This window comes from Euphorbia lathyris, chromosome 7 (genome assembly GCF_963576675.1).
Source record: "Euphorbia lathyris chromosome 7, ddEupLath1.1, whole genome shotgun sequence".
Taxonomy (NCBI): domain Eukaryota; kingdom Viridiplantae; phylum Streptophyta; class Magnoliopsida; order Malpighiales; family Euphorbiaceae; genus Euphorbia; species Euphorbia lathyris.
Window position 1 is genome coordinate 53140671 of NC_088916.1, and position 72089 is coordinate 53212759.

General features: G+C 34.3%; 5 protein-coding genes, 1 non-coding gene and 1 pseudogene across 9 annotated transcripts in view; 6 read left to right on the forward strand and 1 right to left on the reverse strand.

The window, feature by feature from the left end:
- Positions 1–4734: 4734 nt before the first annotated feature.
- Positions 4735–9196, forward strand: LOC136200563 (probable transcription factor KAN4). Its single transcript, XM_065990936.1, has 6 exons — positions 4735–5496; positions 5578–5654; positions 5809–5845; positions 6043–6151; positions 8667–8757; positions 8846–9196. The coding sequence occupies exons 1-6, from the start codon at positions 5094–5096 to the stop codon at positions 9008–9010; spliced, it is 882 nt and encodes a 293-aa protein (XP_065847008.1). The 5' UTR covers positions 4735–5093; the 3' UTR covers positions 9011–9196.
- Positions 9197–14051: 4855 nt separating this feature from the next.
- On the forward strand, positions 14052–16492 carry LOC136200401 (xanthotoxin 5-hydroxylase CYP82C4-like). Its single transcript, XM_065990784.1, has 2 exons — positions 14052–14999; positions 15857–16492. The coding sequence occupies exons 1-2, from the start codon at positions 14052–14054 to the stop codon at positions 16490–16492; spliced, it is 1584 nt and encodes a 527-aa protein (XP_065846856.1).
- Positions 16493–18294: 1802 nt separating this feature from the next.
- Positions 18295–20891, forward strand: LOC136201392 (xanthotoxin 5-hydroxylase CYP82C4-like). Its single transcript, XM_065992054.1, has 2 exons — positions 18295–19310; positions 20160–20891. The coding sequence occupies exons 1-2, from the start codon at positions 18357–18359 to the stop codon at positions 20787–20789; spliced, it is 1584 nt and encodes a 527-aa protein (XP_065848126.1). The 5' UTR covers positions 18295–18356; the 3' UTR covers positions 20790–20891.
- A 4779-nt stretch (positions 20892–25670) lies between these two features.
- On the forward strand, positions 25671–28593 carry LOC136200875 (cytochrome P450 CYP82D47-like). Its single transcript, XM_065991363.1, has 3 exons — positions 25671–26630; positions 26895–27220; positions 27809–28593. Exons 1-3 carry the CDS (start codon positions 26027–26029, stop codon positions 28427–28429), a joined length of 1551 nt encoding a protein of 516 aa, XP_065847435.1. The 5' UTR covers positions 25671–26026; the 3' UTR covers positions 28430–28593.
- A 7642-nt stretch (positions 28594–36235) lies between these two features.
- LOC136201209 (cytochrome P450 CYP82D47-like) lies at positions 36236–38903 on the forward strand (annotated as a pseudogene).
- Positions 38904–51749: 12846 nt separating this feature from the next.
- Positions 51750–51856, forward strand: LOC136201837 (small nucleolar RNA R71). Its single transcript, XR_010674176.1, has one exon. It is a non-coding gene; the product is annotated as a small nucleolar RNA R71 (small nucleolar RNA).
- A 16143-nt stretch (positions 51857–67999) lies between these two features.
- The window catches only part of LOC136235723 (transcriptional adapter ADA2-like), a 14116-nt gene continuing 10026 nt past the window's right edge, over positions 68000–72089 (reverse strand). For 2 of the 4 annotated variants that reach the window (XM_066025623.1, XM_066025620.1), the window contains exons 11-13: positions 70635–70845; positions 70256–70549; positions 69769–70157 (exon numbers count right to left, since the gene is read on the reverse strand). In XM_066025623.1, coding sequence (XP_065881695.1) covers positions 69966–70157; positions 70256–70549; positions 70635–70845 — 697 coding nt within the window. In that variant the 3' untranslated portion in view covers positions 69769–69965. Of the gene's footprint in view, positions 68103–69252; positions 69707–69768; positions 70158–70255; positions 70550–70634; positions 70846–72089 lie in introns of those variants that run through there. The other 2 variants (XM_066025622.1, XM_066025621.1) reach the window with 2 other exon arrangements.

Consider the following 72089-nt stretch of genomic DNA (forward strand, 5'->3'; position numbering starts at 1 on the left):
TTAGCCCTTTTGAAAGTATATAATCATGCTGCTAACAGACTTCTTCATTATAAAGGAAAGTGCAACTGTCAAACTTATAATAGAATGATTAAAATATTAAATGCTTTAACAGACACACTTTACATTCCACTTCATCTATCATCCCATATATATCAAATAAATATTTAAATATATCATTGTGATTATTAACGATAGACAAATACCCTTAGTAATGTGATGATTAGACTAATAAAATTCTACCAAACAAGCTTACCGTTTAAATAAGAACATATTTATTTGTCATTAACAATTATGGTGGTATATTTGACTGTTTATTATATATATAGGCATATATGTCAAAACAAACAAATACAAGTACATATGTATGGTATTAATCCTCATAATAATTTTAAACAATTATGAGGTCTTGAAGGCTTCAATGGAGAAGGCAAATGGATTTTTCCAACCTCTATGAGATGGGTAATGAATCCAAATCTAACAATAAGTAAATCAATAGATTTAAGCTTACCTATTGTAGCGCAGATTCATTGAATAGGAGCAAAAGTAATTGACTTTAGCTCTATATCACCAATCTAGGAGGTTACCACACCGAAGGAGTAACCTCTGTTGTTCCACGAACTAAAAATTCAACTAGGACAAAGAGAGGGAGTGGCGACAGTTTTGAAGAGAGAGCAATCTCTCTTTTGTGTTTTTTTTTCTTGTGTAGTGTCTTAGAGTTTAGTCTCCTTAGCTATCTATTCAAGCTAGATTAACCCTTAACCCTAACTCTAATCCTAAACTGATTAACCCTTGCCCCACTTTCGAGTAAAATGGCATAGCCTATCAACATTTAATTTCAATATTAAAACTAATTATGGAATATTGTTTTTCTTATAATATTTTTATCATAATCAAAAATCAATATGTAAATTGTGTTTCAACGCACTAAACATGCATAATATGACTTTTTCCATGAAGTTTATAATTTGTGTTGAAGTAATGGAGGAGGCTCGTTCAACTTTCGCCCATTTGGTAATGCATTTATCGATGCCTCCTTCGCCTCTTTTGGCACTTCAACTGAGATTTGAATTTATTTTCCTTTGACTAACCATAATGTTTCAAGATTCCCCACTAGCTCAACTCTTTTTCTTACTTCCTCTATAGGCTTGATGTTGAGGGAGGCTATGTATGTCTCCTTGGTGATCACTTGGTTACCCCTTGCAACAATCACACCTGCCTTCATAGTAATGTTCTCTGTCAATGCATTTATTGATGCCTCCTTCGCCTCTTTTGGCACTTCAACTGAGATTTGAATTGATTTTCCTTTGACTAACTATAATGTTTCAAGATTCCCCACTAGCTCAACTCTTTTTCTTACTTCCTCTATAGGCTTGATGTTGAGGGAGGCTATGTATGTCTCCTTGGTGATCACTTGGTTACCCCTTGCAACAATCACACCTGCCTTCATAGTAATGTTCTCTGTTAATGCATTTATCAATGCCTCCTTCGCCTCTTTTGGCACTTCAACTGAGATTTGACCATAAGGTTTCAAGATTCCCCAATAGCTCAATTCTTTTTCTTACTTCCTTTATAGGCTTCACGTTGAGAGAGGCCATGTATGCCTCCTTGGTGATCACTTGGTTACCCCTTGCAACAATCACACTTGCCTTCATAGGGATTTCCCCAGCTAGATGGTGAATGGAAAGAGCTCTAGTGGACTCTGATAACCATCTTCCAACGATAGCATTATAAGGGAGGATGGTATCAACCACCAAAAATTATATCTTGGTACACCACTTTGTTCTGACATCTTGCAACTCTCATTCTTATACTAAAGGGGAACGCGTGACTGCTAATAATAACTAGTAGGGATGATGTAGGTATTAAGAGGAAACTGAATGTAGATTTTGAGGAGTCCTTTTGATGCCTGAAATACAATAGAAAAGGGTCAAAGAGGAGTGGAAATTGGTGACCCCATTCAGATGCCTAAGTCAGTAATGAGAATATCTAGAGAGTTGTGTACGTAAAAGCTTAACTGAGCAATAGGGATGAATTGAGTACCTTTTATGTACTATATGAGGGTGTTTGTTTGCTCCTCTTTGCCTTTTCACTTCAAAATGGATAGTTTTAGGTGTTTGGTTAGTGACATCTTGTTTGCCTTTTACATCTGAAAAGCAGTATTGAGTGTTTGGTTAGTGATCTCCTGTTTGTCTTTTACACCCTAAAAGCAGCCTTTTACAAAAGCAGAGAATCTCTGCTTTTTGGAAAAGCAGTTTTTTCAAACAGAAAACAGCAACCGTAACAGCAACAGTAAACCGTAACAGCAAACAGCAAACCGTAACAGCAAACAACAACAGCAAACAGTAGGTAAAACAAACGGGCTCTATATCTTGAATTTATAGGAGGGCTGAATTGTGTACTCTAAATGTGAGCAGGCACCATGTGGCAGCCAATCAATGGTATAAGGTAAAAAACGATTACAACAATTAAATCATTGATTCAACTAATCACGATGCTATATGTGGATAAGTATGTGCTTTGATATTAAGCCTCATTTGACTGATACACGTGGCTCTAACCGTTATTAATAAATGATGTAATACCTCAGTAATTCCAGTGTACTCATGATGAATTGTGTAATACTGTTATTTGTGTTTATATTATACTTTTACTATTGGATTAGATGAATCCAACAATGATAAACACAATGTAAAGAAAGTATGGTTAAAATAAAGTAACGGAATATGTGTTTTTTGTAAAATGAAATATGGAGAAGAGAAAGAATAGTAAGTATACATTTGCATGGGAACTCGGATGCACTAGCAAAATGAAGAGAAGAATAGAGGGTTGGGAAAGAAGGGGAAGTGATTAAAAAGCGCGTGGGGGTATAGGATGATTATACAAATCAAATTAAATGGAAAATAGAAATAAGTAAAAGTTAATGTTATTCCATGTCTGCGAAGCTGGTGTCGCCGGACACCCCCACCCTTTCTGACACTCTTCTTCTTTCTCTCTCTTCCAATTCTTCTTCTTCTTCCTTCCATGAAATATAAACATTTTAAAGTTGGCACGTGTACAGCTCAATTTTAATTGGCAGGATGGTACATACATACGTGAGGAATATGGTGATAGGGGGTCGTAGGTAGCTAAGCTAATTGACCTTGCAAAAATAAAGGAGAGATCAGTAGTTGTTGACTGGACAATAGTAGTGGTCGGTTTAGGGCAATTGTTAAGGTTGCCCTTCAACTGGAACTGGGACTCTACCTACTACCTCATCTATTCTATTTGCATTTACTCTTCTCATTCATTAATTTCCATCACTATTCAGATTAGACTGCAATTACTCAAACAATTTGTTCCTCTCTACCTGTTATTTTCCACCATTATTAATTCCTGTTTATTAAATACATCAATTTATTATAAATATATTCAAGTTAATTGTCACAATGTAATTACAAACAAATACCTAAAAAACAAATATATAATTCCATATCTAAACTTATAACCAGTTGTGATCTGATACCCTCACTACTAGATTAAAGCATCTCCAAAAGACTCTTAATATACTCTCTAAAAATAATATAAATAATTTATTCTTAATGATTTACGAGTGACTAAGACGGGAGGAAATCTGCTATCTCTATTTCGATGTCCCATTCCATGTCCCTCTTATAAAAAGTGGCTCCTTTTAATCATGTGGGTCCCCTTGACTCATAAAATATATTATTTTAATTAAAATGGACCACTTTTTGTGAGAGGGACATGGAAGAGGACACCGAAATGGGGACAACAGATTTTCTCCCGACTAAAACATATCATCTCCAACAATACTCATTATATTCACTCTTTATTTATTATTTTATCATTAAAATTATTAATTGTTGTTATATTTACCGATAGTGAGAGGAGAGAGACTCCTCAATAATAAATTATTAATAAAAAAATGAATTAAGAGGTACTAAGAGATGGAGAGAGACTCTTAGTAATTTGAGGAGCCACTAAGAGGCTGTTGGAGGTGATTTTTCATTCTCCCTGTTCAAATTTTAACTTAAGAACCAATTTAAGAAGTTGTTGGAGATGCTCTTGGAATCCTACAATGGAGAAACTAGCTAATTAAAAAGTTATAAAAAATTTCATCTTAGGATCCTAATCTAATTGTGACTACTAAACTCTATTTAGTCAGTCAAAAATTATAACTTATAACTTTTTACCTTTGACATCCGGACAAATATAAAAAAAAGAAAAAAAATTATAAACTTGGATATGTAATTATATATTTGTATTAGTATCTATTTGGTTTACATGCTATTTGTTGTTCCAAACACCTCAATTTTTTTTTTTATTTTTAAAGTAAAAAGAGAAATGGAAGGAGAAAATAGATAAACTAAACACCTCTCTTAAACTTATTTAAAACTTGTAATCTGTTGATGAGATGAGAAAGTATTTAATAAAGTAAAAGACAGAAATTTCTCCCATAAAATGAGTATATATTGTCAATTACCTACCTACCCTACGTACTAATCTATCATTCACAAGTAAAAAACAAAACATAAATAAACGTATTCTTTTCTATAATAGAAAAGCAATTAGACAAACACATATTTTTGGCCTGCTAGTCAATCCTAAATTTAATAATAATAATAAAAAATGAAAAGGTGTTAAGGAATTAAAAAGGGTCACAATCCATCACCGTAGACAGATTGAGAGAGCTAGAAAGAAAGAAAGAGAGAATAATAATAATTAAAAGAAAAAGAAAAATAATATCCCATTGAACAGTAGTCCTTTATTTGGTTCCTTGAATCCCAGCCAAGCCATTATATTTCTCTGCAACTTCCCTTTTACAAACACCTCTCTCTGTATCCTTGAATGCATAACTTCCCTTTTTTTCCCACTTACTTTCTATTTTAACCAATTTTAACCTCTCCTCTTCTTCCTCTGACTGTTCTCTGCAATTCCTTCTTTTACTTTTTTTACTTTTCCCCCCCTATACTATTCTATACCACCCTACTCAATAAAGCCTACTCCCAAATCATAAGGTTATCATGATTTAATCATATAATCACAACTTCCATTTCTTCATTTAAACACCCCATTTTCCCCTCCTTTTTTTTCCGATGATGAGAACCGCATCTTCTTCTTCCTCCCCGTTTCCCGATCTTTCCTTGCAGATCAGCCCTCCATTAACGAGGAAATCCATTCACAGCGAACGGAGTTCAACTACAGATTCAGGTAGTAGCGGGAGCGGAAGCGATTTAAGCCATGAGCCGAGTTTGAAGTTAGGGTTTGAAATGGGGGATTTAAGTTCTCAAAGTGTTCAGATACCGAGAAACGACATCGTTTACCATCATCATCATCAGCATCGTCATCATTATCAACCACAAATCTACGGCAGAGAGTTGAAGAGAAATGGAGGAGGAGGAGGAGTGAAAAGAAGCATCCGAGCTCCTAGAATGAGATGGACCACAACTCTCCATGCCCATTTTGTTCATGCGGTCCAGCTTCTTGGCGGCCATGAAAGTAATTTCCTAAAATATTCAATTCTAATACTCTTAATTTATTTACTTGATACTGATGATCAGAAAATTAAAAAATGTTTAGGGGCAACGCCGAAATCAGTACTGGAATTGATGAATGTGAAAGATCTAACCCTAGCTCATGTGAAGAGTCACTTGCAGGTGGATTTTCAATATTCCCATTGTTGTTGTTTATATGGTCAATTTCATTTATTGTGGGGTTGAAATAACAAGAACTAAGGACAAAAAGGCATCTACAGGCTCTTTTTATTATTTTTATTTTTATTTATATGGGTTTTCTATTAATCTCATGCAGATGTATAGAACAGTGAAGAGCACTGACAAAGGATCAGGTAAAAATTTTTAGATTTTCCTTTCCGAGGAACTCTTATTAATATTAATATTTCAAATCCATTTGTTTTCTTTACTTGAGATAGATAGGTAGATAGTCATTCAAAATAAAATGTGACAGGTTCTCATTTATTAAATTAAATTAAATTAAATTTGAGATTTGAAAGAGTAACGGCTCTATTGTATGATGATTTTGCAGGTCATATAGATATGGGGTTGAAGCAAAGGGATGTTGAAGGAGGAAAAGTTGAGGAGAGTATTATTAATAATAAAGGAAGTTCAGGTCTTCCAGATATAGCTCAAATAAGGTGAATTTATGCTTCTCTAAGTGATTTTTTTTTTGTTTTCTTTTTGTCTTAGAGAGAATATTTTATGAAATGCATAGATACAAGCACCAATATACATAAAAACGTATTCATCATTGTCGTTTTTGTCTAACATGTGGTGTCTTTGTTGGTAAGTTTTTATTCGGTAAAGAACATAATGAGGCTCAGATTATTATTCTCATTTTAACCCTCTATTTTTCATTTTAACATGATTTTTTCAGTTTTGAAAAATTCAGTTAATATAACAAATTATTTATTTTATATGAACAATTTTAAACTATATTTTTTTTAGGTGTGAGATAGTTATAGAAAAAATATAAATTTCTTCTACACAAATGAGATGAAGAATGCTATTTTAAATGAACTAGGTGTTAATAGTTAACTAACTTAGTAAACTGAAAAAAAAGATCAAAAGGTTTGATGTGTTGAAATAAAAAGCTAGAGATTTAGGATTGTTTGGTTTAACTTTTAGCTAATAATTGTTGTTGTGTTTCTATTAGTTTTTCATGTTGCATTTAGTTGTTTGTTATTAACTAATTAATTATTACTAATGTTTAGTAAAATTGTGAGGGATTGTTAATATATAAAATGTCTAATATTAATATATTTTAAATTAATAAACAAATAAATTATAGAAATACACAAATTTATAAAAATAACCTAAATAATTACAGAATTGAAAATAATAGTTTATTGAACTGAGAAATCATTGTTCTTTCAACAATAATATTACAGAGATGAATAGTATTAAAAAGAAACATGTTTTGTGAAAATAAGAATGATAATTTCTTAAAAAAAAAAAATACAAACAAGGTTCATAAAAAACTCCACAACGCTACTGTTTCCATAAATAAAAAATCTAAAACTTATTGTTTTATAAACCGAACAAAACACTATTTTTCTGCATTTCGAATGGAATGTTAAAAGCTATTTCAAAAATCCGAAAGAAACACGCATAAATCCACTAAAATTAGAATGACAAAAGACCTCATAATGCTTTTTTATTTGTTTTGCTTATTAGCCCATTAAGATTGATTATTCTATTTGAAATATGTAAATCATCTTTTTAACTAAAGTTTTATATATGTATTAAAACTCGAATTTCAAATCTCTAATTTAAACCATTTGAAATCTTTAATAACTCAAGTCAACCTTCTTTAATAATGTAAAAAGTACTATTTGTGAAAAGAATAATCTAAAAAGTATTTGATCTTAGTAATAAAGTCTGTAGTACATAGATGTTAATGAAAAGAATTTGTGGCCTAGGGTTTTAAATTTGTAGGTGCAGCGGTGATTCACGTAAAACATTGCATAATGAGAAAAAATAAAAGTAGAAAGCAAGTTCTTATTTTGCACCCGTTAGATTTTTAATTGCATTGCTTGATCCCAATGTATCTTCAAAAGTCAAGCCTTTTGGTTCAAATCTCAATGCTTTTTATTTTTTTATTTATTTTTTTGATAAAAACTTTTATTTTTAATCCAAACCGAGAATTGGTTTGCGCAATCACATTATCTAAGTAGTAGTAGTAGTCATAGTTGATAGAGCCATTAATGTTTGGCTGGACTTTGTTGGCTCATTCCTATATACAATCAACTAAACACCAAACTATTGAGTTTTCTATTTAATTTTTTCTTTTGTTTTTTATTTTTTAAACTTCCTATTCCAATCTCATCACTCTTAATTCCATACCATCTTCTAGAATAAATGGATCTCTTCCCCTATTCAAACATTTCGTTTTTTACCTACTGTTTACTGTTGCTGTTTGTTGTTTATTGTTACGATTTGATGTTGGAAAATGATGTTTTTTTTAAAAAGCAGAGATTTTATGTTTTTAGAAAATACTACTTTTCATTTGTAAAAGGAAAACATGAGATCATTAACCAAACACCTAAAATTCTCTTTTAATCAAATTCAATGTTTGTTCCATTTCTAATAGAAAAGGCACAATGTCAATTTAGAATGTGTTGATAAACTCGTAATATAAGATATTATGAAATTTTATCATAACATTTTCAATATAGATCAATTTTGGTTTTAAGTAACGATAGAGTCAGCTTCTAAACTACTATCTAGTAATTTACCGCGATAAATAGTGTGCTAGCACCTTGTGCTCTATGCTCCGCCATGAATTTAGGTAAGGGTCTTATTTTATGACCTGAATCCAAATTACTTCATGTTATTGTTATCTAGATCTAAAATTGTTTAAGTTAGAAACATTAAAATAAAAAATTTCCATTTTTAATAATGTTAGGGGTATATTTATATTTCCCCCAAACAATTAGGGAGAAATTTGGATCTTATAAATTTTTTTTTATGAAGGTTTATCATACTCATTATTATTATTATTATTATTATTTTGAAAATATTATTATTTTGCTCTGTTTGCTGATCCTTTGAGTGTGTATAATATATTTTAAAAACAAAATAATGATGAACCTGAAGAAAATGTGTGTAAATATTTAGTAGTATTGATCTTTTGGTATATGCTATGAACAGAGATTCTTGGACATCATCATCAATGGAGACAAGGGACAAAACTAGTGAGGCTTTGCCATATTCTCATCTCAATCCAGATAATAATAGCAAGGTATCAAACATATTGAAATTTTAGTAATTAATTACAAAAAAGTTTCCAAATCATTGTAATTAATACATGATTCTTAACTTATTATTAGGATAATGAACCAATGGGAGGCATCCACATGTTTGATAGAGTGAAGGACAGCTCATTGACAACTTCATCAGCTATGTTGGTTAACCTAGAATTCACACTTGGAAGGCCAAGTTGGCAAATGGAGTATGCTGAGTCATCAAATGAGTTAACACTCCTTAAGTGTTAAAACATACTAACAAACATAATTTGTCTAATTAATCATCTACTACCTTTTTCTTCTTCTTTTTTCTGGTGTATGAACGTGCATGGACCATGATTATATCTAATATATTTCATGCATCTGTTCCATATGATATATATATGTTCTTGGAATTGTCTTATCTGGGAAAAATATGGAATGGTAAATTTATTATGGGAGGCTTAATTATGATGATGGCTACTCTAAACATTTTGGTAAAATTATGAATATAAGAAATAATTCAGCAATTGTACCATGATGATTATAATTTGGGACATATTGGACTTCAAAATGAAGGCCAAAAAAAGTGATGATTCTGTTTTCCAACATTCTGAGTGTTCATTTCATGTACGTTTGAAATTTGTACTTGGAGTTAAGTAATTTGACAAATAGAGGTATCAAGTGAAAAAAAAGTAAATGATGTATATATTGAAATGAAATAATAATAATTGAATCTAGTTTATTTTGTCGTTGCAAAGTTTGGTCATGGAAGCATAATTCAAATGGACTGGTGGGTCCAAGTTAATGTGTAAAATAGAGAATATATATGTTAGATCGTCACTCTTAAGTGTCAAATTCCAATCAATGGGTGGCTATGTTATTGCAGGACCAGGACGACATTTTGTTGATCAGTGAAATGATTGACTCTTTGACTCACTCGTATATCCCAACAACAGACTACACTTTGTAGCTCTAGCATCTTCGTCTTTTAATTATATAAGGGGATCATCATATAATGCAGCTAGGATGATAAGGACACGAGTACGCGTTTCGAGAGTATCTCTCACACTATCTGATCTTAATAGAATTATTCGAACTCTATGGAACAAGGATATGAGATGGATATATCATCTAAAATGTCATTCGTGATGGGTATGAAACGAGTATGAGATTATCTCATAAGGTGTCAGGTACCCGTCATACCAAATGAAGGAAAAATAAATATTATCGTTGTATTAAAATGAACTTTTTATTTTTAGTGTGTTTTAATTTCTTGATAATTTTAGTGGTTTAAAATGTTTGAATTTAGATTTTTTTTTTAAATTTATGGATGATTTATAAAATTTATTTTTGTTAAATTCATAATTTATTTATTTATGTCGATTTTTAACGGGTAAGGTACCCGTGAGTATCCACTATTTGAGATTCGAGAAGCATACGCGTTAGAGTAATGAGGCATGCACGGGTAATTAAAAAATAAAATAAAAAGGTAAGTGCTTGGAATTGACATTACCTACAGGTACCTTATCTGATGCCATTCATATATATAGCGGAGACTTGTTTGACCTTATCTTATTTTAAAAAGTCTGAATTGATATAATGTAGAAATTCTGATAGTTGGATCCTCAAAACCCTTTTCTAAAGTCTTGCTTGAATCTGCAAAATAAAAGAATTGTCAACTAATCAGCGTAAGCATCCCGATGTTAAAGTCAGTTTCAATCTCAGATGGAGAGAAGTAAAAAGAAGAAAGGAGTTAAGGATTTTTCTGCATGTCTCATAGATCTCTATAAATCTTGTATTGTTACACATTATGTTATGCTTTTTGTTACTACCAGTTGAGGTGGTAGACCCTTATTGGAAGAACATGATCTTCCAATGAGAGGCACTACATGTAAAGTTCCTTCGTTTTTATATTCATACAATGCTCAATTTTTATAACATGAGTCGATCTCTACTTGTATTTTCATCAATAAGCTAGGTCTTCTTTGGTTTAAACGACTCACACTAGTACGATTTTATCTCATGCGTCCGAACCTTGAAGATCCGGTCCATGGGCTCAAGGCCCACTGTTGAGAATTCATTCTTTGAAGATATCTTTTCACTTGTTATCAGATGTTCTCCCCTATAGTAGCGTTAAAACGTATTTTAAGGCTTTTTTTTTTGTGACATTTTGGTTTCTATGAGACAACTGTTTTGATTTATGATTGTGACAAACATGTTATCATGATGATATGGAAAGATAGCAATGTAAGGTGGAGATGGACGCGTTTTAGGGGATCCTTTTCCATGCATGGACATATCAACACCTATTTATTTGTTTTTTTTTTTTTAATTTTTATGAAAGGGTCTAGTAAGTTGATTTTTTCTTATCTTTAGATTAATATACTATAATGTCCAATTTTTGTTAATATACTATATAGTTGAATTTTTTGAAATTTTTATACAAAAACTAAAATTACAATTAAATCATACTATCAAAGTAATTTTTAATGTTACTATTTTCTATATCACATATAAATATACTTTTATATTATAATTTATAAATTCTCGACCTCAATTCATAAATCCTAAACCATAAGAAAATAAATTTTAGACTCCTAATTTTTAAATCATACTCCTTAAATATATAAAAAAATAACAATGTTGTGAATTTGACATGATTATATAATTTTAGGGTTTGGATGAAATGGGCTCCACAGCCCAAGTATTCTAAATAAAAAGAGAGGCCCAACTTAGCGTATGAAGCGCTGAAGCCTGAAACAAAAAAACAAATTTAAAACTGTGCAGGGGCAGGGCAGGGGTACAAAATTATGTAAGCATCAATCAAGAACAAGAAATAATAGTTGAAACCATATGAATTCCTCGTGTTTCTGTTTCATCATTACATCATATCCTGCCTTAGATTTTCAACCAAATATGTCTCCACCTTCCCCACTATACCACCACCCTCATTTTCAGTTTCAGATGTCTTCAAAACTTTTCTGTTAGGAGTTTTGGCTTATTTTGCAAATTCAAATCCTTAAAGTCTTACAAATTTTGTAAAATCATTATCAATTGAACCCATTCATAGAATATCTATGGATAAATTGGTTATAAACCAATCAATCCAATCCAAGTTTAACTTAACCATCTAATAAGTAGTGAGATCTCTGTATGTCCATATTGTTATCAGATTGCAACATCATTGTGAATTTAAAATAGAATTCTGGTCCTTAGCTTAGTGGACCCAAATGTAGTTATGTTAAATATGGATCTTCATTATTACTGTTTGCTAGATCACTTCATGGACCTGTCGATCTACCAAGCCGTTTTTTTTATGGTTGAATTTGGATATTGATAACTTGTTATCCGATATTGGTTATGTGTCCAAACTGTGATACTGATCCAACGTTGTATTGAACCTACAAAATAGTATGCAGGTCAGACGGAGTCGGAGTCCCGCAAAACCGTTCCGATGTCTAAATCAATTTGTGATTTAGCACCGAATGGATGAACTAGTTTAGAGATAGTAGTACGCACCGAACCTTGTATCTATACCTGCTTATTTAGAGTGTTTGATTAGGTTTAAGGTTACCACATTCTTTGGAATCCTTACGAAGCTAGAATTTCTGATCTCTTAAGAAGTCCGAATACTGGGAGGAATCAGTTCCAGAAGATTTCTTGAAGCACTAAGGTTAAAACCTGAGGCCATAATGACTTGTTGAAGTGAGTTTGGGACTGTTTTGAATCTGTTTGGACTCTTATTACGCTTGGGTTTGAATCGCAATGAAGATGATGATAACGTCGTATATGTGACATCATTGAGTCTGATATCAGACATACATATTTGATGTTTGATTTGTTATAAATTCGGTTATATTCAAAACTGCACATAAAATAAATTGGATATGAGATTTGTCTCAAAGCTTAAACAAATCCAATCCGGCCATATATATATATTTATTGAATTAATTAACTAAATTTTTTATTTTTTTCATTGATAATCATAGTTTAATTATAAATTTAATTTAATATCTTTTATATAGACATATTAGTTAAGTGAGTTGGGTTGAGTGTAGGAATTTGTTCTTTTAGCCTTGTCTAGCTCAGTCCCCAGCTTATCCCTGTAAACAAATCTATATATCTTTAATGAAGAGTGACCAAAAGGGAAAAATATTATAATACCCCCTACTCCTTGAAAATATATAGATAATTATAAAAAGATTGCTGATAAAAAATATAAATATCTTTTGTATTGATAATTTTAAACAAATTACAGTTTTGAAGCCAAAGTTGATCCTTTTTTTTTTTTACCATTGTTGAAATTTTGCAGAAAAGGGTCTTTTTGCTTTATTTCCGAGCTACCGAAGACCTCTTTGCCTCTGTTTTGCCTTCACTGGATATGTTTTAGTTTTGCTGATTTCTTGCCACTTGCGAAATAAATTACAGGTGCTGCTGAATGATGCATTCTTCAAAATAATATATATGAGAAGCCAAAGTTGCATGATTCTTGCAACTATGCTATATCACCCCCTTACTCCACGGGTCAACAATTGTTTGTCTACTTGCTTCTTTATTACACACCATGTTTCTTGAAATGCAATATTTCTTGCAAACATATATATCTCGTCATAAAATTATAACATATCAAGTCATATCATCAAATTATAACATCATTTGTCATATCATCAAATTATAATTTCATTTCATAAAATTATAACATCTTTTGTCATATCATCAAATCAACATATCACGTCATCAAGTCAACATATCAAATCATCAAGTCAATATACCATATCAATAAAAGTTAATGTTCCACATGTGCCGCATAAATAAATCAACGTGGCACACCATCAAAGTCAAATACTAATATCATTAATCAAATTCATTCATCTGTTTGCTGATTGTCGTAAAGCATATTGTCTTTTTATGCAAATCATAAAATCACATATATTATTGATGTAAAGAAAAATATAAACCAAGTGATTCATAAGTATTTTAAATTTTGTCATAATTGATAATGCAAACTCGATCGGTACTAAACTGCGGTCATGTGTCTTAGTTGTTTTCTTCCGTTCAAAAACGTTGAGAAATGCAAGTATTAAATTATAGTGTTAGTGTAAGAGATTCAATTCGTAATGCTGATTAAAAATTGATATCACACACATGATATACGAGTTCATGCATATCTTCCACCAAACCTTGCCAGAGATCAACAGACTTCGTCTTGATTCATGCTAGTATTCTTAATAAAGTATTACTAAAGTATGCTTATATATCCCAATGCAATTTCAATTCCAATTTCATCCATCAAATCTCCCACATAACCATGGATTTTACTCTCCAATTAACCTCAATTTGTGTACTTTTATCCTTCATCTTTCTCTACAATATATGTCTCCGAGGGAAAAAGAGCAGCACAGCAAGCAAGTCTAGCTCCACTCAGGCTCCAGAACCTGCTGGGGCATGGCCAATCATAGGCCATCTCCACCTTCTAGGAGGTGCTAATAAGCTTCTTCATCAAACACTTGGATCAATGTCAGACAAGTACGGCCCAGCATTCAACATCCGCATAGGCAGCCAAAGTGCATTCGTGATTTCCACCAGAGAAGCAGCCAAAGAATGCTTCACCATAAACGACAGAGCCGTCGCTTCTCGTCCCACAACAGCAGCTACTCAGCACATGTGTTACAACCATGCCGTATTCGGTTTCGCACCCTATAGCTCCCACTGGCGTGAGATGAGAAAGATAGTAATGCTTGAACTTCTCGCTAATCGCCGTCTCGAGATGATCAAGCATGTTCAGGAAACTGAAGTTGGATTAAGCATTAGGAAGCTTTATAATCTATGGACTAAAAATAATTGCATTCCTGTGCTTGTTGAACTTAACAAGTGGTTTGAGGATTTGACATTTAATGTGATTGTTAAAATGGTGGCTGGGAAGTGTTATGGAGAGGGTGATGATGAGGCTGAAAGGTGTAAGAATGCAATTTGTAGATTCTTTCATTTGATGGGGATTTTTGTGGTTTCGGATGCACTTCCGTTTCTGCGGTGGTTAGATTTGGAGGGGCATGAGAAGGCTATGAAGAAGACAGCTAAGGATTTGGATGCTGTGCTCTCTGGTTGGCTTCATGAGCATCGGCAGAAGAGGGGTCTGGGAGAGGCTAAGGGTGATGGTGAAAATGATTTCATTGATGTGATGTTGTCACTTGAGACTAAAGGGAACCTCTCTGGTTTTGCATTTGATGAAGATACTAGTATCAAGTCTACTTGTCTGGTACATTCTAAATCTTCATTATACTTGATCTATTTGTGACTATGTTGCATCCACACTTCTAGTTAGTAAGGTTAGCGCATTTCGTGTCCGTATCCTTATCCATTTTCGTTTGTAGGTTATTTTATCAAAGTTATATTTTAGAAATAAATGGTTGTTTTAGAAAGAATCCGTAGATATTGTCTGTTTTGGTCCAAATCTAACCTTTTGGACCTCACGACTTTTAAAACGTGTCTGATTGGAATCACACGTTACTAATAAGCCACAGTCACCCTCTCTCCATTTCCGATGTGGGATTCAGTTCATTCATGTCCTTATTGCCATCCCTTAAGATAGCTCTTTGCTCACGACTTCTATCTCGGTGCCACCCACTTTGGACTATGTCCTTACAGGCCCACCAACTTACGTCTGATTCGTCCTAAACCACATATCGTACGTGGAGAGTCGGCTCTGATACCAATTGTAATATCCTGACCCAATACCATGTAGCTATTGTCGGCTCTGGCCCAAATCCAACACATTTGGCACTCTGCTTTAAAACGCATCTGCATGTATTGGATTCTCATCTTATCTCTCTCTATTCGATGTGGGATTCAGTTCATTCATGTCCCATCGACATCTCTTAGGGCTGCTCCTTGCTCAGACATTCTATCTCGGCACCACCCAATCCGGACTGGGTCGTTTGAGAATCACTTCTAACTCCACGCTATTCAAATTTGCGAATGCGGGGGTAAATTAAATTCACCCCAAAGCAGAAATTCTTTGATTTTTTCCTTATATGTGTAAATAAAATCCATATATACCACTAATGTATAATTTTCCTTTCTTTTGCTTACTCTTTGAGTTGTTTAAATTTTCAGGCTCTAATTGTTGGTGCCGGGGACACTACAACAACTACACTAACATGGGCAGTCTCGCTGCTCTTGAATAACCCATTAGTATTAAAGAAGGCACAAGCAGAAATAGATTTAAATGTTGGAAAAGAACGCCAAATTGAGGAATCAGACATAAAAAACCTTGTCTACATTCAAGCTATAATCAAAGAAACCCTCCGTCTTTATCCCGTTGCTCCCATCATACCCCGTCAATTCATGGAAGATTGCACCGTAGCTGGTTACCAAGTCCCAGCAGAAACTCGTCTACTAGTGAACGTATGGAAAATTCAGAGAGACCCCAGATTCTGGGAGAACCCATCAAGTTTTCAGCCAGAGAGATTTATGAAAAAGAATGAGGGTGTTGATGTAAGAGGTCAACATTTTGAGCTGATTCCTTTTGGGGCTGGAAGAAGATCATGTCCAGGTGCATCTTTTGCACTTCATGCTCTTCATCTTACACTGGCTAGGTTACTTCAGGCATTTGATTTGGCTAACTTGAAGGATGAGGATGTTGATATGAGTGAGGGGTCTGGGACTACACTACCAAAAGCAACTCCGTTAGAGGTTCTTGTTTCGCCGCGCCTCCATCTTCAACTCTACAATAGCTCAAGTTTGAACTGATGATGATTCTCAGAGTGATCATATAAACATAAGATACTTTTTATATAATGTTATGCTAACAATAATGAATGATGTCTTGCAATATATATGATCACCACGATATCCTATCTCAATACTTTTATAAAACGTGAATATTAAACTGGCACATATCCTATCTCCACGATAGCGGACCTTGTCTGTATCTAGAAGCTTCAACTCTCATAACATTAATAAAAGGAGATTCCCGCTTGATTGCGTGTCCTATCTCAAATTAGAGTAATTTTCTTGATATGAAATATTATCGTGCGTAGATAACGCCACCTAATTAAGAAGGCATGCTATCTTTGTTCACCTTTCTAATGAAATACAAAGTTGGTTTTCTCACTCATCACTACTATATAAAAAGGGTTAAACTCAAAGTACAAGAGATATTATTACTCTCTCTCTAAATTTTAAAACTGACTTGAACGAGAATCTGATTAAGTGTTTCTATTTTGCACGATATCTTTTAGACGATGAAACTTTCCATATTACCGTCAATTGTAACAACTAGATTCAACGCTGTCAGTAATCAAATCCTCAACTGGACATAATTTCATAGTTTGTCATAAAACAAACTTATTCCTTTTAACCACCTCAAAATAATCATGAATATTTATTTACATTTATGTTACCTTATTAACTCCTTAAAACAAGTATAGTCTTAGGTATTACTGTATTTTATTTGAATAAACTATATAATTGTCTAGAGGATCTAGAAATTGGGCTTTATATATATTGGGCCTAAATACAGCCCAACAGAATTAAAATTCTAGTTTCATTGCTATGCTTGAGTTTGTAATTTTGACCTATTCTTAGTCATCTGATTCTCATATAATAGTTACCTAATTAATTTATTAATTATTTTAAGATAAGGATCGAAGTCCTCTTGTTTCAAAAACCTATAAAATTATGTAATTTATTTGGTAAATTACAAAACTAAAATGGGGTTAGGTTATGCCTCTAGTAACATATATTAACATTTTAAAGAAGAAAAAACTAACAAAATGACTATTTTTTTTGTTTATAGTAGGACCCGTTTGTTTTACCTACTATTTTTTTTGTTGCTGTTACGGTTTGTTGTTGGAAAAAAACTGCTTTTCCAAAAAGACAAACAATAACTTTCTAACCAAACACTTCAAACTCTCCATTTTGAAGTGAAATTTAGTCTTTATAAATAGATAAACATTCATAAATATTTATAAACTTTTAAATTACAATAATATATTTACAAAATACGTTGAAGCCATAATTTTATTTTTAATTTCCTTAACTTCTTCATAAAAGAAAATAAGACTAAATTCTACCAGTTAAAGTTCTCTTGAATCGTTAAAGATCTTAAGTTGCTTAAACTAGATCTCGAGTTACAAAAATGTTTAATTGGAAGAGGATCCACTTAAAAGGTACCTAACGAGTCTAGATCCGAAAAATCGATCAAACTATCAAAAATAAATAAATTCTTAATTTAATAAAAATGAATCTCATGGCGTGTAAGAAAACTGCTAGACTTTTGACATTTACATACTATATTAAACAATATAATACGACGTTATTAAATTGATTGTTGTTATTGTCATATCCTAATTTGATGTTCAATATCTACTAAACAAAGATTGTCTATCATATATAAGTATTAGATTGAACAGTATTTTTCACATGGATCCTGACGACCATGTGAATTTGGTCATTCACCATTAAATGTAGGCTGCTTGTTAGGACGGTGTTGGGAAATGTTTTTCTACTACTATACTCTATAATATCGGATTTGATTTGGTGTTGACCTTTAATCTACTACTATACTCTATAATATCTCAACCCTCTCTAAATTTATCTCATAACATCAAACATGGAAGAACTCAATCATAATCTTCAATTACTTTTACTTTCAGGATTAATTTCCATAACATTTCTCTACATTTCACTACTCAGAAAGAAAAGAACTTCAATTAAAAACCAAAACGAAGCACCTGAACCATCCGGCGCATGGCCAATAATCGGCCATCTTCATCTCCTCGCCGGTTCCGACAAACTCCTCCATCAAACCCTCGGAAACATGGCTGATAAACACGGTCCAGCCTTCAACATCCGCCTCGGAAACCGCCGAGTTTTCGTGGTTTCAAGCAGCGAAATAGCAGAAGAATGCTTCACAAGCAAAGACAAAGCACTTGCTTCTCGTCCTAGAACAACAGCCACAAAACACATGTGCTACAACGACGCCATGTTCGGATTCTCACCGTTTAGCCCTCACTGGCGCGAGATGAGAAAGATCTCAACTCAGATGCTTCTTTCCAGCCGTCGATTTGAGATAATCAAGACCGTCCATGCTTCTGAAGTAGACATAGGAATAAGAAAACTTCACAATCTCTGGACTCAAAATGGTTTCCTTCCTGTGATTGTTGATGTTAAGGAGTGGTCGGCGGCGTTGACTCTTAATGTGATTGTTAGAATGGTGGCTGGGAAATGTTTTTCTGACGGTTCCGATGAGGAGGAGGCGGTGTTGTGTAGAGAGACTATTGCTGAGTTTTTCCGGTTGTTGGGGATCTTTGTGGTTTCGGATGCGATTCCGTTTTTGTGGTGGTTGGATTTGAAGGGACATGTGAAGGAAATGAAGAAGACAGGGAAGGATTTGGATGGTATACTTGAAGGTTGGGTGAATGAGCATCGCCGGAAGAGAGGTGTGTCGGAGGTAAAGGCGGAGAAAGATTTGGATTTTATTGATGCAATGTTAACGATTGAGGAAGCAGGGAGACTTGAAGGTTTTCCTTTTGATGGGAATACTAGCATCAAAGCTACTTGTCTGGTAATTAACTTCTAAATTCAATATCAATTATCATGTTTACTATGCTTGTCTTAGATTCTAAACAAAATTAGAATAATGTGTTAATTTCAAACAAAAACACGGTAGTTTCATGTTTTTTTTTTTTTTTTTTTTTTGTAGATTGGTAGTCTGATTAACATCATTAGTCATTTTGGATAGAATTTGCCAAATTTGATCGATAAGAACCTAAAAATGAAAATTTTCAAGAATTTTGAGATCACTATCAATCAAATTTGGTTAAATTAACTTAAAATAACTAACTATGCAAACCACAAAGTTTGTTTTGTAACAAAAATACCCTAAATACCAATCTCTAAAAACGTGAAAGCAAAATTAGTTTTATATGAAATTAACTCTTAGAACAATTTTGGAATATGGAGATTTAACTTTAACTTATGGAATGATTCAAATTTAACTATAAATTTTTTTGAGCAATATCAATTTAATCCATATGTTATCGAAAATTTGAAAAACCTAGTATGACTGTTGTTTCACTGTCATGTCATACCTTCCAAATATCAACTGCGTCTTAGATACTCAATGTGTCACTAACAAGTAAGTCTATCACATACAAATTATTACAATTTTGTCTAGAATATCTAATATGACTATTATATAACAATCAAATTAATTTTTTCAAATTTCGGTAATTTAGAACTAAAATAGATCTGATTTGAAATTACCCCAAGTTAAATATGTACCTCTTAAAAAAAAAAAAGGTTAGTGTTAAATTTGATACAAAATGTAAAAACATGTGCTTCTCATCATTGACTATTATAAAATGTGCTACCAATTATCATATATTTGTACTTATTTAGAAAACTGTTGTAGACTGTGATTGCTGGTGGGAGTGACACCACAGGCAACATGTTAACATGGGCAATCTCACTACTGATGAACAACAAGTTCGCATTAAAAAAAGCACAAGAAGAACTAGACCTTCATGTAGGACCTGCACGTAAAATACAAGTATCAGACTTAAAAAACCTGGTTTATCTCCAAGCCATAGTGAAAGAAACACTTCGTCTATACCCAGTAGCACCACTTTCAGGACCCAGAGAAAGCCTAGAAGACTGCACCGTAGCTGGATACCATGTCCCTGCTGGTGCTCGGTTGATAATGAACTTGTGGAAGATTCAAAGGGATCCCAAATTGTGGGAAAATCCAACAGTGTTTGAACCAGAGAGATTTCTTAGAAAACATGTTGATGTTGATGTTAGTGGTAACCAATTTGAATTGATTCCGTTTGGTGGTGGTAGAAGGTCTTGCCTTGGTTCTTCATTTGCTTTCTTTTCTATTCATTTTACACTTTCTGTAATGGTTCATGCTTTTGATTTGGTTACTCCGATGGGTATGCCTGTTGACATGAGGGAGAAGCCTGGACTCGCTGTGCCTAGAGCTACCCCATTGGAGCTTCTTCTTTCTCCACGCCCACCTGCTACTCTCTATTGTACTACTTGAACTATATAAGTATATATGTTGTCTGCAGCTGTATTTTATAAGCCTTATGTTATTTGTGCTTAATTTTGAATTCTGCAATGTGAATTTGGCTTGGCAAAAATAGATAGATTTGACTTAAAATTAGACTATGTTCAGTGAAAATATGTTTGAAATACCCAACCCTCTAATTTTGAAAAGTTTTTTTTTTCTTTACTGTTTATCTAATTACATTTTTAGATCATATTTGCATGATCATATTTTCTCCACCACACAAGTACATCCATGATCTTCTTATTCGCGCCTCTATGCATGAATCTAAAGGTGTCTCTACACCAACATGCACTTCAATCAAACTATCTCAAGATATTGGTGAGCCATTTGATAACCCGGGTCTTTATCGAAGCATAGTTGGTGGCCTACAATATGCTACGATTACTCGCCCTGACATTGCATATGCTGTGAACAAAGTTAGTCAGTTTATGCATCAGCCAAACCTAGAACATTGGAAGGATGTGAAACACATTCTTCGTTACCTTAACACCACCCCGTCCCATGGTTTGCGTTTTTCTACGAGCACCAATTGGTGTATTACAAGCTTCACAGATGCTGATTGGGGTGGTGACATAGATGATCAGAAGTCCACATCAGGTTACGCTGTCTATGTTGGTCCTAACTTGATTTCTTGGCACTCTCGGAAGCAACGCACTGTATCTCGCTCTTCCACTGAAGCCGAATATCGAGCCTTGGCAGCACTTGCTTCTTAAATCATTTGGCTTAAAACGCTAATGTCTGAAATTGGATACCCTGTCACTTCAACGCCTACCATATGGTGTGACAATCGCGGTGCTACCTATCTAACAGCGAATCCAATCTTTCATGAACGATCAAAGCATTTGGAGCTTGATTTTCACTTTGCCCGTGACAAGGTTGCTACGAAAGAGTTGAGAGTTTCCTATCTTTCCACCTTGGACCAAATCGCCGACATATTCACTAAGCCACTCTCCAAGTCTCGTTTCCATCCTCTTCGTGACAAGTTAAAGCTTCACCCACCTTTAACTTGAGGTGGGCTGATAAGATATTATTGCTAATATTCAATATATTAGGATAATAAAAAGATATTCTGTTTAAGGTTTAAATTTGAATTGTAATCAGTTGTAACAACTTAGTTTACCCAATCTCTGTACAGCTATATTAATAGCTTTCACGTTCAATTATATTCATTGAGAGTTACATATTTTCATAAAGCTCTTTAGACCCCTAAACTATAGAGCTAAAATCAATTAGGTATCCATTCTTTTCAAATCATCAAAAACCTCCCTATACATTTTTTTAAGTGGCTAATAAACTCCTTCCTCTTAACTGCCGACTGCTCTCCCTTCTTCGCATGCGACAACAGTAGACTTCAATTGGAAGTTCTTTGTGGCGTTTTGGCGAACACTTTTTATGCCTTGCATATCGAGGATAATTGCAATGTATAGTAAAAATGAGGATAACTGATTAGTAGTTCATAATTCTACAGTCGGGTTTTATTAGAAACCATTTCGACGCCAAAATGTAAAAGACATGAAAGAAAAAAATCAGAATGAATCATGAGCTGCAATCAGACTCTCCAAGCAGCCTTTTTTGCCTTTTCAAGAGCTGCAATTAGTCTCTCCAAGCAGACAATAGGATTCCCACGATTGCAAGCAGACAAGCAGACAATAAGATTCTTATGAAATGTCATCGGCATCAAATGCTCAGTAACAATCATCTTTGCATCTCCTAATAACTCATTAATTTTATCAAATAGACCTTGGGATTCAAGGTAGTTATAAGCCAACATCTTGAATGTCTCAGAGCTAAAAAATCTCATATACAACCGCATGTGTTAGTAGAAGAAGGGATAGTAGTTAACAGTAATTAAAGGAGGATAGTTGATTAATAGTAATAAAAGGAAGAAGGTTGATTAACTACCAAACAATAATATATGGACCTTTTTTATGATTTAAAGAGAATGGGGGAGTTAATTGAGTTTGGCTCCATAGTATAGGGAGTCAGATGGACTTTATGTCAATGTTAAATTATATAAATTAATTGATATATATCATATAATATCTAAGATACTATTAGCAATTCAAGTCTAAGTTTTTCAAAATCTCCTCTTAATAATTAGCATTGTTCATTAAGTTTATTCAATTTACTTTAACAATTATTAGATATTAGTAATGTGACTTATATTTACATATTTAGATAAATATTATTCGGTAGATATAGGGTATCTTAAAACTAAATGATATTTCACATTCTAAAAAGACAGGTAAATTGTTTAGAACTTTTTGAATCACCACTTCCTTTGGCAGCATCCACTAATTCGGTAAGTATCATTAATCCTAATTTTATGGTGAAAATTCAACATATGATCTCAAAAAATTTCAATTGTGTCCACTCTTCATTAAAAAGTTATATTGAAAGGGCATGTGGACTTTCGAAGGGACGATAAAAAATATTAGAGAAAGTGTCGAAACACTCGTTGTAAGATGTTATATGTGTGATGCATTTGCATTGTATTTCTACATTTGTGATGTCATGATGCTATGTGTCGATCCTGCCTCGCCAATGGTGCTTCTAAGCTTGTTAATTTCTTTTTGTATTGCTTCGAGTTTAGCCTCCACTGATTTTCTTTAATCGAAAGATTCATTATTTATTTTTATTATTTAATTTTTAAATAAAAGCGGATTTGAAATGAAAATATGTAAACCAAACAATAAATGAAAAAATACATAAAATACAGTAAATAAAGGTGTGCTGGAATTGACCAAGGAAAAGGATGGCAAGCTTTTCCAAACAAACAAACAAAAAAACTAATTGATGATATTATTAATATAATTTTATTAAGTAGGAACGGTACTGCATTATTTAAAGCATTGATCTCTTTACATTGAACAGTAAGCATAGTAAAATATTTCAAATTTTATAGAAAACATCTTATTTTCCTAATAAATCTTACAAATCCTAAAGATTATAACACTTTCTTGTTGACTGACTTAAAATCTAAAAAAATAAAGGCTTAATGCTTCTCCAGCCCTCTTAACTTGTTCAAATTGGTCATTTTACCCCTTCAACTCATCGAATGTCCTATTTACCTCCTTAACTATATAAAAATGGTATTTCTCACCCTCTTAACTTGTTCAAATTTGTCATTTTACTCATTCTCAACTCATCAAATATCCTATTACCCTCTTAACTCCATAAAAGTGGTATTTCTAACCACTTATGATCCTATTTACCCTCTTAACTCCATAAAAATGGTATTTCTTATCTCTTTATAGTAGTAAAAAAAGTTGAAAAGAGAAAGAACGAATAAAAAATACAAATAACAAGAACATTAATATAAACAAGTTAAATACATTATATGTAGGGATAATGTACCAAAATAGGCCTATGATTTTTGGAGAAGTATCAATTTAGGTTCCACTTACAAAATAGCATAAATATAGGTTTAACATTTAAAAAAAGTTATCAATTTAGGCTTCGATAACAGATTGTAAGGGGTGAAAAATACCACTTTTATGGAGTTAAGGGGTAAATAGAACATTCTATGAGTTGGGGGATAAATGGACAAGTTGAGGGGGTGAGAAATACCACTTTTATGGAGTTAAGGGGGTAAATATGACATTCAATGAGTTGAGGACCAATTTAGACGGGGCTGGGAAAGCATTAGCCCAAAAATAAATAAAAAAACATAGTAAATGGAGGCGTGCTGGAATTGAGAAAGGAAAGGTAAGGATGGCAAGTTTTTCCAAACAAACAAACAAAAACATACATTACTTAATTCATCATATTATCTTTTAGCTTGCCATTTTGTGGCTCAGCAAGACTTTGTTTTGTGCTTATCTTCAATGATAAACTTTTTTAATTGATTTCTTTATATTTTTATTTCTAATATTCAACCCACTACTTAGGGGTGCACATGATCGGTTAACCAGTCCATTAACAAAAATCATTAACCACTCCATTTAATTCGATTAACCATATTTCGGTTAGTTTATTACTTCGGTCGGTTAACCATTAGTTACGTATCACTTTAAATCTATAATTATTCATTTTAAAATAAATATATAATTATTTAAATATTAAATAAAATTATTGAACTTCAAATTTAATTAACAAAATCGCCAATACAAATAAATTTTAAGTTATTTTAATATTGTTCACTTAAAAATTCAATATAAATATATATATTTATGTATTGATAATTAAATTTCTACATATATTTATATTAGTTTTATGTGTATCGATACATAATCGGTTTATTTTTCGGTTTCGGTTAACCATCGGTTTTTGAAATGAAAAACCGTAAACTAGTCCATCGGTTACGGTTAACCTATTTTTCGGTTCGGTTTCGGAAATCGGTTTTTCGGTTTTTCGGTTATGGTTAGAATGAGCCTCCTTCTAAATTGACGCCCAATATCTATTTGTTTCTTTATTTATAATCACTATCACTAGAGGACATTACATTTCAAATTTAGGTATTCATATATGATTTTATCACTATCTATATTAAAAAAAAATCATATATACATATAATATTAAAAAAATTTGTTGGCCCCCTCCAGCCCTGGACCCTAGGCCAGTGCACCCCGGGCCTAGGCCTAGGGCCGGCCCTGACTATGGTACAGAATGAGTTGCATCAGGGTAGAAGATCTGAACGGGGTCTTAGGGATGAGGATAGACAAGAATAAACTGAATCTCACATTTGAAATGTAGAAAGAGTGACTATTATTTATTAATAGGGTGTGTATCCAATACACATACACACGTTTTGAAGTTGTAAAACTTAAAGTGTTACCTTTGTGCTAGAACAAACATAAATATGATATTGGACCAAACTGTTATAATTGATATCTGAATGTGTTGGTTCAAGGATAATTCAAAGGGAATCTGATGAGCTTGTAATGACTTGATTTGGACTACGTGAGGTCGGGATAAGGTCGGAGCAAAAAGCAACGAACGGATGACCAAGTGAACATAAATGAAAGGAAATCTGGAGTGATAGAAACTTAGTAGGCTTACACTCGCACCATTTTGTCCATTTATAATCTTTTTAATTTTGCCAAAACCATTTTTGTTGGTTTGTTCAATTTTTAATTTTTCATTCCTAATATTTTATATTGAGAGAAAAGAATTGGTAGTTTTAGTACATCCAAACATAGTTTTAGTGATAACTCCTTTGTATTTAAACATGAAATCCTTCACTGTTTAACTCACTACCATTAATAATGTCTCCTTCTCTGAATTCTTTTGCCATTGGAATCACTGTCATACTTATCTTTTACTACTATTACTATCTCCTAATTACGAAGCCCCGATCGTCTAAACTCAAATCACCACCACAAGCAGGCGGCGCGTGGCCAATTATAGGTCATCTTCCCTTATTAGCAGGCCGTGAGCTTGCCCACATAAGATTAGCAGAATTAGCAGACAAATATGGACCTATTTTCACCATCAAGATTGGGATATACCCAGCTTTAATAGTCAATTCCTGGGAATTAGCTAAGGAACTATTCACCATCAACGATGCAGCAGTATCTTCTCGCCCCAAATTCACAGCTGCGAGAATTTTGGGTTATGATTTTGTGAACTTTGGATTCTCTCCTTATGGTGATTACTGGCGTGAGATGCGCAAAATAGTAGCCTTAGAGTTGCTCTCTAACCGCCGGCTTGAGCTATTAAAACATATTAGAGCATCGGAGGTGAAGGATTCAATAAAGAACGTATACAAGTTATGGACGATTAAGAAAGATGAAGCAGGCCAAACTTTGGTTGACATGTCCAGTTTGTTTAATGACATAAACGCCGACGTGATTCTCAGGATGGTTGCAGGTACACGATTTACCGAGACAATTTCATATTTTGGTGTACAACTTTTTTTCTTTTGCATATAAAACTTCCCACCAAAGTGTACCGGTCAACGTGATGACTTCGCGTTAAACAGTCGTATTTACTGCCTATACAGTTTTGTATGCAAAATTGAAGGTTGTACACCAAAATATGAAACATAATACACCACCTATGTAATTTACCCTATAATCGGGTGACACGGTTATGATTATGATACGATAATCCATTTTGATACTCTTATTGCAGGGAAGAGGTATTGTTCTGCAGGCAATGGGGGAGAAGGTGAAGCATGGAAGTTGAAGAAGACATTCAGGGACTTCTTTCACTTGGCAGGGCTGTTTGTGCTGAGGGATGCTCTTCCTTTTATGGGGTGGTTGGATTTCGGTGGATTTGAGAAGGCTATGAAGAGAAACGCTAAGGAACTTGACAGAATTGGGAGTGAGTGGTTAGATGAGCATCGTAGCAAGGGAGATCACAAACAGCAAGATTTCATGGATGTTTTGCTTTCTGTTATTGATGGTCCTCATATTTTTGGGCATGATGCTGATTTAGTCAAGAAAGTCACAGCTATGGTAAGTCTCCCACTAAATTATCTGCACAATTTATAAATGAACTGAGCTTGTACGGGATTTTGAGGCTCGGTTCGTAAACGGATCGAGTTTGAATATGATGAAACTCGGTTCAAAAGTCCATAATCATACTTGGACTATAGGATGGTGAGTCGAGGTTGAACATGATAACTTGAACCAAATTCAAACTCGTTCATTTTTCTACAAGTCGAGTATGAGTAAACCAAAACTCGGCTAGTCTCAATTACAACTTTAGTAAAACACCAATTTATGACCACTCGATAATTTTTACCATATTAGGGTAGATCGTAAACTATTTGCAGATTTAGGGTAGTCAAATGTTGCGTCAATGAGTCAAAATTATAGACTAATATATATAAGAGAATCTATCCATGATTTTCATTGATGGACACTACTTTGACTTACGGACACACTATTTGACTACCCTAAACCCGTAAATAGTTTACAAGCTACCCTCAAATGGTAAAAGGTTTGTCCAACTACCATAAACTTGTATTTCACTAGTAACAAAAAGTCCTAAAATGTTATCATGAAATTGTTCAATGCTTGACTATAAGTTGTGTTTTGTAGACACTAATTGCAGGAGGAACTGATACAGTAACAGTTAGTGTAACATGGGGGCTAGCACTTCTAATGAACCATCCAACTGCACTAAGAAAGGCTCAAGAAGAATTAGACATTCAAGTTGGAAAAGAAAGACTAGTAACCGAATCAGACATCGAAAAACTTGTATATCTACAAGCAATAGTTAAAGAGACAATGAGACTGCACCCAGCAGGAGGACTCACATCACGAGAATTCAACGAGGATTGCACCATTGGTGGTTACCATATCCCCGCAGGCACTCGCCTTTTGGTTAACCTTTACACGATCCATAGGGACCCGCGCGTGTGGTCGAACCCATCCGAATTTGAACCGGAGAGATTTCTCAACAAACACAAAGGTGTTGATGTGAAGGGTCAGCATTATGAGCTCATCCCTTTTGGTGCTGGCAGGAGGGCTTGTCCTGGGATAGGTTTGGGCATTCTTATGAACCATTTACTGCTTGCAAGTTTTTTGCAGGCTTTTGAGATGTCAAGACCATCAAATGAAGAACTTGATATGAGGAGTAGTGCTGGATTAACAAATAGCAAAGTTACTCCTATTGAAGTTCTGCTTAAACCTCGTTTGCCTGCTTATCTATACCAGTAATTAGTGAAGTTTTCATGCCTAATTCTATGTTACTTGTGTACATGATTGAGACCTTAATTTTATCTCAAGTTGTGTGAGTTCATGTATAAAAAATAAAAAGTAAAGAAAGTGGTGTACATTCAGTTTTTGTTGGATGAAAAATAAAAAGAATCCATTTTGCTTTACTATATTCTTAACTAATGCTTTTTTGGAGTGGCGGAGTTATGCATTTAAGAATTGGGGGTTAAACTTATATAATCCATACAAATTAAATCTGAAGTAGACACTTTCAGGTAATGATGTCTCTGCTTTGGTGGTTTATGGGATAACCTCGTTAACATCTTAAAAAGTGGGACATGTTCCTAGTGCATATGCTTCGACTTATTGTCAATCACCGGATGAAAAAACTACATGAATAAGTCACTAACATAATTCTCCACCTATTGTGAGTACTCTATCTAGATCAAATTGAACTCTTTCAATACCTCTACGAACAAAGAAAGAAAGAAGCGGCAACATTAGATCTAGTTGGTGCTCGTAGATGATCATCTCATTTTGTTTCATTTTCTCTCTCATTCGAACTAGTGGCGAAGATGTATATTATCATCGGTTAATATAATATGAATCCTACACGAAATGATAGTTTTAATCTTAAACTAACAAAAAATCAAACTCTTCGCAAACTAAACTTGAAGAAAATAATCCTAAAAAGTGAAAACCAAAGCCTACAAAGTAGTGCTTTTTGTTTATTTCATAAAAGATGCATTCTTTATAAAAAAAAAAAACATGAGTTATAAAAGATCTTAAAGCCCAATAAACATTATAACATAATTAAGGGAAAATTACACAGAAATTTATATTTTAAAAACTATTTATAACTATGTCAAATCATCATTTTGGATTATATCAAACTAGTAAAATCAGTATTTTTAATATATTTTAAGGATTAAAATTTATAAATTAGAAGTTTAGAATATATTTTATAGTGTTTATGATTTATGAATTGGAGTCTAGAATTTTTAAATTATGGTTTAAAATAATAATATATAAAGAATAATGACATATTAAGAATTAAGTTTAGTGATATGATTTAGTTGTAATTTTATACTTAATTACGATATTCATGTATTTGACCCCATAATTAACCCCTCAAACCTTAAGCTATAAAAGACCTTAAAGCCCAATAAGACCTTAAAGCCCTCAAACCTTAGGCTATAAAAGACCTTAAAGCCCAATAAATGCAAGGGTCAAATACATGAATATCATAATTAAGTATAAAATTACAACTCATATCACCAAACTTAATTCTTAATATGTCGTTATTCTCTATATATTATGATTTTATACCATAATTTAAAAATTCTAGACTCCAATTCATAAATCATAAACCCTCGAAAATATATTCCAGACTTCTAATTTATAAATTTTAATCCTTAAAATATATTGAAAGTACTGATTTTACTAGTTTGATATAATCTAAAATTATGACTTGACATAGTTGTAAATAGTTTTTAAAATATGAATTTCTGTGTAATTTTCCCTAAATGCAATAGGGCTAAAATGGATCCAAAACAAAGTAATAGAAAAATAGCAAATAATATAATGGTAGGAATTATAAATAAGGAGTGACAAATTGATTTTAAGAAACTTTTGGCTTTTCCTTCTAAAGTTGTCAAATAAAATCAATTTTATTCAAATTTAAAATAAAATTTAAATAGATTGATTTACTGTTCTTTGATGTACTATTTCATATCAGATATTTCAAAGATTAATTATGTATAAAATATATTAATATTCAAGTGTACCAGATACAAGTTAATTATAAAAAAAATTGCCTTAAATTTTTACTATATATGCTATTAAGCAATTAAGATAAACTTGACAAAATGCACGAAACTCCTTTAATTTATCGATAAACTTATTTGGAACATTTGATATGACAATTGAATAACTATCAAACCAATCGGTTCAAAGTTTTTATTAGGTATGAGTAAAATTGATCTTGCTTGGTAACATTAAGTTAAGATGATCATTTGTTAAGTTAGAGGTAAACTTGCACTTCCCTGAAAATAATAAAAAAACAAATTTGGAGTTATTCTTAATAAAATAATACAAAAAGCAATAGAGAACCACTTTTATAGCAATGTTATTAGAATCAAACCAAACATCAAACCGAATTTATAATTGGATCAGGAGTCATTTGGTCGGACGAATGACTCAAATTCGTCGAACAGGATGACCTTATAAATAAATAATATTTATATATTAAATATATATATATAATTAATTTAAAATTATTTTTTATTAAGTTATATATATATATATATATATATATATATATATATAAATTTATATAAAAAAATTAAGGTGATTTAACATACTCATTATTTTCAAATTAAAAATAAATAAATAAATAAATAAAAAGAGAAGCTCACCTAATAACTAAATAACTAAATGTATGTTGAAAATTTTGTATTAAAATAAAAAAATCTGGTTTGTTATTTTTTATTAATTTGAGGTTTAAATATATAACGGACATTAAAATAATTTGAAGCACGTCAACACATTCTATATCAGTAGATCTTTTTAACGGTATATTATAAATTCAAAACGGACACGTAATGAATGAAAAATTGATACTGTGAACCACTTAAAATGGTTTTGAGGAGGATAAAAACAAATTAGATATTCATCCCACATAGGAAAGAAATGAAATTTTTCATTAGTTTATAAGAAAAGTGCAAGCTTTTAACCAATTATCAGAGGAAAGTCTCTCTCACGTATAGGGGTGCAATCGAATCACCTGGGGATGGCAACGGGTAGGGTACCCGCGGGTAATGCCAATGCCAATCCCAAACCCTTATCATTTTATTTTTTAATTACCCGTACCCGTCTACTTTTTGCATCCCATACCCTTCCCATTTAATTCGCGGGTACCCTTACCCGTTAATAATCAATAAATAAAACAAAAATATTACAAATTTAACAAAGTATAAATTTAATAAATCATCTATCTAAAAATTGAACAAATTGAACCTTAATTAATAAGAATAAAATAGCTTAGTGGTATCACTCAATGGTTAAAAAAACAAAATATTGGAATTCAAATCTCAAGCCTTACATCTAAAAAAAACAATTATATTTATTAATATATAAAAAATTTATGACGGGTAACGGGTACCCTAGGGGGTATTCCCATACCCGTCCCATTACCCTAACGGGTAATGGTTTTGATCCCATACCCGTCCCATACCCTTTTATACAGGGTACGGGTAGTCCCATTAGGGTCGGGTAGTGTCGGGTACCCGCGGGTATACTACCCGTTGCCATCCCTAAATCACCATCATATTAGCCGTGCAGCTGCACGATGTGAGTGATGCGAATGCTGCACTGAAATGGTAAACCGACCTAATTTTTTTTTTTTTGGCAAGTTTCTGGTCGAACCAGTCAGTCCGATCTGAGTTTTATAATGTGTATAAAAGAAAAAGAAAATTAATGAGAACACTTTTTATATATAATATTCTTTTAATTTTATTACAATTTTGGACCAGAAATCTGATGAAATCGTTTTATTGATTTCTTTTCTTCTTGCTGAAAAGTTGTGTAGGGTCACTTGTCCTTGCACAGATGTTCTCGAATAAACTAAAGGAGATCCATTTCAGTGCTGGCGGAGATTTTTTATTGCACAACATTTAAAGGAGCCCAATCATTTTATGATCTGTAGCCTCGTGTTTTTAGTTATTGTTTTCTTCTAATTATTATTTTATGAAAGACAATATTGTATTTTCAAATTAAAGATTAAATTGTACTTTCTACCAAAAAAAAAAAAAAAAAGATTAAATTGTACTACATGTCCCTTTTCAAATCAAAGCCTTGATAAACAAAACTAAGTTAGTCAATCAATTAAGGTTGGTTTGAGTGGTTAAACGAATCAATTCGCTTAAACTAGATTTTGAGTTCGAGTCCTAATGTATGCAAAAAGTTTTAATTAGAAAATGATCCGTCTAAAGGGTGTCGGGCGAATCCCAAACTGAAATTACCACTTATAAACAGAGTTGGAAGCCAAAAGATATGCTAACTAGTTAACAGTCTTATTAATTAAGATACTTAAAAGTACCGGAAAGAAACACATAATAAGAACGAAATTACTTATCAACTAGAGATGAGGTGAAGTGACCAATGATAGAGAGGTGGTACTAGTGAAACTAAAAGATTAAAAACAACCATGATATAGATGCGTTTGGAGTAGGCATTTTTTATTTTTCTTTTCTAACAATCCAAAACCCTCAGTGAATTTGACAAGTCACACCAAAGCTTGAGTTGCTCTTTTGATCCTATAAGAGACACCCAAATCACCGGAGATTTGGCCTAAGGTTTGTACCATTATAATACAAATTTATGACTATAGGTGTTGATTTTCATCTGAAATCAATAAAGAAGTTCTTTACTAACTTGAACTAGAAGGAGTGAATCTCATATAAGAAGGTAGAAACCTTGTCCTTTAAGAGAAGTTTGTATTTTGATTGACAAATATGATCATTCTTATAAAAGTTGGAGTTTAAATACCTCCCGTAATTTAAATACAAAAGACTACAAAGCCCTTACTAGGATTACATTTCATAAATAAAGGAATAGGGGTAATGTGGGGTGAAATGGCTAAGTGTTAGAATGGTAAATAAGCCTCAATGGTAGAACACTAATATCAGAATGGAGAAATAGTAATAAGGCTCAAAACAGGAATCTGGCAGCTTCGTCACCTTGGTGAGGAAGTCATTTCACACGGTGTGTGACATGTCTGACACACCGTGTGGTTAATTTCTCCGATCGCTCATTGCTCGACGATGAGAGTCTTCCATGTCTCCATTTCACAGGTCACAAAACGTGTGAAGGAAAGCCAAACGTCGTGTGAATTTCCGTAGAAATTCAAGGAGCTTAGCAAGCCATCCACACGATGTGTGGCCCCTCTAACACGCTATGTGGATCCCTCTTCATGCCTCTCTTCATCCAACACACTGCTCACACGGCGTGTGGCTGATGTTACATGTAGGTGTGAGGTCTTCCTCCATCTTGGCTTGGATTCTTGAAGGAGATGTCCACATCATTCTCCTTTTCTTGAAAAGATTTGGACCCCAACTCTGGCATAGGATAAGAAACAACATGTTTCCCCTACATGTGTTGTCCGCTCTGCCCATCCAATAACTCCATTGCCAACCTTAAGCTCAATGGAACCACTCCCGACCATTAATAACTTGTTGAGGCCCAAGGCGATCAACGAATTCGCTATCTCACGGACTCGTACCACAGGAACTTCATGCTCATTTTTCTACTTAGGCTCTCTGTCATTGCTCAAGGGTTGTACCACACGCTTATAGAGGGTGCACTTTGCTTTTAGGTCCTCCATAATTCCACTATGCTTTGGGGTCAACCGATTTCGAGCTTCCTAACGACCCCCCTCTTTGCTCCACATATCGATATTATTCTTGGTACACTTCCCTAACCTCAAGATCCTCCTAATGAGGTGATACCTTAGGATAGGAACATTTAATGAATGTCTTCCCAACAAGGTTGTCATAGCTCTCAATTTGAGTAAGTTAACAAAATATATAACGAGTTTGGAAATTACTCGATAGGAGGCTTGAGTCAATAATTTCTTGCTTGTGTTGGGGTCAATAGGGAAACATTAATGGAGGACTAGCGAATCCATCCCCTAGAGTCAATGGAGCTTGGCACGTCTCATTTAGTCCACCAAAACTAGCTTCACTTTGAAATGAACTACATATTACCATCGAGTCCAGGACTTGACAAGTTATTGTATTCCCTTTATCGGTTCCCGGGTTGGACAAACGATCAAGATGGCTTTCTTTTCCCCACTAGAAGAACTCCTCAACTTTCCCCTTATCCCTTCCCTCAGCTCTGCCCTCAGCTTTCCCCTTATCTCTCTCATGATCTCTTTCTCCAACTCTGGAATGACCTCCGCCTTAATCTCTGACTTCAGCTTCAGTAGATGAAGTCGTAGCTTTTCCCTCTGCTCTTCTTTCATCTCTGTTTATAAACCTTTTATCTTCCTCTTTTCCTCACTATGCTTCTTCTCCTCCTCCTCCTCCTCCTCCTCCTCTTATTATTATTCCTCCTCTTCTCCTCCTCCTCGTCCTTTTCCATCTTCTTCTTCCAAGGTCTCATAAATCTCAAATAAACTTTGTAGATCCACCGCACGGCTGTTGATATAGTCATGGAATCTCTTATAGCACACACATACTTTTTCCTTCATCCTCCATAACAACTGGAGCTTCATATAAATACAAAACATAATATCCAATCAATTGAAAAAAAAAGCACAAACTAGACAAAACACATTAAAGGTGTGCATATGCACAAAACATTTTATTTACTTACACTGAACACTCCCGCTACTTCTTTGAATATCGGGTTTTTTTTACCATTATCCATATACTCAAGCGTGGGAGGACGAAACTTGCTCTCTTGACATAGAATTTACGTGGTGCCTTCCATATCTCCAGTATCCAAACAAACATGTACAAAAGTTCAAATCACTTAAACTATGTTGATACAAATCTAAATTCAATAATACACACACACACACATGTGTGTGTGTGTGTGTTTGTGTACGAACCCTACACAGAATGTGTGCGCTAACTCATTTAGTTGAAATGGAATGTTGTTATCGATCTTTCCTTTACTGAAATTCTCAAACTTCTCTTTTCTCGAAGAACCGGTTATAGCCCTTCGCATGGTCCTATACATCTCCTCCCAAGCAACTACTCCTCATGGAAACTTATCAAACAGTTTAGGAAAGTCAGTGAGGTCGATGATATTTTTATCGATCGAATGAGATGGATCGATAGTAAAGAAGACGTAATATATAACATACAACATCACTGTGAATACTACATCATAGTATTCTTCATTATGCCAATTTGTGTTCTCGAAAGCTTCATATATTTGTTTGTGAGTTAAGATCCAACTTCCTCCAAAGTACATATCTCTCCATTTATTCTTCTTCTTTAAATTACACATCCTTTTGCAAAATTGGTTTCATATCAACAAATATGAATTTCTTCCGCAGTTGCTTCCACTGTAGAAAGTTTTTCATGACTGCGAAACTATCGAGCTGCGGAAATAAAAGTATTTCTAACACATTCAATCATACAAATACATCTGAAAGCTATACTAAACATAACCCTAACTCTAAATCATACGAAAAACTATACCTTAAATCCTAACAAATCCCAAAAAGCATATGATTTCATGTTATTAGATGCAAAGAGATTGAAACTTATATTCTTTCCGACATTTGTTATTGAATTTGATGAAAGAATCGATCGAAAATCGCAGCAGTTGTTCGCAGCAAAAATTGTGTTCAGAGGTATCCGCAGTTGCTTCGCATAACAGTTTGTTTGCAATTCGTGGTTTGAACTATATAGTAAAGATATTTCGGTAATGAAACCATATATTATATATGTTGTAATGAAATGTAAACCAACCTCTTTAAGTCGACCAGTTATTTAACCCCTTTCAGGTGTTAAAATAAATGCCACCTTCTTTTCCTCAGCTGCTGTCTCTCTATCCATACATTTTTTTTTTATTTGAAGGAACTGTATCCATATGTTTTAGTACTATAAGAAGCAAATAAACATGTGTTATGAATTTAATTTAATATATCAATCAATCACATCATGGAACCCCACTAGAGTTCATGGAAATTAAATAATATGGATACGAAATTAAATTCTTCAAATAGAAACAGTGATGACATGTATATATAAATCCAATATCCCCAAAGTTGAAATCCACCCTTCCATTCTTGTTACAAACCATGTTTGGAATTGTGATCTTAGCCATATTTATTATTATCATCTCCTCCTATCTAATTAAGACAAAAAACTCTAATAAGGCTTCCATTAAGGCCAAACTAGCCCCTCTAGTGCCAAAAGCATGGCCATTAATTGGCCATTTACCTATTTTATCACCACCCAATGTTCCTCACATAGCACTAGCTGCCCTAGCCGACAAGCATGGCCCAATCTTCACCCTCCGACTAGGCACACAATCTTTGTTAGTAGTGAGTAGTTCTGAGCTCACAAAGGAAATATTGACGCCAATGTTACCGCTCGTCCCTCCCTCGTAGCCGCGAAATACATCGGCTACGAGCACGCCTTATTTCCTTTCACTCCCGACGGTCCATATTGGCGAGAGATGAGAAAGTTTTCTATTTTAGAACTTCTCTCTAACCGTCGAATTGAGATGTTGAAGTATATTAGAATCGAGGAAGTGGAACGTTCGATCAAGGAGTTGTGGAGGAAAGGTGGAGTGGTTGTGGAGATGAAGCAATGGTTATATGATTTGAATTTGAATGTTCATCTTAGGATGATTATCGGTGATAAGTTTTCCGTTGACGAGAAAGAAAGGAGGCGGTTTCAAAAATATATGGAGGAATCGTTTCGGTGTTTAGGGGGCATTGTTTTGAGGGATGCTGTCCCATTTTTGGGATGGATTGATTTGGGTGGACATGAGAAGAGAATGAAGAAAATAGCTAATGAATTGGATGATATTTTAGGGAAATGGCTTGATGAACATAAGAAGAAAAGGTTATTTGGAGAGTATAAAGAAGATAAAGATTTCATGGATAGCTTGATTTCATTTCTTGATGGAAAAGATCTTGAAGGTTATGATGCTGATACAATCACTAAAGCTTCATGCATGGTAACTTCTTGTTTTTATATTTTCTTTCTTATTTGCTTAAGGTCTAAGTTCGTTAGATTTATCCTTAACAAACGGATTATTTAAATTATTGCTAACATTTTTAAGATAAATTTGAAGAGATTGTTTAAATTTTCTAACGTAACGGAAAATTTGGTGAGACAGATTGATTGGCACATTAGATTTTCAAAACATCAATTGTGTCTAGAATGTTAACTTTGATACAAACAACCAACAAAAAAAAAAATGTCAATGAATAGTTTATTACATTTAAGTTAATCATAAAAGTTTGTAAAAGTATTTAAAATATTTACTGTGTAATTAACAAAGTTATAAATAATCTATCAAAATTCATAACATTGTTTTAATTAATTTATTGATAAAATTTGTTTGAAAGTTGATATGTCAGTCAAATAATGTTTTAAATAATTGTAAAATGAATTGATTCAATATTTCAATATGTAATTGATCTTTCTTAAAAAAAAAAAAAAAAAAAAAATTGGTGCTAAATTTTACCATTTAAACGTTAAGGATAAATTTACACTTTTCTAAAAAAAGATAGAAATAAATTTAAACATTGATAATAAAATTAGGGATAAGGTATCAAAATAGCATCAAAGTTTACGGAGAACTGTCAATTTAGTCCCCGCCTACATAATATCTCAATTTTAGCCTCAACATTGTGATATTCTGCAATTATAGTCTTGAGTAACGGAAATTGGAACTATTTCACAAATATTGAGGCTAAAATGTTTATCTTTTATAATTTGTGGCTAAATTGACACTTTTTCAAAAATCTTAATGCTATTTTGGTACCTTATTCCTAGAAATTAAAAAACTCTTTTCTTTATCTATTTGGGGTGATTCATCAACAACTAATAATATTATAAATAAATGTCTAACTAATAGTCATATACTTCCTAATTTATCAATATAAAATATTTAACCAATATAGACAAACCAAAATTTTGATTGACAGGGTTTGATATCCGGCAACGAAACAATAGCTGTTGCTTTAACATGGGCACTCTCATTATTGCTTAATAACAAGCATGTACTTAAAAGGGCCCAAGAAGAACTTGACACTTTTGTTGGGAAGGAAAGAATGGTGAATGATGAAGACATAAGCAACCTTATCTATCTTCAAGCAATAATAAAAGAATCATTAAGGCTTCATCCACCTGCATTTATTCTTTGGACCCCGTAAATTTATCGAAGATTGTACTATAGGAGGCTACCACATTCCAAAGGACACGTGGCTTATGATAAACCTATGGAAGATTCACAAAGACCCAAATGTATGGCCGGAGGATCCGTCGGAATTTAAGCCGGAACGGTTTTTAACAAATCATAAAGAGGTTGATGTTAAGGGTAAACATTTTGAGTTGTTTCCATTTGGAGGTGGTAGAAGGGGATGTCCAGCAACATCTTATGGAGTACATATGCTACATTTTACATTGGCTAATATATTACATGCTTTTGAAATATCAACTCCAGATAATAAACCAGTTGACATGTCTAGTGGCATTGGATTGACCAATTTCAAACTTACTGGTCTGGAGATTCTCGCCTCACCACGTCTCCCTTCGCATGTCATCAATTCTGGGGAAGATAGATAAAGAGATGGAGAATTGTGGCCAACATATTTTATTCATGTTATTTCTACTTAATATAATTGGAATAATAGAAGTCTAGAATAATAATAATAGTAGTAATTGTAATAGTAATAAAAGCTATTCTTGGATCTAAATTTTTTAGTTTAAAATTTTTAGGTTGGTACGTTGTGTTGTGTTGTATTGTAATCTAATGTAATGTAATATAATAGAAGGAGATAGTAATTCTATTACCATGTTTGGTTGTAAAGCAATGTAATATATGATATGGAATGGTTATTTGTAAACCATGTTTAGATATTTTATATTTGAATTAGTTTAGATTTCTTTGTATTCAAATATAGTTTGTTCTAATTGGTATCTTGTAAATCTTATTAAACCAAATTCTATCTATCCAAAATACTGAGTTGAAATCAAAATGCTTTATGGTATCAGAGTCCCAAGAAGTCTAACCATTTTTAACTCTCTCAGACGTGCTCCTCTCTCTCTCTCTCTCTCTCTTGAGTTTTCTCCAACCATCTCCAATGAACTTTCGCCACCGCCTCAAACACCAACACCCTTGTCGCCAGTCCTTTCTTTACTCCAAACATCACCCACCAAATTTTTTAGAAACTAATGTTGACAAATTATTTCCTGTGAATGACACTGTTGATGCCACTTTTGAAAGGCCAAAGGTTGGCACGATATTTTGATGCAGCCATTCCATCTCCTGCTAAGGAATTACTGACCAGAGATGCCAATCCGGCCTATGGAATCTCGGACCGACAAGTCTTTAGCTGGATCATCTCGCCATTATCTAAAAATGTCTTCCCTCAAGTTGTTGGAGACGAAACAACTAGTGTTGTCGGAAAAAAGCTTGCTAAAGCATATTCCCCTAGGTCTAAATCTCGAATCAGATATCTTAAGTATCAGGTGCATAATCTTAAACGGAAGAATGAAAGTATCATGTCTTATTTTCAATCTGTAAAACTCATCAATGATCAATCAACCAATCTTCAACATCTAGTTTTTTTTAACATGAGTTGGTAGAAGCGGCCCTTAACGATCTCAGCCATGCCTATAGGAATTTTATGAAGCACGATTAAAGTTTGACTCTTTTCATAATTTAATTGGTTTACTTATAAGTGAGGAGCCTCAATTGTCTTATGAATCACATGTATTGTCCTTCTCTCCCTCTATACACTATTTTTCTCAAATCAATGTTAGGGGAAGAGGACATAAATGTGGTAATTTTTCAGGCTAGTATTCCAATCGTTTAAATGCCACTATTTTGCTCCTCTTGATGTCAGTTCACTGATTTGTCACACTTGTAAATTAGTTGGACATATTGCATGGGAGTTCCCCATCGAAGCTCAACCGTAATCATAGAAACTCATTCAAATTGTCCTCTAATATGGATGCATCGCCTAACCTAATCTCGACTAACTAGGTCGTTGATTCTAGTATGACTCACCATTTAACTACGCATTTGGGAAATTTCAATGTTCATTATAAATATGATGGTCCCAAAAAAAATACAGTAGGTAATGGAAACACCATCCTTATATCTCATGTTGGTCATTCTTGTTGGTCCCGTGTGATTAGTTCCAAGGGGGAGGTTAGGAACTAATACAACTTTTTCGCTAATTAATCTTGCTGACTTAATTATTTTGGTGAGTTTATTAACTCAGCTTTGGTCAGCTTGGCCGAACTTAATGTAAGACAGCTTTAGTCAGTTGCTGACTAAGACTGTTTTACTTTAGAGTTGGGAATTGACACTTATGTGGTCAGCTTCCAACTCAGCACTCCAATTTACTCAGTGTCAGCTTCTAACAGTTTATATGCTGAGTAAATATTACAAGCAACACAAGCACATGTATATATATATATATATATATATATATATATATTTGAGACTTAGAAATTACTCAGTATCACTTATCCTGGTTCGGCCTCTCCGCCTACGTCCAGTCCCCATAATCCTCCGGGCTTTCAGAATCCAATACTGAGCTCTTTAAGGGTAGAGCACAAACCGATTACAGGCAGTTGAATATGCAAGAGTACCTTCCTCTATTCGTCTACTCAACTCCTACTAAATGCTACAACCCAGCACTTAGATTTCTCTACCACTAAGTGCTAAATAACAAGTACTCAGCACGTACACTCTCAATATTACAATTGATTACACACTTGTTCCTTTTAAGATAAAGAACACTTTAGATGATTACAATCAATCAATCTAGCATTTACACAAAGAATAGAAGATTGGTGTAAGCTTTCTCTTTTGTTTTGAGTGCTTTGAATTTGTATCTTTCTCACATGTAATTTTCTGTAAATCGGCTATTTTCCAAATGAAATCCTTGTCCTTTTTATAGTTGAAATGTGAGGGACAAATCATTTGAATTTGATTTGTCCGTTGAGTCCAAAACGGCTCTTTTGGGGGGACAAACTTCTGGTTAGCTTCAGATGTGCAGGCCAATCCTGTCTTCTGAATTCTTCAGACGTCAGATTTGTCTTTTTCCTGCAGACTTTGTTTTCTTGCGGCAGTTGTCTTTTAGCAACGAACAGTTGACCCATGCATCTTGGAATTTGGCTTTTGCGTAATTCAAAGCCACTATTATTGGTCCAAACAGTTGTCTAATTTGTCTTTTAGCTAACGGATCATTCATGCTGTCTTTTTGATCATTTAGCTTTACTCTGATAGAAACTGCCATTGTTTGCTTGCCAAACTTCATGCTGAGTCTTCTTTCACTCAGCTTCCTAGGTCAGCTTCGTTCTACAAGACTTTGTTCTGAAGCAGAGTTCTCTTCTTTGATGTTGAGTTCCAATCTCCACTCAGCTTTATCTTCGTACGTTTCTCTTGAAGATTATTTTCCTTCTGTGATGCTGAGTTGTGTTTTACTTCAACTTGTGCAGTATCATGCTGTCTTTTATCCTGTCTTTCTTTTATATATATATATTTAAACTCAACATTGAACAAACTGATTAGTACAATTAAATCAAAGCACTTAACTTTAATTGTCTCTTAATCATGGATTAAACTTAAATGATTTTGTCAAATCAAAATCTTGTGGAAAGGTGTTTCAACAAACTCCCCCATTTTGATGTTGACAAAATATTTAATTTATGGAACTCAGTATTGGAATTCCCCATGATTGAATTATATTTTATTCTTCTGAAATTACTCCCCCGTAAGGGTAGCATGTTTTGTCTTTAAATTTTTGGAGAATGACATGTTTATCCTGACTTATTTCAATTTTCAGAAGAGTTTAAATGTTCACTCAGTTTGATACATGATTAGTTTTGGTATTAGAGTAAGTACTGAGTATATTAATTTTGTTTGTTCAATTATTAGACAGGCCAGCATCTAAATAAGCATCGCAAATAGTTAAGTCAATTTGAAAGAAAGGATACTTAACATATTTTCAAGTTATCAAGCATACATACAGAATAAGCTTAGTCCTAAGCTGACTAAGCTATTACTTTCTATGGGCAGCTTGATACAATTTTCCCTTGCCTTTGTCTTTTCGCTGCTTACTACCTGAAGCTTCACCTGTTTCTTGCTGAGTTCCATCATCTCGTCTGTTCTCCCCCGTTTTGCCACCATCAGGCGGAGGAGCAATGAAGGTGTCATTGAGAGCAGCACGAGTTAGTTTGACGGAGTATGCCTTGAGACATTTTGTGCTTTCAAACAACCCATCAAGCACAGGAACTCCATCATCCAGAACTGAACCTGGGACGCGGATGGAGGAGCTGATCATGCTGAGCATGTATTCTTGTGACTTAGCGAACTAGGACATTACTTCCACGAGTTGAGCATAGGATTGGTGGTACATTCTAAGGATAGCCTTGTCATAGATGTCACGTTGAGCATTTGTATGACGGACATGGCGAAACAGGCTTTGAGTGGTTTGGAGAATGGTATTGGTCTTGACCATGTCAGTTTCCATCTCCTCTTTGCTCAGATTCAGAAGACGGACAGCTTCACTTATTTCATCCATCGTGCATTGGGAAGATGAAAAAAGAAGATCACGGCTCCAATCAGCTCAGAAGTTAGTTTGGTGAAGCAATGATCTAACTCAACAGAGGTAGCATAGCCTGTGTTGATCGTGGGGAGAGCATTGATCTGACTTTAGAGAGCATGGATCTGACCTTGGAGAGAGTCAATGTGATTTACCATCAAAAGATGCAGCTCGGCCAGTTTATCAATCGATTCTTGTTTGGACTGCTGGGCTTGTGTTGAGCGATTTCCGCAAGTGCACGGTTTCGCTTGTAGTAATAAAAATATCGATCCCACAGGGATACGTTTTTTTAACGAAAAACTTATTTTTGAATTATTAATTTCGAACTTGTTGGATTTATTATTAAATGTAAATGAAAAGTGAAAATTGGATTAATTGAATTTAGGAAATTTATTTGATTGAATTTGTGAACTTTGATTATTTGAAAATGCTGGAATAAGATTATGTATTTAGAATAAATCGATTGTTAGAAAGATCATCTGATTTTAAGGATGAATTTTACAAAACATGAACATTTAGAAATTATTAGAAAAATGAATGAATTTGTTCATTTGCATTAAGCAAAGAAAACAACTTAAACTTTGTATCGATTATGATGATGAAATAAATGACGGAACCTCTAATTAATTAGCTTTGAACGCGACAAAACCCTTTCGGGATAGTTGCCCTTACTCAAATTAAAACTCTTTCGAGATGATAATTTGCCTAAGTGTTCAACAAAGTTTCCTTGTAATGATTTTGAATTCAAGTGCATATTAATGAAAACACCAGCCTCACTTATATTGGATTGGTTACCATAAGTGCTGCATAACGATTTGTCGAATAGAACGGACTTTATTAGATGAAATATAAATTGATACAAGTTTACAGAGAATAAGGAGCATCGAGTTCTTCGAGGGCGTGCAAGTGAAGGGCTTGATCGGTTCCGCTTCCTTGGGTTTCCTAGGAGGTTGTCAGGCTCGGGGGCGAACACTTTACTCAATCTTCTCGCTGTAACTTCGTAATAGGGATTCGGTCGGCCACTACCATGATGCAAACTAAAACTGGAACAATGTCTAAACGCTACTGAGTTGTAATTAAACTATAAACAATATGTGTACCTCATCTTGTTTTGTACAGAATCTAATTTCTAACTCTCGAAATGTTTTTACTTAGAACTTCGACATAAGTTCTACGCTCTGATTTCTATATCTATATTATAGCATTTCATTACACTTTTTCTTAACATCAACTCTTTATTTATAGATGTTGAAGGGTTGTGTTTGAAGTGATGTATCCGTTGGTTAAGAGTCGTGTCCGTTGTGAAAGGACGTCTTTATCCACTTGAACGAACGCGTTTCTTGGATTTTCAGCATGTGTTAAATGCTCTTTGTGAATTTCTGCACTTACCGAGGATAGTAATCCGCGGCCGTGAATGACGTAGCACTGAGCTGAGCGACGGACGAAGGGGAGAAAAGGTTATACCACGCGTGTCGCGGCCGCGGGTCTGGGATCCACTGTCGCGGCCCGGCAGGTTTTCTTACTTCTTGCTTTCGTTCGTGTCCTCGACTTGGCGCTTTCGATTTACGTCGTCTTTGACTCCTTTTGTAGGGTTTTTCTTCTGTTTTAGATCCTTTTTCGTTCCTATTTGGATTTTACCAAATATTCAGGTACCTTGCAAGAAAGAAAGATATTTGAAAGTAAAAGTAATCTAAACAGATATAAATAACACAAATTCGTAATAAAAATGATGTAAATGTTAATGATATTTTAGGTATATTTTGGGCTTAACAAATCTCCACACTTAATCTTTTGCTAGTCCCGAGCAAAATTTCACTGAATTTATTCCTTAACTAATCTTTTTATAAAAATAAAACATATATCTTTGTTTTTACCTTTTAAATTAGTTAAGCCGAAAAGACTAACTTCGCATGGCAAATTTATACGCAAAATATCAAACTAACTTAGTATAAATACGATATATCATTCGTCTTGTATTTCAATTTTTAAATTGAAGTATTCAGGACGATGTAAGCACGCATGTTATTGAGTTTTTCATCTCAAGGCATTTCAAAGCACCAAATTTCCTTTACCAAACTTGAATTATTAGATATGAGTATTAAGTTTAATTTATTTGCTTAGTTACACCCGTGATAAGGGTGGTCTCGATCGTAACTTTATATGCAATTGTTTTGTGTTCGCTTAAGAGGTACCGACCATGCCATGGGTGGACGCAATCGTTACTTTAAACTTTAAACACGCTTAATTTTTCTTATTTAAACGTTCCTTCCATACCTCGATTGTGATAAGGGTGGTCGCAACCGTGGCCAAAAGTACGCTTTACTTATTAATTTCTTCCCTTTCATACCTCGACTGTGATAAGGTTGGTCTCAATCGTGGCCAAAAGTTAAGAATACGATTTATTGATTATAACTTGGGAAAAAGAAAATTAGCACATTCATCCTATATTGACTTAAAATTCAACATGTATTATGGCTATAGTTTCCTTAAAAACTTCAATTGGTGTTAATGTAAGACAAAATCAAAACCGAGCTAAAAATTGTTAGTTTAATTTAATGCCTATAAACCTAATAAAAATTTAAAATAAGATTTATGTATCATGAATTTCATGATATGAAATAGAGATTGAAAATAAAGAATTTTTTACTTAAATACATTCACTCGAGACAATTTTTTACTTAAAATTGTGTTGAAGATTTGTGAAAAATATTTGAAAAATATTACCCGTATAGAAATATTTATTTCTATCGATAATGATAACCTAAAAATAATCATAAAAATTTTAACTTATGATATTTATAAATGTAAAAATGATATTTCATAAAAAAAAATGTTAAGTTTTTTTCATTTGTTGCAATATATTTAAAAGTGTTGCAATACAAGCGATGCATACATTCATTCATTCATTTGCATACATTCATTCATTCATTCGTTTGCATAAAATGATATATGTATATATCTCCTCCCACACTTAAATTGGACCATGTCCTCATGGGTGCAAAAATGGAGATAAAACACTAAAGATAAAACAAACGGAAATAAACGAAAGATATAGCAAAAACATTAATCAGAAAATTAATTAAAACTGAAATTGTACGAAATATAAGAAAAAAAAAATGTACGAAACTGAAATTGAAATAAGAGAAGATAAAAATAAAAGATAAAACCTAAGCATGTGGCGGGGAATCCGGAGGTGTTGGTGAAGTTTCCACATTTCGGCGGCGGAAAAATGAAAGCATCCGATGCCGAGTTGAACGATGCGCACGCCTCAAAGTATTGAGGTTGTCATTCATCACCATATTGTTCTCCACCAAATCATCAATTCTCAAATTCATTTGTCGATTATTTGCATTGATTTGGTTCAAAATCCGCCTTAAATCCACCGGATCATTATCTTGTGTTGCTTGGGCTTGTGGTGCAGCTTCTCCACCGTCCTCCGCTCCTTCTTCGGCGGTACCTACATTATGAGAACTAGAAGCACCTCCACCCATAGTGCCACGAAGATGTGCAATACGGGTAGCATACAAAATAAAAACAGGAGGAGCCGCAGAAACCAATAAATGAGCTCGCTCAAGTGCCGCAATGTCCAAAACCGGAACATATCCATGGTAGGTGGACATATCAAAAGTAGCCAATTCATCTCGTGCCCCCAAAACAATAGCGGTGATTAAATTACCGAGAGGGACTTGAGTGGTGTGAGCCCTCGAAGCACAATACAAATTGTCAAAAAGCATTCCAATGCTATCAACCCGTAAACCCTTGAACAAACAATCCCAAACAAACAAATCCCGGACTTGAATCTTCGAACTCTCAACATGACCAAAAAGTGAAAAACTCAAATACTTGTGAAAGAAGAACACACAATTGTCCTTAATCAACTTGCTCGAGGTGTTTTTGGAGTCAAAAGAAGTTTGGTCAGACAGAGTTTGCCAAAAAGAGTTATTATCAAAATCCCGAGGCTTATCATAAAAATCACTAGTAGGGAAACCAAACATGTTACCCATAGCCTCATAATCAACGGTATAGGTGACACCATTATTCCGAAAAGAAATTTCAGTCCTCTTTTTGTTCATCGTCAAAGTAACCAAAAATTCAACCACATACTCTTGAATTTGTGGAAAACGCATAGAAGCAAAAGTATCTCATCCCAAAGTTTCAATAAAAGCAGTAATTTGTGTAGTGAAGTTCAACTTCCTTACCGAATCAAAGTCAAGAAACTGCATATCCACGAACTTACGATTGGCGTTTGAAAAGTGCTTGAAACGTCCAACTTCTTCTTCAGAATGAATGTCGAAATAAGCTCCGCAACTAATCCTTAGGCGATTAGCCTCAGTGACAGCCGGCTTGTGTCCAACACGCTTTGCTCTAGGCATGGTTATGGTGTTTAGGGTTTAGTTTGAAAGAAAAGAGAGAAAAGCTTGAGGTTGAAGATGAAGTAGAGGTGTTTTGGAGACTTGAAGTTGAAAGGTGTAGGTGATTGAAAAGGGTAATGATGAAATTGGGAAGAGTAAAAGTAAGGTATTGGGAAAAGGTAAGAGTAGGGGATTGGTTAAAATTGGAGGTGATGTAAGGTTTGTGTAAGTAATAGGTATATATAGGGTTTGAGTAGGAAGTTAAATAGTTAGAGTAGGAATAGGAATTGGAATAGGTAGAGTTGAAATAGGAAGAGTAATTAGGTAGAGGGAGAATAGGAAAAGGAATAGGTATAGGTTGAAATGTGAAGAGGCGAAAAATATAGGCTAAAATCGGACTTGGAGTGCCTTAAATACGCGTGTCGCGGTCGCGGATCGCGTTTTTAAACCAATGTTGTCTCTGAAATTTTTGAAGAAATTTCTGAAGTTACCGAGAATCCAGAATTCGCGGCCGCGAATCGCGTTGGGCAGCAAAAATTTTTGTCTGAATTTGGAGTAAATTTGCTGAAGTTACCGGGAATCCATTAATTCTCGGCCGCGGATCACACGGTGGTCACCCAATTCTGCATAATAACTTCAATTCATGTAATTTCTTGATAGTTTGGAACCTGTACTCCTTTAAAATGTGATCTGTACTTAAAAACATTAATGTAAAACATTAAATGATAAGGAAAACCAAAGGTTTATCCTTATTAATGGAAAATTAAAATGAAAAATGCATTAAGTAATAAATGTTAAAATTATGAATATGAAAGGTTTGTAACTAAAATTAATTGAAGCATTTATGTGCATTTATTAATTTAAGTTAAATGAATCTTATTTTAGGAACTTGAAATGTAATTATTAATCAATTAATTAGTTAATGAATGGATTAAGTTTGCATTTAATTGATTCATTGGTCTAGATTTATGAAATTAAAATGTAACCATATAATAAAAAACAAAGTATAATGCAAAAAAGAAATTTTTATTTATTAACTTATATTTACAAACAAACAAAATACAAGCTATGCTAAAAATTCGTCCCCTTCAATCGGGATTTTCTTAGCCCTATATCGTTCTATTTTCAACTGCACGAAGGCTTGACGTTCTAGTGCAGAAAGAAAATTTGGTCCTAATCGAAAAACTCGCTTCACTAGACCTTCAAATTCTAAAAATTCATAGTCTAGCATCGGGAAAGATTCAGCATCACTCCAAGGAACAGAAATATTGCCCTTGGTCCCTAGTATTATTCCACATATAATATTCCCGAACCCAACCTTCTTAGCCTTTGATCTGGATGCGGCAACAAGACCCTCCATCAGAATTTTTGAAGAATCAACCACGTTGCCTTGAAATATATCGCCAAGGACATAAAGATCAGATTCTTGGACGACACTACTGAACGTGCGACCGAACAGGCTGTGACTCAGAAACTTATGCAAATATAGTATAGAGTTGGAATAGAAAGACTTATTATAGGCAAGTTTTGGGTGGAAAGGCCAGATACCGGTGAGCATTCGCCAAATATCAGTGGACGTCATATCTCTTCCATGATGACGTTTGGTAGTATCCTTCAAGGGAAAACCAAACCAAGCATGCAATTCAGGATATCCAAAAGTGACAGTTTTGCCATCCCGACGAAAACTGAGACGCACCCGACGTTTGTTAACAAAACGCACTGTACAGAAGAACTCTAATATCCAGTCTCCAATTATAGGAAACTTCATATCAACAAATCTGGTCCATCCTAATCGCTCCATGTAGCGACTCATATCATCTTTAATTCCCAACTGATCGTTAAGAAAGTCATCCATGTATAGCATTCCGACAAAGAATGTGTATCGGAGCCTCAAGAAGCGCCTTCCCTCTTCATGATTGAAGATGGGAAAGTTACATCCATAACGCTCTGATATATCAACACGTTTATTGCGTGAAGCAATAAATTTCTTAGATGAAGTGCTTGAGGAAGCCATGATGTTTGGAAAGAAAAAGTTCTGAACTTAGTGTCTAGATTTGTGAATGGTAAGAAAATCAGAGATAGTTCTGATAGAGATGAAAAGAAAGTGACAGAAAACTGAACCTCTAGAACCTATTTATAAAACCCTAGGATAAAAAGAGGTGTTGTTTTTGAAATGAAAAGGCATGAAACAAACCTCTTAAAAATGAAAAAACTCAATTTTTCGTTTCTGAAGAGTTGCATCTGCTGGAAAAAGGGTTAATTTGGGCATAATTTCCCCGTGTCGCGACCGAGGATTCTGACCCGCGGTCGCGACACGCTGATTTCCCTGCGGAAATCAGTTGTCAAAACTCCAAATTTCTGATCCTCTACCGAGAATCCTCATCCTCGGTAAGTTCAGAAATTTTCCTTTCAATTTTTAATCAGAATTCTCAACTGAGAATCTGAAATCCTCTACAAGTCGAGAAATTTTCCTGGCTGCTAGTTATACCCAAATTCTCAACTGAGAATTTTAAATTCTCTATAAGTTCAGAAATTTCTTACCTCCTTAAGAATTCTATATATGTGAATTCTCAACTGAGAATTTCAAATTCTCAACTGAGAATCACTGAATTTCTTCTTCACATGAAATTCCTAAAAATTAATTAAAATCATGACTTGTATATATTTTTCTATATCTGAAATTCTAATAAAATGATATAATCTAAAACAAAACAAAATCAAAAATAAAAATAAAAAATAAAAATAAATAAAAACTAACTATTAGAAAAATAAAATGATTTATATGTCAGGAAATCTTGTTACGAAATTAGTTCCTATTTCGGAGATATTTTCGTAATAGATTTTATTAAGTTCCCTACTAGCCCAATATTCTTTGTTGTACCTCAAATGGTTTGGTAACTCTTTAAGTTCTAATTTAGGTGGAATTACGACCGAAGGCGGAACTGGTCCATCTTCTCGAATCAAAGGCTCTGGGTCCTTATCTTCTAATTCTTCACCCATTATAGGTTCTATTATTTCTTCTCTTTGAACAATGTCATTAACACATTCTTCAATTAAATCAAGCTTCATACAAGCGAAATCCTCCATAGGATATTTCATCGCTTGATTCATATCGAACTCGATCTTATCGTCACCTATTCGTAAAACTACTTTTCCTTCCGACACATCAACTAGAGCACGTCCCGTGTTCATGAATGGTCTACCAAAGATTAGCGGACAATTAGCATCATAAGCAAAATCTAAGATAACAAAATCAGTAGGAAAAATAAATTTGTCAACTTTTACCAAAACGTCTTCAATTATACCATATGGTCTTTTAGTGGATTGATTCGCTAATTGCAAAACCATATTGGTACGCTTGATGTCTTCTTCTAATCCTAATTTCTCAAAAATAGACAATGGCATCAAGTTTATACTAGCTCCTAAATCGCAAAGACAACTTGGGAATTCCATATTTCCCAAAGTACACGGAATGGTAAAGCATCTGGGATCTTTGAGTTTAGTAGGTAATTTGCTTGATACTATCGAACTACATTCTTCAGAAAGTGAAATGGATGAAATTCCTTCCCAACTAATCTTTTTTGAAATTAAATCTTTCAAGAATTTTCCATAATTAGGAATTTGCGTAATTGCATCCATGAATGTTAAATTTATATGCAAATTTTTAAGTTTGTCTAAAAATGATAAAAGTTGTTTATCATGGTCCTTATTTCGGACCCTGTGTGGAAAAGGTGGCTTTGGTACAAAAGGTTTTGGATTAGAGTCAATTGGCGTATCTTTTTGTTTTAACGTATCTTCTTTGGATTTTGGTAAATCATTTCCAAGTAAAGTTGAATTTCCGGGCATTTCCGGACCTAAGTAGTTTTTCCCCGAACGAAGAGTGATAGCCTTAACATGCTCTTTCGGATTTTCTTCCGTTTGGCTAGGAAGACTTCCCTCTTTGCGGGATGGAATTGATTTAGCAAGTTGTCCAATTTGAACCTCCAAATTATTGATGCTAGATGATTGGTTTTTGATAAGCTGATCGAATTTATTTTCGATCTGTTTAAAACCATCGTCTTGATTACTTACCTTTCCATTCATAGCATCTATAAATTTGTCGATTTTTGAAGATAAAGTGCTAATCGTATCTCTTGTTTGATTTTGATAATTATTTATACGATATTGATTAGCATTAGCATTATTATTATTATTACCATCTTTCCAGTTAAAGTTAGGATGATTTCTCCATCCAGGATTATAAGTATTAGAATAAGGATTAGTAGTTTGGTTTTGTCCTTGGACAAAATTTACCTGTTCTATCTCATTCATACCTTCGTAGTCAATGTCTCTCTGGATCGGATCATTAGGATCGCATGGTGCCATAAATTTATCAATTTTGTGCGATAAGGCAGAAAATTGGGCTTGTAACATTGCTACAGGATCAAGATTCATTATACCTTTAACCGATGATGTACATGAGGATGATGGTTTCGCCGTTGGTATATGTCCATGCTCTGCGGGCCACATACTGCTGTTGATTGCCATTTCCTCCAAAAGTTCTCTTGCTTGGGCGGACGTCTTCTTCATAAATAACCCTCCAGACATAGCATCTAATGAACCTCTAGTCGTAGGATTTAATCCATTATAGAATGTCTGCATTAAAAGTGCATCTGGCAATTGGTGGTGTGGGCATAAACGTTGAAGTTCTTTAAAACGTTCCCAAGCTTCATAAAGAGTTTCATTATCATTTTGTGTAAAAGATGTCAACTCTTTGATGACTCTTGCGGTTTTTGCTAAGGGAAAATATTTTTGTAAAAATGCTTGGGCTAATTAGTCCCAAGTTTCAAATGTTGCAGCAGGCATAGAAGTTAACCAAATTTTTGCATTATCCTTCAAAGTGAAAGGAAAGAGGCGAAGTTTGATTGCTTCGGCTGTTACATCAGTAATTTTAAAAGTGTCACAAATTTCTAAGAAATTTGTCAAATGTGCATTAGGGTTTTCGTTAGGCAATCCGTAAAACGTTACGTTGTTTTGCAACATATTAAGCAAAGCAGGCTTAATTTCAAATTGATTTGCGTTTATACGGGGTCTAACTACACTATTAGTTACACCGGCCATTCCTGGCCTAGCATAATCCATAAGTGTCAGTGGATCGGCCATGGTTTCTGGCTGGACTACTTTGGTTTTTAAGGGTGTTTTGTTTTTGTTTTTCTTGTTTTTCTTAAGTGTTCTTTCAATTTCTGGATCAAAAGGATCTGGTGGCGTGCCCGAATTTCGCGAACTGCGCATGAACTTGAAATTGTTACACGAGCCAAACTACCTTCAAAACAAAATTGAAAACAAAATGTGTTATATAAACTGAAAAATAAATAAAATATAAAAATTGTATAAAAATAATGTATAAACCTATATTCGAAAATAAAATAAAAAAAATAAAAATTTGTAAAAAATTTTGGCGTATCCCCGGCAACGGCGCCAAAAACTTGTTGAGCGATTTCCGCAAGTGCACGGTTTCGCTTGTAGTAATAAAAATATCGATCCCACAGGGATACGTTTTTTTAACGAAAAACTTATTTTTGAATTATTAATTTCGAACTTGTTGGATTTATTATTAAATGTAAATGAAAAGTGAAAATTGGATTAATTGAATTTAGGAAATTTATTTGATTGAATTTGTGAACTTTGATTATTTGAAAATGCTGGAATAAGATTATGTATTTAGAATAAATCGATTGTTAGAAAGATCATCTGATTTTAAGGATGAATTTTACAAAACATGAACATTTAGAACTTATTAGAAAAATGAATAAATTTGTTCATTTGCATTAAGCAAAGAAAACAATTTAAACTTTGTATCGATTATGATGATGAAATAAATGACGGAACTTCTAATTAATTGGCTTTGAACGCGACAAAACCCTTTCGGGATAGTTGCCCTTACTCAAATTAAAACTCTTTCGAGATGATAATTTGCCTAAGTGTTCAACAAAGTTTCCTTGTAATGATTTTGAATTCAAGTGCATATTAATGAAAACACCAGCCTCACTTATATTGGATTGGTTACCATAAGTGCTGCATAATGATTTGTCGAATAGAACGGACTTTATTAGATGAAATATAAATTGATACAAGTTTACAGAGAATAAGGAGCATCGAGTTCTTCGAGGGCGTGCAAGTGAAGGGCTTGATCGGTTCCGCTTCCTTGGGTTTCCTAGGAGGTTGTCAGGCTCGGGGGCGAACACTTTACTCAATCTTCTCGCTGTAACTTCGTAATAGGGATTCGGTCGGCCACTACCATGATGCAAACTAAAACTGGAACAATGTCTAAACGCTACTGAGTTGTAATTAAACTATAAACAATATGTGTACCTCATCTTGTTTTGTACAGAATCTAATTTCTAACTCTCGAAATGTTTTTACTTAGAACTTCGACATAAGTTCTACGCTCTGATTTCTATATCTATATTATAGCATTTCATTACACTTTTTCTCAACATCAACTCTTTATTTATAGATGTTGAAGGGTTGTGTTTGAAGTGATGTATCCGTTGGTTAAGAGTCGTGTCCGTTGTGAAAGGACGTCTTTATCCACTTGAACGAACGCGTTTCTTGGATTTTCAGCATGTGTTAAATGCTCTTGGTGAATTTCTGCACTTACCGAGGATAGTAATCCGCGGCCGTGAATGACGTAGCACTGAGCTGAGCAACGGACGAAGGGGAGAAAAGGTTATACCACGCGTGTCGCGGCCACGGGTCTGGGATCCACTGTCGCGGCCCGGCAGGTTTTCTTACTTCTTGCTTTCGTTCGTGTCCTCGACTTGGCGCTTTCGATTTACGTCGTCTTTGACTCCTTTTGTAGGGTTTTTCTTCTGTTTTAGATCCTTTTTCGTTCCTATTTGGATTTTACCAAATATTCAGGTACCTTGCAAGAAAGAAAGATATTCGAAAGTAAAAGTAATCTAAACAGATATAAATAACACAAATTCGTAATAAAAATGATGTAAATGTTAATGATATTTTAGGTATATTTTGGGCTTAACAGCTTGCATGGTGGTCATGACGCTAACCAAGTCTTTGAGATTTTTTATCTCATTGAGAAGCTGAGTGACAGATGGGAGTTCTTGGGACTCAACATTGACCGTCCTAGCAGCATCAGTATTGGAATTGTTTAAGTCCTGAAGAAGATGTTGAGCGGAGTCTATGATGCGACGTCCAGACTCAGTGGCAGAAAGATAGGCATACTGTGTTTCAGAACTTGGCTCAGCTGCCGGAGTTTTGGTACCACCTGATGGAGGGTTTTGGTGCTGTCCATGAGTTGAAGTTCTAACTTGGTCAGCAACTGGACTTTGATGTGGATGAGCAGCAGGAGCTGACTGCTCAATGGTCTGCACAATAGGATGGGAAGGAGGTGGATCGGCAGAGAGAATTACCTGCTCAACATGGTCTTGAGTTAGTGCAGGGAGAGGCACCTCAGGCTGAGTAGGATTTTCCTTAGCTTGCTTTTCTCCCTGAGTAGCTAGGACTTCGAGTGTTTGCTCGGTTTGGTTTGGATTTTCTGGAGTCTTGGCGTGTTGCTCGGTATGAGTAACAGAGGCTTGGTTTTCCTGTATGGAAGGCTCAGGATGTGAGGAGAAGAACCGAAAATGAGTGGTTGTGAGATCCATGATGTCATCCCTTGGAGGTGAGTCATCCAGGAGGTTAATAGTTGGAGATTTGTAGGCCTTCTTCTTAAGCCTTCTTAATTTTCTTGCTTTTGGAGGAGTTGAGTCAGCAGGGATGGAATCAAGTGATGACTCAATTCCAAGATCAGTGTTGAGCCCTTCCCGTACTACTTCTTGCTCTGGAAGCTCAGCATCACCTATCACATTCTGTTCAACTAGACTTTCAACTTCCTCAGCATTCTCTGTTTGTTCTTGCTCAGCACAATTTTCTTGATGTTGCTCAACATCCTCATTGTAATCATGTTGACCTTCATTATCACTTTGTTCTTCTTCATCATCTTCTTGATCAGCTGGAGTTTGATCAAGGTCAATTTCTTGGCTTTTGATAAAGTGAGCATCATCAGGAACAGCAAAACCAAGAGGAATAGCTTCATCCGGACTCAGCTCAGCAGTTTTCCTCTTCTTCTTCAGAGGGGTTTCCACACTTTCTAGCTCCTCAGGCTCATCTTGCCTTTTTCTTTTCTCTGCTGAATTACCTTGGTCAGCATCAATTTTCTTCCCCTTAGAGACAACCCGAATTTTCTTAGGGACAGCATCAACATCCTTTGAGCTGGTTTGGATGGCCTTATGTTTCTTTTCACGTTTGGTTTGGACAGCAGCTTCATCTATAGCAATATCCTCGTTCTGAGATAGCTCAGCATCCTCTTCCCCCTGAGCTTCCTCCTCGGCTTCTCCCTCAGCTTCCCCCTGAGCTGCCTCGATGACCCCTTTTCCCTTCTTCGGCTTGATAGGTTGGTTGTATACTAACCCAAACAATAACGCAGCTGTAATTTCTGTTCCCACCGTTTGTATTTCAGTTGTTACGTCGATTTGGTGGTCTTCAAGGATTCGGGTTATTAGGGAACCCAGCCTGAGTTTGATAGTGCTTCGTTGGAATGCACCTACTAGAAATACGGGCATGTTGAGGGGGCTGTAGGTCAGCATGTGCCAAATGAAGCACTGCTCGAAGTTGGAAGCGGATGATGCTGCGTTGAATTTCGGGAAGATGAAGTTGGTAAGTATATAGTGCGCCATTTTCTGGTTTTGCCCCATGCACATGCTGGGTATTTCCCCTTTGTGTCCAGTAGGTTTACAGAAAGTGACAGTGTGGTCACGCTTCTCCTTAGTGGTCCTGAATTCCTTTCCAATGTTTGGAAGTTGAAGCAAGTTTGCGAGATAGGAAGGGGTAATGGTGATTTTCTTACCTTTAACGTGAGTGACTAGATGGTCAGCATCACTTCCATCAACGCAAAGGTTGGAGTAGAATTCACGTACTAACCTAGGGTAGGTTTTTCTAGGAAGCGAAAAGAGTCCAGCCCATCAGTTTTTCGCAATCCATTCACAAAAGGGTTGCTCATGTGTTATGAAGCTTGGGGAGAACCACCTACATCTGAGAACCTCATGATTCTTCACACTCGGGTATACTTTGATGAAGAATTTCTCATTTGTCTGCTTAGCTTTCTTCTTCTTTGTTGATGAGGTTGCTAGGTCGGTTTGGGGGTTTCTATTTGGAGTTGAGTTGTACTGACCTAGTTGAGGTGGTGACTTGGGGTTCTCATCGGCGTGGTCGTTGTTGTTACCAACGCCGGAAGGATTTTGGGTTTTCGCCATTGTTATGAACTTTTTGAGAGGATTTTGAGGTTGAGAGAGATGGATTCGAATGCCAAGGGTTTTCACGTGTAAAGAATGATAAGTGGGAAAGCTTCCACTTTATAGAGGTGCTAATGAATCTTAAACCTTGAACTAGCCGTTTTACCCTCGAGATTATCAACCGACAGGGATTCTGTCATTTATGACACGTTCGGTGCATGGGATTTCTCATTATTGCTTACGTTATCCTAGGTGGCCATTAATGCGTGTGCCAGCATTTAATGTTTTAAATGTGATTTACTCAGCATAGAGAATGTCAAACGTTTGTGATTTCTGAGTAGTCAGTTTTACGTAGGATAGTTGTGGATTTTAGTAACTCAGCTTAGGGAGAATCACTCAGCATGTGTGTCTACTCAGCTTAGGGTGATTTCATGTCATTCTTAACTCAGCATGCAACAGTTACTAAATTTTCACAAATCACTCAGCATGGCAATCACTCAACATTCAATTTAGCACATAGAATTCATTGTAAAGGATTAGACATACCGATAGCTTCCCTTAGTATGTTGAATTGCTCCCGAGCCAAGGGCTTCGTAAAGATATCCGCAAGCTGTTCATTTGTTGAAACGTAAGTCAGCTTGATCTCATTTTTTAGTACATGATCTCTGATGAAGTGATGTCTTATGCTGACATGCTTCATCATGCTGTGTTGGATTGGATTCTTAGATAAGTCAATGGCACTCTTGCTGTCACATTTGACTTCTATTGTTTCTGTTTTGACGCCATAATCCTCAAGCTGTTGCTTAATCCATAGGACTTGAGCCACACAGCTTCCAGCAGCAACGTACTCAGCTTCAGTTGTAGATAAGGCTACTAATGACTGCTTTTTACTAAACCATGAAACTAGACAGCTTCCAAGGAATTGACATCCTCCTGAAGTGCTTTTTCGTTCTAGCTTATCTCGTCCATAGTCAGCATCAGTATATCCAATCAGTGTGAAGTCACTTGTATTTGGATACCATAAACCTGCATTAACTGAGCTCTGCAAATATCTGAAAATTCTTTTTACAGCAATTAAGTGAGATTCCCTGAGATCAGCTTGATATCTTGCGCAATAACATACTGAGTACTGAATATCAGGTCTACTGGCAGTAAGATAAAGTAGAGAGCCTATCATACCTCGATACAACCTGCTATCTACAGACTTACCTTTTTCGTCAGCACAAAGGACCGTGTCAGTACCCATCGGGGTTGATATGGGCTTACATTCTTCCATATCAAATTTCTTTAACATTTCTTTGGCGTACTTAGACTGAATTATGAAGATTCCATTCTTACCTTGCTTGATTTGAAGTCCAAGGAAGAAGTTGAGTTCGCCCATCATAGACATTTCGAACTCAGTTTGCATCTGTTTGCTAAACTCTTTACACATAGAATCGTCAGTAGCACCAAAAATTATGTCATCTACGTAAATTTATGCAAGTAGGGTATGTTTACCCTTTTTCTTAATGAACAAGGTTGTGTCAGCTTTGCCTCTGACATGATTCCTGGTCAGCAGGAAGTTGGTCAACCTCTCATACCAAGCTCTTGGAGCTTGCTTTAGGCCGTATAAGGCCTTTTTTAGTTTATAAACGTGGTTTGGAAATTTTGGATCTTCAAATCCAGGAGGCTGACTAACATATACCTCTTCGTTTATAAAGCCATTAAGAAATGCACTTTTAACATCCATTTGATATAGTTTGAAGTTCATGAAACTAGCATAGGCACACAGTATTCGTATGGCTTCTAACCTAGCAACGGGTGCAAAAGTTTCACCGTAGTCAATGCCCTCTTGCTGACTATAGCCTTGGGCTACAAGTCGGGCTTTATTTCTGACTATATTGCCTTGCTCATCTAGTTTATTTCTAAAGACCCACTTAGTTCCTATGGTCTTTTGATTCCTAGGTTTAGGTACTAAATCTCATACCTCATTTCTTGTGAATTGATCAAGCTCTTCTTACATAGCGTTGATCCAATATTCATCGTGCTCAGCATCAGTAGAATTCTTTGGCTCGTGTACTGAGACGAAGGCAACATTGCTGAGATACTTTCTAAGCTGATCTCTTGTCATCAGCTTGTTGTCAGCAGCATTAAGAATGGACTTCTCCGAGTGTCCTCTTGGAATTTTTATTTCTTTGGGTAATTTTGAGTTGGTTGGAACAGGTGTTTCTACAATCTCTGCAGGAGTAGAATGGTCAGCAAAGGTTATTTCAATTTCTTGCTTACCTTTGGTCAGCCCTTGTATTGATGGTTCAGAGGCTCCGTTTTGATCAGCGGAAGCTGAGCTTGGTTCATCTTTAATGAGCTGAGTTGACTTTCCTGCAGGGTCAGCTTCATCGAACTCAACATGGACAGACTCTTCTACAATCTGAGTTCGTTTATTATATACCCTATATGCTTTGCTGTTAGTTGAGTACCCTAAAAAGATCGCTTCGTTAGCTTTGGAATCAAATTTGGCAAGATTATCTTTTGTGTTGAGTATAAAACACTTACACCCAAAGGCACGAAAGTAGCCAATGTTGGGCTTTCATCCTTTCCAAAGTTCATATGGGGTTTTCTTAAGAATAGGTCTAACTAAAGCCCTATTCAGAATGTAGCATGTTGTGTGGACAGCTTCACCCCAGAAATACTTTGGAAGCCTATTTTCACTCAGCATAGTCCTAGCTATTTCGACAATTGTTCTGTTCTTTCTTTCAACAACCCCATTTTGTTGAGGTGTTCTAGGAGCGGAGAAATTGTGGCCAATACCACTGGTTTCACAGAATTCATCAAACTGTTGGTTTTTTAATTCTCCACCATTGTCACTTCTAATATGAGCTACTCTTAGGTCTTTGTCATTTTCTAGCTTTTTAATCAATGTGGTAAACATCTCAAATGTTTCATCCTTGCTACTCAGCAAGATGATCCAAGTGTACCGAGAGAAATCATCTACAATAACTAAGGAAAATTTCTTACCACCCAAGCTGAGTGTCTGGATAGGTCCGAAAAGATCGAAGTGTAGTAATTCCAATGGTCTCTTGGTTGAGACAGTATTTTTACTTTGAAATGACTTCTTAGTTTGTTTTCCTTGCTGACAAGCTTTACATAATTGATCTTTTTCAAATTTAAGTTTGGGTAATCCCTCAACTAATTGCTTTCTAGCTAATTTGGCAAGAAGATCCATGCTTACATGACCAAGTCTTCTATGCCATAGCCAGGAGTTATCCTCTTTAGACACTAAGCATATATTTTTAGAAAACTGTTTTTCTAAACTCAGCATGTATACATTGTCTACACGAGGGGCAGTTAAAATTAATTCGTTTGTTTTTCCCTCGAGTATTTGACACTTAGTATCATCAAATACAACCTTTCTGCTGCTTTTGCAAAGCTGAGCTACACTCAGTAGATTGTATTTTGAGACCTTTAACTAAGGAGACTGACTCAATAGATGGGTTACCTCCGATAGTACCTGAGCCGATTATCTTACCCTTCTTATTGTCTCCAAAGCTTACACTTCCACCTCGTTTGAGCTCTAGTGTGATGAACTGAGTTTCATCACCAGTCATGTGCCTCGAGCATGCGCTGTCTATATACCACAGTTTTGATTTCTCCACGCATCTCAGGCTCACCTGCATTTTAGACTATTCATCTTTACATACCCAATTCTTTTTGGGTCCTCGTTTGTTAGCATAAACAGGTGCAAAGTCATATTTTAATTTGTGACGGCATACTTTGATAGTGTGGCCACTTTTGCCACAGAAGTCACAATGAATTACCCTTTGAGGGTGGTCAGCATTATTGTGCTGGGCATGCCAACATACCTTTGTGGTATGTCCTCTTTTTCCGCAGAAGTCACATTGGACAGTCCGCTTATTGTACCAACACACTTCTCTTGTGTGTCCCTTTTTCTCACAACAGTCACACTGTATGAACTGTTTATGCTGACTAGTACCTGAGTACTCAGCATGGGGTTTAGTTTTATTTGAGCCTCTTATTTGGCTCTGTAAGGTAGTGACGTCCTTTCTCAATTTCTTTGAGTCTGATTGGACCTCCGAGACAAACTTTTGCATAATTTCCATGTTGCTATGTAATGTTGAGTTGTCTTGGAGAAGATATCGGAGGTCACTCAGCTTGACCTCTTCAATCTCATCACACCGCCTGCTGAGTGCCTTTACTTTCTTATTGCACTTTTTAGTTAGTGCATATAAATCACTCAGGGAATTTACCATCTCATTTCTAAGCAAAAGTAGGGATGTTACCTCATTGTTGTGTACCTCCTGGTCAGTTTCATCAGAGAGGTCAGCTTGCTCAGATTGAGAGTGATCAGCATCATCGGACATGAAGCATATGTTCGCCGTTTCATTTGCATCAGCTTCGGATGATGTTGACTCATCACTGTCACTCCATGTTGCTACCATTGCTTTCTTGTTTCCCTTCTTATCTCTCTTGAGGTTTGGGCAGCTTGACTTGATGTGCCCAGTTTGGTGGCACTCAAAACATGTGACAGGCTTGGAGCTGTCCTTCTTGTATTTGTCACTGGACTCAGCTTTGTATCTGTCATTTTTTCTGAATGGCCTTCTGCTGTTCTTCTCATTATTCCTAAACAGCTTCTTCATTTTTCGTGTAAACATGGCCATCTCCTCATCGTCTGATGAGTCAGCTTCATTCGAGTCAGCTTTCATCACAAGTGATTTTTGTTTCTTGTCTTCTGACTTTTCTTTCTCTTTAGCTTCAAAGTTTTGCATTGAGATCTCATAAGTCAGCAGAGATCCGATCAGCTCGTCTTACTTGTATGTGGTCAGGTCCTGAGCTTCTTCTACAGCAGTTTTCTTAGCTTGCCAGCTCTTGGGTAAGCTTCTCAAGATTTTCTTTACTTGCTCTTCTTCAGTGAAGTTCTTGCCGAGTCTTTTCAGCTCATTTATAATATTAGTGAACCTAGCATTCATTCCAGAGATGTCCTCGTTGTCGTTCATTTCGAACAGCTCGTACAATCTCATATGTTGGTTCACTTTTGACTCTTTGACCTTACTTGTGCCTTCATAGGTCACCTCGAGCTTTTTCCATATCTCCTGTGCTGACTCGCAACCTAATATTTTATTCTATTCTGCAGCATCTAGAGCACAATGAAGCATATTGATAGCCGAAGCATTGTTTTGAAGTTTTCTGAGGTCATCTTCTGACCACTCAGTTTCACTCTTAACAACTTTCTCATTGTCAACAGTTTTATATGGCACGTATGGGCCTTGAACTATTGCAAGCCATGCACTCATGTTTGTGGCTTGAATAAAGTTGTTCATCCTATTCTTCCAGAATGTATAGTTGGATCCAAAGAATAGGGGAGGCCTACTAATAGATAATCCCTTAGGGAGTATCTGTGTTGTTTGGTTCCCGGGAAGGAAACGAGTGCTGTTCTCAGCCATTTATGGGGATCCGCTCAAGATAGTTATATCTTTGAGTAGTGAGCTTAGGCTCTGATACCACTTGTTGGTCCTGTGTGATTAGTTCCAAGGGGGGGTTAGGAACTAATACAACTTTTTCGCTAATTAATCTTGCTGACTTAATTATTTTGGTGAGTTTATTAACTCAGCTTTGGTCAGCTTGGCCGAACTTAATGTAAGACAGCTTTAGTCAGTTGCTGACTAAGACTGTTTTACTTTAGAGTTGGGAATTAACATTTATGTGGTCAGCTTCCAACTCAGCACTCCAATTTACTCAGTGTCAGCTTCTAACAGTTTATATGCTGAGTAAATATTACAAGCAACACAAGCACATGTATATATATATATATATATATATATATATATATATATATATAAGAGTTAGAAATTACTCAGTATCACTTATCCTGGTTCGGCCTCTCTGCCTACGTCCAGTCCCCAGAATCCTCCGGGCTTTCAGAATCCAATATTGAGCTCTTTAAAGGTAGAGCACAAACCGATTACAGGCAGTTGAATATGCAAGAGTACTTTCCTCTATTCATCTACTCAACTCCTACTAAATGCTACAACCCAGCACTTAGATTTCTCTACCACTAAGTGCTAAATAACAAGTACTCAGCACGTACACTCTCAATATTACAATTGATCACACACTTGTTCCTTTTAAGATAAAGAACACTTTAGATGATTACAAACAATCAATCTAGCATTTACACAAAGAATAGAAGATTGGTGTAAGCTTTCTCTTTTTTTTTGAGTGCTTTGAATTTGTATCTTTCTCACTTGTAATTTTCTGTAAATCGGCTATTTTCCAAATGAAATCCTTGTCCTTTTTATAGTTGAAATGTGAGGGACAAATCATTTGAATTTGATTTGTCCGTTGAGTCCAAAACGACTCTTTTGGGGGGACAAACTTCTGGTCAGCTTCAGATGTGCAGGCCAATCCTGTCTTCTGAATTCTTCAGACGTCAGATTTGTCTTTTTCCTGCAGACTTTGTTTTCTTGCGGCAGTTGTCTTTTAGCAATGAACAGTTGACCCATGCATCTTGGAATTTGGCTTTTGCATAATTCAAAGCCACTATTATTGGTCCAGACAGTTGTCTAATTTGTCTTTTAGCTAACGGATCATTCATGCTATCTTTTTTATCACTTAGCTTTACTCTGATAGAAACTATCATTGTTTGCTTGCCAAACTTCATGCTGAGTCTTCTTTCACTCAGCTTCCTAGGTCAGCTTCGTTCTACAAGACTTTGTTCTGAAGCAGAGTTCTCTTCTTTGATGCTGAGTTCCAATCTCCACTCAGCTTTATCTTCGTACGTTTCTCTTGAAGATTATTTTCCTTCTGTGATGCTGAGTTGTGTTTTACTTCAACTTGTGCAGTATCATGCTGTCTTTTATCCTGTCTTTCTTTTTGATATATATATTTAAACTCAACATTGAACAAACTGATTAGTACAATTAAATCAAAGCACTTAACTTTAATTGTCTCTTAATCATGGATTAAACTTAAATGATTTTGTCAAATCAAAATCTTATGGAAAGGTGTTTCAACAATTCTAAATTAGCTCTTTCAAATTTATCAATTCAATTTAGTTATGTTCTCCATGTTCCTAAAATAGTAAATAGTCTATTATCAGTCTCGTCCATAACATGCTCATATCCTATTAATGTTGAGTTTTTTGCTAATCATTTTGTTTTGAAGGATTTGGAGACAAAGAAGGAGATAAATCGTGGAACGAATAGGAATGATCTTTACACTATGTATATTCTGCCATCGTTGCCCCCATTGAGTCTAAGTTTTTAATGTTTTCTTTTGTGGCATGCTCAATTATACCATGCCAATTTACCTGTTATTAAGAGAACACTATCTATGAATAAAATTTCATTTAATGATAATAAAAGAGTTCTTTATGTGCTTCATGTTGTGCTGGTAAGACACATCGTTTTTCTTTTTCTAAATCTAATTTTATTGCTTTTGATCCTTTGAATTTAATTTGTTCTGATGTATGGGGGTCACATCTATTACTTCTCATGATAATTTTTATTTTTGTGTTCTACTCTATGATTACTACAACAAGTTCTCTTAGTTGTTCTTTGCGTAGTATAAATCTGAAGTATTAAGTGTTTTTTTTATCAAGTTTAGAACACTTGTGGAGAAATATTGTAATATGCCAATTAAGACTTTTTATTCTGATTTGGAGGAGGGTGAATTTCAAGCTTTAGCCGAATACTTGCCTTTAAATGGGATTGATCATCGAGTGTCATGTCCTTACATATCCAAACAAAATGGATGTGCTGAATGAAAACACCATCATGTAGTTGAAATGGGTCTTTCCTTACTTCACCACGCCAAATTGCCCATTTTCTTTGAATGTGCTATGTATGTGAGTAATCAATTACCTGTACCGACTATTGATTTTTGTTACTTCATAGGAAAAACTATTCGGCACGTCACTATTCGGCACGTCACATGACTATCACTTTTTTCGTCGATTTGGATGTTTATACTATCATTCACTATGTTCGTATCAGTGGTTTTCACCTGGTCAGTGACTCACCAACTAGATCTAGAAGGTGTGATGATTTTAATAAGTTTAAATCTAATGGTAATTGGCCAAATTTACTTGGTCACTCACTAGCCAGGTGAAAATTACTGATGTCCGTACAATTCGCATAAACTAAACTCTCATTCTAACAAGTACTTTTCTTGGATACATAAAGGTTATATATGTACTTAATTATAATGTAACTTTATGGTTCTCTATAGACTATATATATATATATATATAACCCAATATTTTTGGGTACACAATATTTTATTACAAACAAATCGCATTGTTTTATTTCTAAATTTTATTATACTTCTCTTTTACTTTATAGGAAAGTTTTTTTTTTTTAATATAGTTAAAGCAAATGATGAAAAGTTCTTATGGCTTCATTTTGCGAGACCAGTGGGTGTCAGCGGGCCATTTGAAGGGGTTTTTGATGCTTTCACATGTGAAGTTATGGCAATTCGTGAGGCTCTAAACTGGCTCAAACAGAAAAACTTTCGTATGGTTTATGTTCAATTTGATTGCCTGGCAGCTGTTCAGGCAATTCAGTCTTTGGAGGAGGATTTCTCGTATCGGGCGGGTTAATTGAAGATTGTAGGATATTTTTAAAAGAACTAGTAACTTGCTCTACTTCTTTTGTAAAGCGTTCAGCGAACACGGTAGCTCATGCTCTTGCTAAAGCTGTCGGTTCTGAGTCTGTCCGGGGAGAGTGGGATTGTCCACCTCCATTTCTTGTTGATTTGTTAAACATTGATTCTTAATAAATAGTTTTAATTCAAAAAAAAATGATGAAAAGTTACTTTCAAAAGTTTCCATCAAATTTTATATAATAATCTAGGACCACTACACTATTCAAATACAAGCAGAATCACAGCTGATGTTCATTCCATGAGTGGCTGAGGACTAGTGGATCCACAACCACACTAACATGATAATATTCACAATAGAAGTGTTCATTTATTTGCTTATTTGTTACTTTGTTAACGGATAGATATTAAGCAGATATGGTCCTTTCTTTTTGCAATTAGCTTATAATTTCCATTGATTTAAATGCTTGAATTATCAATTAAAGATATCACTTAACAAATCTATAGTGTTTTTATTTAAATCAACAACTTTCATTAGGATGTACCGTTACTCCTCTAAAAGTTTTAGGATCTATATAGGGTTCCTGGGTCTAGATAGCTGGAGGGGCACTTGTCCAGGATCCAAAAGAGAGGACTCAAAAATAACATTTTTTATAAAATAAATATAATAATTAGGTCTCAAACCCAAAAATAATATATTTTATAAAATAAATATATAATAATTAGATCTCAAAAAATGCAACGACAATCAGCTTAGACTTAAACAATCGTAAATTACATTCACGACTCGAGGGAATGGGGCAAAAGAAATATTTTTAATAAAAAATATAAAAATTAGATTTCAAAAGATGCAACGACAATCATCTTAGTTTTAAACAATCTTAATACACATTCATAGCCCAAAATATGGATAGACCTAAAAGAAGCTTTCTTATAGAAAAAGCCCGTAAATAGAACTTATTAATGTATAATGATTTTATATTTATAAACATCCGTAGACAATTTTTATATTAATGTTATGTTTAAGTAATTAAAGCAAAATCATTTCTATATGAAATTTGGCGTTTTTTAGAAAAAAATGTCATCATCTACTAGGTATTATTGACGAGGAAGTAAGAAAGCAACTAGTTCCCTCTCATTCATCGTCCAATTCGTAAGATATTTATTACACATTGCCCCACTCTAAGTCTGCTTCAGATGTATCCAGGTGGTCCTTTTTAAAAAAATAATAGCTTTCGAACTTTATGTCAATTTTGTTAATTTTTTAATAAAATAATAAAAAATAAAAAAAAAATATTTAAAACTATCTAATGTTATTTTTAAAAATATCAATGTTAATTTGTTAGCACATTTTTGTTATTAATATTATTTTGTCGATAAATTTTTATTTTTTAAGGATATTAATGTAACAAATTTTAAAATATATACGTTTTTCTATTTTAAATATTTTATATTATTATTTTGGTTAATTTTAAAATAAATTCATGTCGTTACACTGTTTTGCAGATGGAAGATTGTGGTAATTTTTTTTTTATCAAAACAATGAATGTAGGGGTGGGCACGGTTCGGTTAACTGGTCCATTAAGCAAAAAAAATTAACCGAATCGTTATCAACGGTTTTTTAACCATCCAAATCGAAACCAGTCCACATCAATCGGTTAACCATTAATTTTAGTTAGGTTTTTAATCAATTCTTATCAGTTAACCAAAAATCAATGGTTAACCATAATTTTTATCCAAACCTAAATTTTTAATAATATTAAATACATATAATTTCAATATTAATTGTTTGTAAACAGATTTCTCTGTCATTTAGTTGTTTAGCCCTGAATAATATTATGTTTATGTATCATCTATGTTCCTCACTCTAATACTAGCCCTGAATTTCTGTGTTCGATGATGAAATCAAATAAACTATAGATGGCTCAAATCATGTTAAATGAAAATAATCTCTCAAAGTATTTCTAGAATAAGACTATAAACACAACTTGCTATAAAAAAAAAAACAGAAGGTATTGTTGACAATATTGAAAAACGGGTTGAAAAAACAAAGTGAAGATATTGTTCCTAAAAATGATAAAGTTAATAGGGGTATTTCCATTTACCCACCCCTAAGCAGTATTTAGGTTTTTTAAAAGTAAAGCGGTAGATTAATACTGTTAAAAAAAATATATATGTTAATTTATGTTAAAGGTTTTTTTTTTAATCTTATAATATACTATATGATATATTAATTTTTTTTAAAATTTATATTTATTAAACGGTTCGGTTAACCGTTAACTGCGGTTTTTCAACACTCTAACCCGAAACCGAAACCGAAACCGGTACCTATCTATTTTTTTAACCATTAAGAAAACCACCGATGCAGTTATCTGCTTTTTTCGGTTCGGATTATCGGTTTTCGGTTCGGATTATCGATTTTCGATTCGGTTACCGGTTTGATCGTTTTTTTTTCCACCCCTACCTTATATCACCCCCTCTTGGGTATAGGATTTGAGGGATAAGATGATTATCCCTCATCTGTCTCACTTTTCTATCTTCTAAACAAACACGGGATAACTTATCTCGTGTTTTTTTTATCCATATCTCACCTTCTATATCCCTTCTAACAAACACCCCGTAAAGATTAATCATATTTGTATTTTTGTAAATTATTTTTGTTTTTAATAAACATAGTTTTATGTAAATACAAAATTATACTATCAAGATTAATTCTAAAATAAACCCATATGGTTACATTGTTTTGCAGATGGATGACTGTTGTATTCTTTTTTTGTCAAAAAAATGACTTTGCTTATCGACATTTGCAAAACGAAGAGTTTTGGATTGAAATTGTCAAATTTAACCATTAACAACCTTCAAATAATTAAAGCTGTTTCGTATCATATTTACTATGGAATGATATTTATTTTTTGTTTTTGAAAATCATCCTTTTTGGATTTTTCTCCCTCATCAAACAACTAGATGACTCCAAAACTAAAAAGTTGAAAATTAAAATTGATTAAAATATCATTAAATTCTTGAAAATTTTCATTTTCGGGTCCTTAACGGTCAAATTTGGCAATGCCAATCCAAAAGTCACTGATTTGCAAATGTCACACATTCATTGTTTTGATAAAAAAAAAATTACCACAATCTTCCATCTGCAAAACAGTGTAACGACATGAATTTATTTTGAAATTAACCAAAATAATAATATAAAATATTTAAAATAGAAAAACGTATATAAGGAGGTGGTATAAGCTCCTGCGATTTTAATAGGATGGAAAAGTCCATCTTATCCCTCAAATTAATGTTATGTAGTTTAAATAAGGTTAAAATAGTAAAATGTATTATTTTATCTCTATCCCTATCCCACATACCAAACATTGAATAATAATTCTCGACTATCATATTTTTATCTTTATCCCAACCATTTATCATTATCCTTATCCCACCTTTATCTTTGTCTCTATCCCAATAGAATACCAAACGCCCCGTTAGGAGCCTGTCTACCGGACTAGCGCTTAGTGTTTTTTACAACCTTGCGGAAATTAAATTTTGGCGTATGGCTATTCCATGTTTGGCTATTTTTCTTTTTTTCTTAAATATATAATTTACTACTCTCTTCATTCCATATTATTTGTTACAAATAGAAAATCTTGTTTCATACTTTCTCTGTTTCATATTCCATGTCTTTTCAGAGATTCTTTTTTGTTTCATATTACATGTCATATTATATGATGAATACACATTAAGTCACATTCTATATGCTATAAAACGTGGGTTTATGAAGATTAATTAAAATAATAGACTTATTATAAAATAAATAAATAGCGGAATCAACAAATAAGGGACAACAAAGTCTTTTTCCTAATACTCTTAATTTCTATGCAACTCTCTAAAAAAAACATGTAATATGTAACGGATGAAGTATTATTTGTCAATTTTAAAATTTTAAGATAAATTGCTCTTATTTTACTCTTATTAATGAGTTTAACATTAATTACTCATTTTATCATTTTACGTTTTCAAAGTATAAAAGTGGTGTAATTTAATGAATATTATGAAAAATAAAAATTACTAACAAAGAAGCATAAAAAGTATTTTATTCTATTTTCAATAAATTTAATACAAATCAACTATTCCCATAATTTAATACTATAAATCAACTATTCCCTTAATATGGGTGATTTCATCAATGTGACAAATAATATGGAATTTTACGAATTTTAAATGATAAATTGATTCCTACATTAAGCTCATTCAACAATTTACTTTTGTTCAATTTGAATGAGAAAAAAAAAAAAAACCCCGATGCATTGTTTACTTGGCATGATTATAAATCTTTCTAAAATCCACAACTTTTTAGTAATTTAGGGACTTTAGACTTGACTTTGCTATTTAGTTAAGTCCGTGAACTTCAGAATGAGGTCTATTGCATCTTAGGAATTTATGACTAAGGACATTGTCTTACTTATTTATTGCATTTTAAATTTAGAATTTACTATTTCTTATATTTTTAATATTATCATTTACTGTTTTATATATTTTTATTATTTCAATTTTAGAATTTATTATTTCTTATATTTTTAATATTATCATTTATGGTTTTATATATTTTTATTCTTTTAATGCTCGCTTAGAGGTACGTCTACACCTTGTGCCAAAGGCTCCAAGACCTCCTTGCCGCCTTAGTGCGCCATGTGCATAATAACCAAAGGCTTACTTGTTTATTATGGCCAAGAAAAGGAAAATGCACGGCATCCTGTATATTACAATTAAAGGTAGACTATGCACATTAGCTTTAAAACATTGGTTTAGCAAAGATAAAAGAAATTAAATTGAACAGATGACATGTTTAAATTGGTCAAGCATCATTACAAAGATTGATGCACTCTATATTTTCTCATATAATATTATTTTCCGATTTAATATTTACTATATGCATAAACCACGAGAGCATATACACTTGTAAACAACAAAATTCACAAGTTTGTAAATAACAATGGAGATTTGATACCTTGTCATGTTTGGACAATTCCTTTCTTCACCATCATATCATAAACTTTATCCACTTTGCTTGGTTCCACCTTGAACAGACCATGTGCATCAGATTTCTTGGTGACGGTGCCCTTCATAATCTCCGCCCACATTGTCTGGAGCATATATAGATAATGTGCAGGCAGTATTCTAATCTCACCACAAAGATGTTTCTCCTGTGCACAACAATCCCACAATCAGAAATCTCAAGATAGTAGCAATCTCAGAATCTAATAATTAGATAGATATCAATAAGCTGAAAAATCATTCTTACAGAGTCAGATAGAAAATCAGCCCCTAGAAATCCAGAGATATCCCAATCATCTATGCTGCTTGAAGATGAATCACTCCCACTTGTATGTACACCAGTGAGTCCCTTGATAATGCTACGAGGGCTTCCATTAACCTCTCCTTTAAGACTAGTATGCCTCTGCAACACCTTATTGCTTATACCAGACAATGAACTTTCTTTCACTTTCGAACCACCTTCATTAGCTTCCTTCTTTTGCTTCTCCTCAATGTATTTATTCAAATCAGCAGATGTTTGGCAGCCAGCAGCTCGAGCTTCCTGCATAATAATATTTTAAGAATGCTGAGGAACTGGGAATAGCTAATCAAGTATATAAAGGTCAAGTTTGAGGAATGCACCAAACCTGGAGATCTTTTATTCTTTTGACAATACGACGTTCTTCAATTACATTTTTCATCAACTCTTCATGCTCTTCTTTTGAGTGGAACCTCATGAAGACCTTCAAATGCTGATATATTTCTCTCTCTTCAGGTGATAAATGAATCTCAAAAGGATCTGGGTAAAGTAAATTTCTGTCAAGTATGAAATCTTTCCTCCGCTTCCTCTCGTCAAGCCTGTAGACAAGATCCAAATTCATTTGGAAAAATTATTAGATGATGGAAGATCGAATATCTCTTACATAAAGTCCAAAAGTAAATGGTTAACTGATAGTACTATCAAATCCAGTCCAATGTGAAAAACTTTGGAGAAAAAATAAATGAAAGTAATAAGGGGGTGTTTGGTTCGCGTAGAGTGTCACAATTATAGATAGGGATTATTTAGGTATTATTAGGTGGTTAATTGTTTTTACATCAAGTGGCATTTAGCCTTAATAGATGTTATTTAGGAATGTTTACAGTTGTGGCTGTTATTAGGCCTATTTAGAGTGGATTGCTATATTTCCTATTCTTATTTAAGGTAGGTTATATTTCCTATTCTCATTTAAGGTAGGTTAGAATGAATAGGACGGTTTAAGGTAAGTTAGAATTATCAGGCGCATGAATTTAGGAGACTAGCTATACTTTCCTTATCCTTTTTTCCTATTTAAGAGAATGAGTCTGTACTAATTCATTATGCAAATTGATTAATGAAATCTTTATTTCTTTCTTCTAAAATCTCTCTCTATTCTCTGTTTATCTCAATCTCTCTCTAACCTTCTCTCTTCTTTCTCTATTCCCCTCTTCTCCAAAGATCCTTTCTGCCCTAATCTTACTGTCGGAAGTCCTAAAGAAAGGAATGGAATGATATACCTCTGATTCCCTTTGTGGATGTTTTGGTTGAAGGTAGTAAACTAGAGCTCTGTTTTTAACAATAATTTATATACATACATGTGTCAGTATTAATAAATTAATCACATGTAAATGTAAAAATGAAAATCAATTTATTCAACCATTAAAATCAAAAGACGATGAAACTGAGGAAACTGAAATAAAATAAATCAAGGAAAATGCATAGACATTCTATTTTAAAAAAGAAAATAGAATTTTAAAATAATTAAAAATAAATACTAAAACTCAATAATGCCACAAAAGATGTGCTAGAGCAGCCTTCTCTAAGGAAGCAGGTCACTGTTGAAATTGTTAAGGAGGGTCTGTTTGGAAAGGTAAGCCCCTTCATTATTGAGCCTTACTCTCTACCATGTCCCATCATTCCTTTAAATATTGGGATTAAGAGATCCTATTACCCTAGAGCATTGCAAGCAGCCCTTAGGCAAGACAAAGATGATAGGGAAGAATTGCAACTTAAACAGCCATTCAAATCCCCAATAACCACCCTAAACAATCCGAAACCTAACCCGACTTTCAGATCTCCTATCACC

What these genes read in the sequence shown, in the direction of transcription:
- LOC136200563 (XM_065990936.1), top strand. Translation starts at nt 5,094, where the DNA reads ATGATGAGAACCGCATCTTCTTCTTCCTCCCCGTTTCCCGATCTTTCC. An exon ending in ATGTGAAGAGTCACTTGCAG is followed by an intron (nt 5,655 to 5,808) that starts GTGGATTTTCAA and finishes AATCTCATGCAG; the next exon opens with ATGTATAGAACAGTGAAGAG. An exon ending in GAGCACTGACAAAGGATCAG is followed by an intron (nt 5,846 to 6,042) that starts GTAAAAATTTTT and finishes ATGATTTTGCAG; the next exon opens with GTCATATAGATATGGGGTTG.
- LOC136200401 (XM_065990784.1), top strand. Translation starts at nt 14,052, where the DNA reads ATGGATTTTACTCTCCAATTAACCTCAATTTGTGTACTTTTATCCTTC. An exon ending in GTATCAAGTCTACTTGTCTG is followed by an intron (nt 15,000 to 15,856) that starts GTACATTCTAAA and finishes TTAAATTTTCAG; the next exon opens with GCTCTAATTGTTGGTGCCGG.
- LOC136201392 (XM_065992054.1), top strand. Translation starts at nt 18,357, where the DNA reads ATGGAAGAACTCAATCATAATCTTCAATTACTTTTACTTTCAGGATTA. An exon ending in GCATCAAAGCTACTTGTCTG is followed by an intron (nt 19,311 to 20,159) that starts GTAATTAACTTC and finishes AAACTGTTGTAG; the next exon opens with ACTGTGATTGCTGGTGGGAG.
- LOC136200875 (XM_065991363.1), top strand. Translation starts at nt 26,027, where the DNA reads ATGTCTCCTTCTCTGAATTCTTTTGCCATTGGAATCACTGTCATACTT. An exon ending in GATTCTCAGGATGGTTGCAG is followed by an intron (nt 26,631 to 26,894) that starts GTACACGATTTA and finishes CTCTTATTGCAG; the next exon opens with GGAAGAGGTATTGTTCTGCA. An exon ending in TCAAGAAAGTCACAGCTATG is followed by an intron (nt 27,221 to 27,808) that starts GTAAGTCTCCCA and finishes TGTGTTTTGTAG; the next exon opens with ACACTAATTGCAGGAGGAAC.